At 42.5% G+C, this 72,089-nt stretch overlaps 1 protein-coding gene across 1 annotated transcript; it reads right to left on the bottom strand.

Annotated features, from left to right (window-relative positions):
* Nucleotides 1-44,154: 44,154 nt before the first annotated feature.
* On the bottom strand, nucleotides 44,155-66,047 carry TSNAX (translin associated factor X). Its single transcript, XM_009901180.2, has 5 exons — nucleotides 65,873-66,047; nucleotides 62,976-63,090; nucleotides 61,184-61,314; nucleotides 47,638-47,765; nucleotides 44,155-45,973 (listed from the first exon to the last, which is right to left on the bottom strand). Exons 1-5 carry the CDS (start codon nucleotides 66,045-66,047, stop codon nucleotides 45,599-45,601), a joined length of 924 nt encoding a protein of 307 aa, XP_009899482.2. The 3' UTR covers nucleotides 44,155-45,598.
* Nucleotides 66,048-72,089: the final 6,042 nt, after the last annotated feature.

The raw sequence follows: 72,089 nt of genomic DNA, 5'->3' as shown, positions 1-72,089 counted from the left end.
CTTCCAGATAGTAACTGAGAAATTCTATATGCAGTTTCAAAGAGAGCTCAGCTATCTGAACACACTCATATTAACACACAAATTCACCTTCAGAGCATTTGTAGGTGGTAACTGTGATGTGGAGGCAAAGATAATTTGGTCACATCCAAAGCCAACTAACAAAGCACTGCTGCAAACATTTTCTGCCATGCTGGCTTCTGTCAAGGAAGCCTTAAACAACTGCATTAAAATGCACACAAAGTAAATGAGATGAAAACATCCTTTCAAAAATAGAAACACACAAATGTTTAACATATCGGTATCAAAAATTAACTGTCCTCAGGGATAAATCTAACATGACAATAACCATCATTGTTCACTTCCTATGTCATATAAATATGTAAAATGCTGCAAGTTCCTAATCAGCTGTATTGTGGTCATTTGCTGAATTTCAGATGCCGCTAAGTATTCAAAATAAGGTGGCACTGATCTCTAATGCAGCCAATGTCAAACCAAACTAGCACTGTCTCTTCAAAAAAAGTAAGCTTTCAAACACAGTTATTTTAGAGTAAGATTTTTGTAACCCACAAAATGCAAAGGTCTCATTCATTTTTTTCCATCTTACTGAATGCTAACTATACTTTATCTAGCATTTTATAAAGTGTCCCTCTAAAAGACAAGCAATAGCTGAGCTACATTGTATCTGATACCATTTACAAATTATTTACTCGCCAAGGGGTTCCTGTGATTTCTAAGGTCCCAGCCTGGGTTCAGTTATCCAACTTAAATTTCTAAGACATAACATCTAGGGAGGTGGTGGAGTCACCGTCCCTGGAGGTATCCAAAAAGGGATTAGACGTGGCACTTGAAGCCATGGTTTCGAATACATAGAATAAACCAGGTTGGAAGAGACCTTCAAGATCATCACGTCCAACCCATCAACCAATCCAACACCACCTAAACAACTAACCCACGGCACCAAGCACCCCATCAAGTCTTCTCCTGAAAACCTCCAATGACGGCAACTCCACCACCTCCCCAGGCAGCCCATTCCAATGTGCAATCACTCTCTCTGTATAGAACTTTTTCCTAACATCCAACCTGAACCTCCCCTGGCGCAGCCTGAGACTATGTCCTCATGTTCTGGTACTGGCTGCCTGGGAGAAAAGACCAATATCCGTCTGTCTACAACCTCCCTTCAGGTAGTTGTAGAGAGTAATAAGGTCACCCCTGAGTCTCCTCTTCTCCAGGCTAAACAACCCCAGCTCCCTCAGCCTCTCCTCGTAGGGCTTGTGTTCCAAACCCCTCACCAACTTTGTTGCTCTTCTCTGGACTCGTTCCAGCAAGTCAACATCCTTCCTAAACTGGGGGGCCCAGAACTGGACACAGTACTCGAGGTGCAGCCTAACCAGTGCAGTGTACAGGGGCAGAATGACCTCCCTGCTCCTGCTGGCCACACTGTTCCTGATGCAGGCCAGGATGCCATTGGCCCTCTTAGCTGCCTGGGCACACTGCAGGCTCATGTTCATTCTACCGTCGACCAGCACCCCCAGGTCCCTCTCTGCCAGGCTGTTCTCCAGCCACTCTGACCCCAGCTTGTAGCTCTGCATGGGGTTGTTGTGGCCAATGTGCAGAACCCGGCACTTGGATGTGTTAAATCTCATGCCGTTGGACTCTGCCCATCTGTCCAGCCTATTGAGGTCCCTCTGCAGAGCCTCTCTACCCTCCAGCAGATCAACTCCTGCCCCCAGCTTGGTGTCATCAGCAAATTTACTGATGATGGACTCAATGCCCTCGTCCAGATCATCAATAAAGATGTTAAAGAGCATGGGGCCCAGCACTGATCCCTGGGGCACACCACTAGTGACTGGCCGCCAGGTGGATGTGGCACCATTCACCACCAGTCATGAGGTGTTGGGTGACAGGTTGGACTTGATGATCTTTGAGGTCTCTTCCAACCTTATTGATTCTATGATTCCAAATATTCTCTGAAGTCATTAAATGCACATTAGTTTCTATTCTTCGTTAAAAAAAAACACTTCAGGAATTGTGCATCTTACAGTGGTTTTATTTAGCCATTGTTGGAATAATTGTCTTTTTCACTGAGACACTCCTGTAAAGCACATGGCATTAAGTTGCTACATTTCAGCCTCTTATCTCCTTAATGCAACAACTTATTTTAAGTCATTTGATGAAACTGTAGCACCTCTTTCTAGGTAAAGAATGACACTGGCAGATAGTAGTTTCAGTAAGTCCATAAACTTCCCCACTGCCACCCCACCCCCGTTATGTTCTAAACCTGGGTTTGCCTTGACATAAGAAAGAAAAGAATACACACATTGAAAATTAAGCTGGTAAATATCAAACACTTCTTATGCTAGTAACAAGCACCTAGTCAAGTGGAATAAGAGAAGCATGCCTTTCCTTAATTACAATTTGTTTGATACTATTAACACTTTAAAACACATCTGCATGATCAGTATTCAGCAGCACATTGACTACGCACAAAAGCAGGCTTTTTTCTCAAGTAAGTGCCTTGCTGAATCTGAGCCTAAGTGCCTTGATGTGACAAAAACAGAAATATGCCTTTCTGATCTTTTCAAATTTAAAAATGTAAGTATCCAGCTTGCAAAAGCAGACAGTTGCACTGTGAAAGTCAGTTTGATAACTCATCAACATGCTATGGCTGGCAATGTGAAACACTCACAGCTTGGCTATTGTAGAAAACTGTATTTCTCCAAGCTGAATGAAAATTACAGCATCCAACCTCACCAATGCAGCATTAAAAGGAAACTTGTTTTGTTGGCCAGAAAAGCAAGTGGCCAAATTCACTCTAGAACAGCCAAGTGACTCTGTGATGTCTCTATAAAGCAGGACCACTTAGACAGCATGATACTGTAAAAAGTAAAAGATATACCTGCTCTTCTCATCTTTGCTTTCATGCAGTCAGTGTTACACAAGTCATTCTCAGGCTGTTACTACATTTCACATTTTCAACAGCCCCTGGCAGCACTACAGGAGTGGGGAGTGGCTGGAAAGCCCCTTAGCAGAGAGGGAGATGTTGACTGATAGCTGACTGAACAGGAGCCAGTAGCATGCACAGATGGCCAAGAAGGCCAACAACATTCTGCCGTGTATCAGGAAAAGTGTGGCCAGTAGGACCACTAAGTGATTTTACCCCTGTACTCCACACTGGTGAGGCCACAGATCAAGTACTGTGTTCAGTTTTGGGCCTCTCAATATGAGGAGGGCACTGAGGTACTACAGTGTGTCCAAAGGGCAGCAAAGCTGGTGAATGGCCTAGAGCATATCTTAGGAGGAGTGGCTGAGAGAACTGGGCATGTTTAGCCAGGGGAAAAAAAAAAGGCTGAGAGACCTTATCACTATCTACAACTACCTGAAAGGACATTGTAGAGAGGTGGGGGTTGGTCTGTTCAACTAAGTAACAAGTGATGGGATGAGAGGAAATAGCTTAAGTCATACCAAGGGAAGTTTAGATTGGGTATTAGAAAGAATTTCTTTCCTGAAAGGGTTATAAGGTATTGGAGTGTCTTGCCCAAGACAGTGGTAAAGTGTCCACCCCTGAAGATATTTAACAGTTGTGTAGACATAGTGCTTAGGGATATGGTTTAGCCAAGGACTTCACAGTGTTAGGTTAATGATTGGACTTAACGATCTTAAAAGTCTTTTCCAATCTACACAATTCTGTGATTCTGTTGACAAGCTCTCAACCCAACCAATTTCCAAACTTTCTTACATAGCTCACCCCTATATTTCATCTCACCCAATGCTATTAGCCCATGACACCTGGAACTGCCAAACTCACATAATGAACTGCCTAACACAGCAGTTACCTTTTCATACTCCAGTCATCTTACCCTATACCTAGGTCTGTGATCCATCCTATGGGTGACTTGATGAACAATGAAACATCCTGGGAAAGAACACAAGCAGACCTTGGAAAAAGTCAGTACAATCACTGGGTGCCTTCAGCACACTCAGCAACAGAAGACACTTCCCACAAAGATCCAGCCCCATTTCTTTTAAATCACATTGGAATGGGCTGCTCAGGGAGGTGGTGAAGTCACCATCCCTGGAGGTGTTCAAGAGGGGACTGGACATGGCACTTGGTGCCATGGTTTAGTCATGAGGTCTGTGGTGACAGGTTGGACTTGATGATCTTTGAGGTCTCTTCCAACCTTGGTGATTCTGTGATTTGTTCAAGAACTTAGAATACTGTATCCACTTTCCAAAGAAGCACGAGGACACACAAGTTGGAAAGCCTACAGAGAACACTCACAATAGAGAGCCAATGCTGATTTTGGTAGTTTTGGGGGTTTTTAAGAATTTTGCATAGAAGCTGTGAAGTTTGGTTAGGTCCTAAATTAATTTGCAACCACCACTTAATGGCTTTGCAGTTATACCCCATAAAAGTATATCACCAAACTCGTGTTAACTATGAAATTAGTACACAGCACTCCCTTTCAAGGATGGTCTACTTAACACACCACATTTCTCTTTCATCACTCTGTCTACAGAGTGACAGTGTGGATTCCCACTACTTCTGCTCAGTCACACCATCTACAGCAAGGCTCTCATATAAAACTCATTGGGTGGGGAGAGGAGGGAGGAATTAAGAAAAAAAATAAAAAGAAGAAGAAAGAGTGAAGTGTGAGAGCACATTGACAGCAGTCAATTTCTAATTCAAGCACAGTTTGAGTGCTCCAGCTTGGAGATTTGAATTTTTAATTTCACCAAGAGAGTGGGTTCCAAATTAAGCATCTGATGCACAGTCAGTCTGAACCAGAATTGAGTTTACTGAAATAGAAAGCAATTTTCTCTTAACAGCTCAGTAGTGATCACATATAATGAAAATAAAACAACGTGGCAGTTCCTATATTGCCAGGGGTGACGAGTCAGAATGCTTTTAGCTTTACAATTTAATATCAAAGTCCCAGGACAAATGCTTCTCTTTTGCCTGTTGAAGGAAGTTTACCTTACAGCCTAAATCAGACTGTCAGGATGTGATATCAATGCTGTCTAGAAAAAAGGTGGAAATGGAATGTAGCTCCAGAGATCAGGAAAGTAGATCAGTAACTTCCCACCAAAAGCATAGCATCTTAGGATGCAGCTTAATACAAGACACTGCAAAAAGTGAGGCATGTACACAAACTGCAGTTACAGCAATGCATGGGAGGAGGCAGGCAAATGAGCAGCACTGCTCCTTCAATCTTTTCTCCCAAAAAGAAAATCCCAGGGCATTGCACGAACATGTAGCTCTATGCTCCCACAGAATTTCCGTACTTGGGTATTTTCCACTCTCTGCAGCAGCAATAGTGTGGATTGTGCTTTTGTTGGCTAACAATAAATCACCAGACAGCAGCAGGATGAAGATTCTCAGCTGAATCCACTAGGCACAGACTGCAGTAAAGCTCTTGTATTCTCGATGGCTACAGAGACAATACCAGTTAATGCAAGTCCTTGCTGAAGGCCAGCAGATTACTCAGCATCATCAGTCTGTAGATGTTACAGCCTGTGAGGGGTCAACCTCTGTGCTCCAGAAGGACAAGTGAAGTTCCCTTAGAAACCTTACAGTGGTAGACAGGAAAGACACACATGAAATCCCTTTTGAGATCTTCAGTGAGAATATGGCTCAATCTTTACAACCCTTACCCAAGGGTGCAGACAGACAAAACAGAAGTTGGAAGTTTGTTTTATTTGGCCTGAGACCACCAAAGTGAAGACATACCTATATGCTTTTCCTCTAGCGTGGAGGAGAAAAGTAGATGGCAGAGGCAAAATTCTTAGATTATTTTATGAACAAACTGTGGAAGAAGTACTATAGCAAATACTGGTGAAACTGCAGCAGAATACTAATCTCAGGCAAGAACACTTCTCTTCTAGCAGAAATCACAGCTCCTTCTCCATAAAATGGGAGAGAAGTCACTCCGCTTACAGCATGTTAGATATCTAAAAAAAATACTGAACTACTACAACAAAAAATAAATGCTCAGAGTTAACTGCACTGAATTAGCATATGTGTCCCAAGAGAGCAACAATGGCAATTGATATGGAAGATGAGAAGGTCTCCAAAAAGGGCTGGGGAGCACTCAATGAAGACATCAACTTGCATTAGACAGCTGGTAGTCTACACCTCAATGGATAAGAGCCCTGGCATTACAGGCCAAACTTTGTATTACCTACCTACATCACCAGGTATTGCAAGAACACTGCCTCTGTAACCAGATTTCATGAGTGACTCATAGGAGATCTAAGCAACTGTCTACTCAGCTCCAGGCAGGAGCTGAGAGTCACCCTACATGCCTTGCACCAGCACTGGAGACTAAAGACTCAGCTGGACCAAAGTCCTCTCTTCACACACATTCAAAAGCTGTACCCACTAGAAGTAGACAAAGATGAGGGGATACAGTCTAATAGCAGCCAGTCAGAACCCAGGCTAAAGGATCTATTTTGTCATTCATTTTTGCCTCCATCCCAGCTCTGCTGATATCAACACTGCATGTTTTTCACTGCTCCCACCAAACCCAGACTTCTTCATCAACTTCCACTGCATTTCTCTCCTTGATCCCAAATTAATTCTCACAAATCAATTTTTCACTTCAAATTAATGAAAAAGGCCAGAAATCTTTCCTGTCACTGTTCTGGACCTTTAACTGAACTCTGCATATGTCAGACTTAATGCTACATAATTCAGGGTGTTAACCATCCACAAAGCTCCCAAACAATGCTCAAAGCCATAGAGAGATACTCTCTCTTTCCCAATATCATTCCTCAACACCACCTCTTTGGTCCTTTATAGTTTATCCTTTTTATCATGACTTCAACATGCACAAGTATCCCTCAGCCCCCTAACAGCACTCCCCTCACAACAGCAACCAAGCACATCTCAACTTGGCTCCAAAAACCATTCCTGCATGAGCTTCCAGGCCCTCTCTAGCTCCCCAGTTCCCTCAGACAGTTCCATCCTTTCATGCTTCAGACTCCTGGCTCAGAAGATTCTAAGCTTTTTCAGGTGCATTTAGAAGCCACCCAGCCCCATTCCAGCTGCATCTACTGATTTCAGAGCTTGCCTCCAGGTAATCAGTCTGTCGGCTACCAGGACTTAAGCCAGTTATCAGGCCTCCTGCTACCTCTTTCACAGCACACACACCAAACCCCAGCATCTAAACCAAACCCTACTCTAAAGGCACACTGGCTCCATTCATCCCCTCTGAAATCATCTCAATGAAAACACTCTTGTAAGAGCTTCTTTCCCAGTGCTTTCTGTAAAGCACTGTTATTCATATCTAGGAAATCAAGACAATTACCTGCCACAATTTACCCTGACAGTCTTCCTGGGCCAACATATATTAGCTAATACAGGTTATGCTTATTAACATATGCCTATGATGCTCAATGGAAGCACTGATTTTGGCCAAAGGCTTTTTTAGGTTATTTCTGTCACATGCTATTTGTAATTGACTTAAATATTCCTACCTACGTACAAGGCCATAGGCACTGTCACCTTCTGTTGACCTTTACCTGTCTGCTTCTATTATCCAAATAAATTAAAGAACAGCAGTAATCTATAAAGAAATCATATCCTTAGAGGTGATAGTTTGCAGATGTTTCTTGGGTAGCAAGGACTCTGTGTGATATCATAATGAAAGAAAGGCTTAAGCAAAACGCTTCAAGTAAAAAAAAAATAATATTTTTTTTATATATATATATAAAAGTCAACTCAAAAATCAGACTGACCTTTCAAAAATGCTCTCTATATTAAAAGAAGATTGTCTTGAATAAGCCAATGAAGCAGTTTTTCAGGTCAACATATTATGGATTTAGCTTAGCTTTTCAAATGGATACAAAAAGGCACAGATTGTACCATATGGTGTTAAATACACACACCTGAAAAGATCTGCTGCAGTAACATAAAAAGCTTGGCAGAGAAAAAATTTGAGTATTACTCAAATTGGTTTCTAGAGTGAGTATGTATCATTAACTCATTATTTCAAACCCTGGGATTAGCAGGATCCTGTGCAAGGTAGCTCACATTTGCCTGTCCCTTTCAGTTGTACAGGACAGATCTCTGAGTAGTGTGAGTGTAATAGCAGCAGAGGATTTCTTCTACGCTTCTTCCAGGTATAGGGATAGCACTCCTGACTAGCAATTTGAAGCAAATACAAGCATCATATCTAGATGACTCCTTAACATATATAATGTGACCAGCACCTGCCCACATTTTAGTACTCCAAAACTAAACAAGTCTATACGAATCCACAGATCTGACACAGGACAGTATATTTGTAAAATATCTGTGCCAAGTCAGTCCAGTAGGATACTCCATAGACAGAAGTTCATTGACAGGCTCCTTTAATTCCCAAGTGAAACAGCACCACCTTTAAGCTGGAAACCTTTTAAATCCTCTCCTGACAAAGGGGAAAAAAATTTCACAACCTGAAAAACACATCCTCTCCCTTGAAGCCTCAGTGATCAGAAACATCTTGCATGTACAGCCTTACAAAAACAAAGAGGTGTCAACAAAATGATTAGAGTTACTGAGAAGACACATGGATTTTCATTTCTGCACAATACAAGTGTCATAGTGCTTTACTGAACAAAAACAAAAAAAAACCCAAACAAACAAAATCTTAAACTACCTTAAAGTCTGAGTCATAAGCAAGGGCCTCTGCATCAGAGAAAGACAAGAAGGCAGAACTAAGGACATCTGTAATGTTACAATGCCCTCTTTGGGTATAAAGATATATTTGCAGCGACAGTGAATTTCAGCAAATGCAGTGCTATTTTATGCTACAGGAAGGAAAGCAAACCAAAGAATGCCAAGCATGCTGCTCTAAAACTCTAAGATGTTAGAAATGGCATCTGATTACCCTCTATTACCAACGTTCCTAAGATGCTACATAGCAATAGTGAGACTAACAGCAACCCATACACAGCTGCACACAAGAAACAAGGACAAGAAATGGCAGTAACTCAAAACAAGAGAGGATCAGGCTGGGTACAAAGGAAAACTTTTTCACCCTGAGGGCAGCCAAGCAGTGGAGCAGGCTGCCCAGAGAGACTGTGCAGTCTTTGGAGGTTTTGAAGACCTAACAGGATAAAGCCCTGAGAAACCTGGCACAACCTCAGAGTCAATCCTACTTTGAGCAGGACCAGAAAACTCCTGAAGTGCCTTCCAACCTAAACTTTTGCATCAGGTCTCTAGGCTTTAAATACATCTCAGGATTTGCAGCATTCTCTAGTTATCTATACACACAACAGAAGTTCAAGAGTTTCATCTGTGAAGATGAATCCAACTTAGCAAGAAAACAATTTATCAAACTTAACTCCACAAAGGATCCACAAGGAAGTTAGTAAACAATAGTTTCATCATATCCTGGAAGCTGGAAACAGCTGACTCAATGAACAAAATCAAGAATAAAGTTCAAGCCTTAAAATAAACAGGTTCTTAACTATTATTTGAGCATTCTGCATACGCACACACACACACAGAGTCACAAGCTTCAACAATGGTCAGTGCCTTAAGCAACACAGATACAGTGAGGCATAATAATATCAGAACTCCTTTTATTCTGCAGCAGCAGACCTTTGGTATTTAGCTAGTGATGAAAGTATGCTCATGAGCATCACTTAAGTGTCACTTTGATCTATTACAGTTATTTCACAAAATATTTACTACTGAGGTTTTTTATTTGGGTGTACAAGCACTGGAGAGTGTCTCTCAAGGCATTCTTCAGTTTGCTGTATTAAACATTACTTTTCTTAGGTTGCTTTCCAACTGAAGGACCAGATAGAGCCATCTACAAGACTATAACCGTCTGAAGACACTTGCCTTTCAAAGACATAATCCCCTAAGTAGTGCCAAGGACATTACACATAAGGAAAAAATAATATAACATCACCTCTGAACAGCTGCAACAAAACCTGCCACTCAAAGAAAGAAGGGGGATCAACTCTGCCCAAGGAATACTGCCACCATTCTATCCAGTCCCTGAAAGTCTAATTATAACATGGGCATGGAAAAGGCAACTCTGAGTACTCTGCCACACAGCTGTATTAGGCAGCCATAACTGTATCACAGATGTGTACGTTCCATGAGACTCAGTTGGCAAACGCAGTTATTTCTGTATTTCCTCTTCTCTTTATTTGCATTGGTTTGAATTTGAGCAATTTCTGGCACTGATCTCTTTCTTCTTCAATTACACTACAATGTCGGTGCTTGAAATAAATATACAGGCTGCAGAATATACAGAATCCTTTAGAATCGTCCTCTGTATTGTCTTCACCTGGTCTGTTTGGGTTTGTATTACTATTGCTATTTCCTACTTATCTCCCTGCATTGTACTCTTCCTTTTAAAAACATTTCTTATATTTTATATCATGATTTTTTGAGTCATTAGAGGTCATTTTGAGACATAGAATCTCCCAAGAAGATACCTGGAAGAAAGAGAGCAACCCCATGTACTTATCATAAAGCTTGCACAAAAGTCATGCTGGCCTTTCAATATTGAAGCCACAGACAATCTAAATTCACTAGGCTTAATGCCTAGGCTTCCAACTTAATGCTTAGGCAAAGAACACAGGTTCACTAAGACCTGGTAGCACAGAAAGCAGTAACATAAGAAGTGTGTGTCCCGATCCAGCAGGAAGATCTGAACCCTCATCAAGAAATTCAGTGCCTTGCCAAGCTCAACAGAAACAGTTAAGTGTTGTTATACATTGTTATAACTACTTATAACAAAGCTAAATCCTTTTAAAATTATACTTAATTAATTTGGAAAGTGAATGGCATGAATACACACAGCCTGTTCAACCCAAGATGAAAAATCTTACCATGCTGTAAGGGTTACAGAAGGCCCTGAAGAACAATAGGGCAAGCTGGCAGATTTCACACAAAAAAATAAATCAGAAGTCCTACAGATTTGTTCTTCCCAAAACAGCAACACTGGTTATTAGTTTCCAGTCCTATCTCATACAGAAAAAGACAGTTACAAATGTAGTTTGAAAAACTAAGCATCGTAACTGCACTCCAGGCAGGCAGAGAACACCTCCTCGGTCAACATGAAATGGTTCCTAACTTGGCTTTGGAGCAAATGATCCCATGGAAAATCTTGTCATAGATAAAAGCTGGTGCCATAGCAGGAAAAAGTGCATTCTGCTGAAAGATCAACAGTGTGGCCAGCAGGCCAAGAGAAGCGATTCTGCCACTCTGCTCTGGTGAAAGTACTCACCTGGAGTACTGTGTCCATCTCTGGAGTCTTCAACACAGCAAGGACATCGACCTGCTGAAGAAAGTCAAGAGGGCCACAAAGATGATCAGAGGGCTGGAGCACCTCTTCTACAAAGACAGGCTGAGAGAGTTGGGGCTGCTCAGCCTGGAGAAGAGAAGGCTCTGGGGAGGCCTTATAGCAGCATTTCAGTATCTGGAGGGGACCTACAGGAAGGCTGGAGGACTGTTTAGAAGGGCTTGTAGTGACAGGATGAGGGGCAATGGTTTTAAATAAAAGCAGGGTAGATTTGGGTTGGATATTAGGAGGAAGTTGTTCACAATGAGAGTGGTGAAATACTGGAACAGGTTGCCCAGAGATGTAGAGGCCCAATTCTTGGAGACATTCAAGGTCAAACTTGGTGGGGCCCTGAGCAAGCTGATCTAATCAGAGATGTCCCCAACTGCTGCAAGTTGGTTGGACAAGATGATCAAGGGTCCCTTCCAACACAATGCATTCCATGATTCTGTTTGTGCTTGCTGCATACAAAGGAAGAAGCAAGAGCTGCTCTTCTGTTACCTTACAGCAACTTGAGACCCCTGAAAAGGCAGGATTTTTTCCCATCTTCATTCTCACAGAAAGCAGACAGCCAGCTCTGATTCAGTGCTCGGAAGGCACCATTAAATGGAGCTGCTCTTCTCATGGCCGAGTCTGTACAAGACTGGCAGACCACAAGCATAGGAACACTGCATGGGAATTCAAGCAGCTGTCTTACCATGACCATGTTCATGTTTCACAAGAAAATGCAATACCTGTTGATTATTAACCAGTTTGGGAGCAAAATCACACAAAGAATCAGCTGCACTCAGATGCACTCCAGGCAATGGCGACCAGGCCTTTATCACACAATTTCAGCAAGGCTTTCCTCAAGACTTTTATCTTGCTGTAAGCATATTAAAATTTATTGCTTTCCTAAACAAGGGCTCTACCAGGATAGGACCAAAGTTTTATCACAGTGCCCTGCCAAAACAGTGCTGCCCCACTGCATGACAGCATAGTCAGGGACTGTGCAGGGTGTTTGACATCATCTCATGCCCTTGGGGCTGCACACCAATACTGATGCACAGATGTTGGCACCCCTTCTGTATCACCCCCACTGCTTGGGATATAGAAACCCAAATACATTAAAATTATGGAAAACTTGCTGCAGAAATGTAAAACGCCACCAAACGCAGCAGCTGCCTGTCCTGGTCTCCTGAGATTGGCTCTTCAAGAGCACAACTGCAGCTCAGCTGCCTCTGATTACAACCTCAGCTATTAGTGCAAGTACTGACAAGTATAAATGCGAACAGCCAAGTCCCAGCAAACAGCTGTGCTGCCCATTCCCCCCATCACCTAAGTCTCCACAGGACATTAGCAACAGGAAGCATCTGGACTTCAGCCCAGCACATGAAACTCAATCTCATCCCTGCCTCAGTAACTATCCCTGGCCAAAACTAACAGAGAAGGGAAAGTTCCTTTTCCCAAAGCCAAAAACTGGGGAAGAGAAGCCCTTCCTGATATGATCAGCTCAGCCCTCCCAACAAAAAGTCAGACAGTCTATAGAGCTGAGGCTGTTTGGATTTATCATACTGAACAGGCAATGATGCTCCTTCCTTGGAACCTTGTGATGTTTCTCTGAAGTATAACATTTGGGTGTGTGGGAACAGGGACAACAAGAATTAGATAGCCATAAGGTAAGAGAAAAGCCTGTAGCTGTAAGCAAAGCCCGTGGCTATAAGCATATGGCCTTGCAAGTAGTCCCCACAAACACCATTACAGGTGCCTGTATGTCTGCAGTAGTGATAATCCATAAAACTAAGCTGCTATGTCAATGGAAAGGATGCTTACCATCATACTATTAAAGATGGGAAACAAAATGCTTTTGGTATCCCACTAAGACAGCAAGCAAGCAGCTTACCATCAGGAAAAACCTGCTCTTCCACTTCCCAAGCTGTCTGGAGACTTTACGTCTGTCCAAAAACAAAACAAAAAGACTGTAAGAATGATTTGTTTAAACACTCAAAAAATACTTTTCAGAATCAAAAGCCTGGCTACTGATTTAAATTCCAAGTGCCCCCTGATAGAGGAGCTCAGCTAGGAGCCACTACTGCTCACCTCAGCAAAGCTGTGAAGCCATTGTCAAACTTCATTATCTGCAGGTACATTGATAATATCAGTACTGTTTGATTCTACTTTTGCATTATAATTATGGAGAATTTACCAAGGTCTTCAAAAGCTACACCACTGCTGCATGCCTCGCCTTACACAGATCTGGAGACTTGAAAAACAATTCAGAAAATCTAATGACAGTAACTTCCAGTTCCTGCCTCTCCCACCGATACTAACCCTTTTATTCTTACTCCGTTTGACAATACTCATCATCAACCTCTTGACATCACTCACAGGTTGCCTGGAGTCATTCTGCTAAACTATTTGCCTCTGTAATGGTTTCCTGCTCCAATGACTTCTAAGCCCCGCAAAAGAAAACTTTCAACCACTAAACCCCTCCAACCAACCAACTCTTCTGCCATTGCAGAGAAAAGGGAAAGTTATCACAGTATCACCAAGGTTGGAAGAGACCTCAAAGATCATTGAGTCCAACCTGTCACCACAGACCTCATGACTAGACCATGGCACCAAGTGCCACGTCCAATCCCCTCTTAACATCTCCAGGGATGGTGACTCCACCACCTCCCTGGGCAGCACATTCCAATGACAAACGACTCTCTCCATGAAGAACTTTCTCCTCACCTCGAGCCTAAACTTCCCCTGGTGCAGCTTGAGACTATGTCCTCTTGTTCTGGTGCTGGTTGTTAGAGAAAAGAGACCAACCCCTTCCTGGCTACAACCACCTTTCAGGTAGTTGTAGACAGCAATGAGGTCACCCCTGAGCCTCTTCTCCAGGCTAAACAATCCCAGTTCCCTCAGCCTCTCCTCATAGGGCTTGTGCTCAAGGCCTCTCACCAGCCTTGTTGCCCTTCTCTGGACACGTTCAAGTGTCTCAATGTCCTTCTTAAACTGAGGGGCCCAGAACTGGACACAGTACTCAAGGTGAGGCCTAATCAATGCAGAGTACAGGGGCACAATGACCTCCCTGCTCCTGCTGGCCACACTATTCCTAATGCAGGCCAGGATGCCATTGGCCCTCTTGGCCACCTGGGCACACTGCTGGCTCATGTTTAGGTGGCTGTCAATCAGCACCCCCAGGTCCCTCTCTGTTTGGCAGCTCTCCAGCCACTCTGACCCCAGCCTGTAGCTCTGCATGGGGTTGTTGTGGCCAAAGTGCAGCACCCAGCACTTGGTTCATACACATCGCATTCTGCTCTTCATTTTTTGAGCAGCCACCCCTCCCACACAGGTCTTCTCTGAGGAGATTTTACCGCCTCAGTGTATACATACACTGCATTTAGCAAATTATTGTTACATTTGCAGCTTTGTTTCAGGTGCCATTTGATCCAATCTGTAAATACAGGTAATGCACAGACCTTTGAAATGAAAGGCATTAACTAAACACTATCAAAAAAAAGCATTTTCCACTTTTCATCCCTAATTCTGTTCATACAGTAAATATTTACTTTTCAGGGTAAAATCTACTTTATATAGTTTTACATTTCTTGTTACAAATAAGTATACTGACAGAATGCAAAAAAGAGCAGAGTAATCAGACAATTTAGTATGACACCAGAGTCACACACCTAATACATCTATCTGTAAGGCATCATGAAAAGAAGGAAAGAGAGGAGGCGGTGAGAATAAAAAGTGCTACCAATCATATTCATTAGACACCAGAGTCCCAATTAGTAATTTATGACACAGAGCTAATAAGAGATGTACTGGAAGGGAGCATGGCTATAAGATGAAGGAGGGTCTGAAACAGAGAGTGTAGCATTGTACAGTATGCAAGAAGGGAAGCCAGAATCCAAATTCTGCATGCCCCAAAGGAATTGCACTGAACAAAGAAACCCTACTGAATCAGCCACGTGACCTCGCTCCTCTGCCTGCAGACTTCAAATTAGTCATTAAGCCACTTCACATTCTCAGCATCAGTAAATAGGGAAGTAACTCCATGTCAATAGCTAATTCAATTTACATACAGAAAACTCATGTTTAACAAACAAAGTATGTCAATAGCAGATCTATGCTTCCACAGCAGCAGCAGCTAGTAGGCTCAATAAATGAATGTTTCTCCCTGAAAGCATTTTTCAGGTGAGCCTTTAATGGAATCTGTGCCTATACGCTAAAAGAGAAGGCGGGGGGGGGGGGGGGGGGGGGGGGTGGGGGGGGGGGGCAGAATTAAATGAAGTGTTAAATAACACTTAACATTACATAGAACTAAGCAAACACCTCCAAATAAGGATACTACTATGCTTAACATGGGCACAGTAAGTAGCCTTTGTTCAATGCCAGAGGGCCAAGTTTTATCTCGTGTGACTGCTGATTTACAAAGGGCACATTCATTTGGAATACATAAGGGTTTTGCAGCAGTTTTCCTTCAAGAATATTGAATAGTATTACAACATACCCTGGGCTCAATCCTCATCTAAGTGACACAGCATGAAAGGGCTGCTCTCTGGAAAAAGACACAAGATACTAAGGATGAACTTGGAAATCACTATGGCAACTCCACAGGTTCCCTTCTGTTCACCTTTGAGGTGGTAAGAAGGTAAGAAAACCTCTTTCCACAAGAGCTGTTAATATACATTATGGTGGAAACCAGGAAAGGCCACAAGGTTTGCTTGAAGAAACCCAATGCTAAAATGGAAAAAAAAAAAAATCCCAAGGAGTGCTTGGGAAATGTTACACACCTCAGTAAATTTCATTTGAAAGGCTGTCAGAAACCCAGGTTATGGTGAGCAAAAAAAAAAAAGCCTAACCGATTGTGCTTAATTTGTGAACAAAGTCAGAATTAACCTTTAGGGTTTTCACCTCTGTGAGTATAAAACACTGTTTGCGGTGCTTTCTGTCTCATTCATCACAATTAATTCATCCCAGCACTAATAAATCCTCTTTTCTTACACCAACCCACTGCAATTCCAGCAGCTACTTAAGATCAAACTTTTGACTTAATTTTGTTGAAGAGAACAGAGGCTGATTTATCTAAATTAAAGGGGAGGAAGCCAGTGGGAATACAATACTTGCTTCTGACTACTTTAGAGTGTTGCTGTGCTGGAATCACCAGTATCATGTAAGAGCATGTTATTTTCACTGCCTAAGCATAACTTTGATAGTACAAGCACTGGAGAGTAAGAAAAAAGCGACATTGTTGGACCCGGTCTTCATCTCAAGCACACAAAACACCATTCATAAGCATTTGGAGGTCACTTACATTCTCAACCCACCATGACCACAACATTTGTAGTAACCACAGACCTCTAAACTCCACTTTTTTCTTTTTAAAAAACCAAAAATTTATTTCAAACCACAACTTTTCACTTTCATAAATGCCTGAAAGCCCTTGTAACAGTAAAAATCTACTGCAGCTTCAACTGGAAAACCACTGTCAATGCCTTCTAGAAGGAACCACAATTTTAACTTCAGCAATGAGATGGCGGAAAACCTGTACAACATAATTAAAGGGACTTTATTACTTAAACAATAAAAGTTAAACAAACTAGAACTACTCCCCTTTTCATGAGTTCCCATAAGGTCAACTGCAAATTAGCAAGTAAGTGAATGGATACTGAAGGACAAAACCAGAGATGTGGTCACAGCATACTTTGGCCATTTATTTGTCTCATTTACTTTTAATTACCAGTAGTGCTTGCTGGTATATGTTCTGCAGTGTATTTTGCAAAAGCCTTTATTATAAAAGCACTTCGCTACAGCATGCTTAAATCACTATTCAGAAGCATAGCAAAAAGTTACTCAAACACTTGTACACGAAGATTAGCACGGATTACCAAAACATGAATGAACTGTTTTCCATTGGCAAGGACAACTGAAGTGTTTGCAGAAAAGTCCAGCTGGAGCTCAGAGAATTGCACATGCCAGAAAGCCCAAAAGGCAGTGGAGGCACCCAGCAAGTGACATGCCTTTCTTCCCCAGTTCTCCTTGGAAAGGTGAAGTGGGTTTATTTTTTCCAGCATTTCCCTACAATTGCTCCAGCATATCGCCAGCACCAGTGGTAATGTGAGCAGCTGGTAGTTCAGGCCAGATGATGACTGCCGCACTGAGGGAGAAGGAGGGCAGCTCATCCACATTATAAGTTACACTCTTAAGAAACTCAGTTACTCATAAAAGTATAAGCACAGCTTCCCTGTTAAGATGGTAGTTTCATTTTTCTCTCTTTAGGACAAGTTTGGGGGTACTATATGGGTGACTTTTCTAAGAGCACCACTACTTCTGTCTTCACAGTTGGTTATTTTTAAATAAATAAATCAGTGAAACATCTTTGCATCAGTATATTCACACTGGCTAAAGTGGCATTTATTATTATTATTGTTGTTGTTATTATATTTTAAAGAAAGTTATTCCAATGTTGTAACACAGTTTCTTAGACTACATTTACTGTGAAATAAATGCGAGCTCCACAAGGGACTTAAAAATCCTAAAACTTAGACTGCAAAATGAAAGATCCGTATTTTTCACCTAAGACACCCTAAATTCCCCCGCACTCAACACGACTGAAAATCATGAGCTGCCGGCCCTCCCAGCCTGAAGGCAGCGTCCAGCCGAGCCGCCCAGCCGCCCCATCTGCGTGAAGCGCTGCTGGCCCCGGCCCGGACAGGGCTCGGACTCGCTCCCCAGCGGCCACTGCTCGCTCACGAGCTTCGCTCGGCGCCTCGCATCCTTTCCTGCTTCGCCGGCCCGGCGGCGTGAGGAGGGTGAGAGGAAGCGGGTAACGGCGAGCTTCAATCGCCGCTATCCCTCTACACTCCTCGCGTCGCCGACCTGACCCACCCTCCCCAGCCGCGGCACCCTCAGCCGCCTCCCGCTCACCTGAGCTCACCGCCTCCCCCGCGCCGCCGCGGCGCCGCCTGTCGGTACCGCCCAGCCGGGGCTGCGGCCGCCACATCCCGGACACCCCCCCACCCCCGCCAGCCCCTCACCGGGGCGGAAAGCGGTGGTGTCAGCGGCCCCTCCCAGCTGGGGGCGGGCTGCAGGCAGCTCCACCGCCCTGGGGAAGGAGAGGGCGGTGAACGGGCGGGCCCGGCGCGGGAGGGTGTTGCGGGTCTGGCGGGGCGGTGCTGACACGGCTGTCCTCCACACGGAGGCCCGACCGTGGAGGCGGGCCCCGAAAGAAAAGCCTCGTCAGGCCAAAGGAGGGTCCCTGCCCGTGCGGTAGTCTCAGGCCGTCTAGTGCATGTATCCTCAGGTCTGCAGGATACTGGCGTTAAGACGGAAGAGCAGGCGACTTGCCATCCAACTCTCCATCTGCACCAGCCTGAAGGGACCAGTACACTAGAAGAGCAGCTATACCACACATGCAGAGGCACACAGCCTTTCTCTCGCGTGTTGTGGGGAACTGCAGTCCCAGCATCACGGAGGAGTATATATAGGAGTATACCAAATACATATACCAAATATGCCATTGAGAAATCATTTGTTTTCGAATTTAGCCATACTATGTACTGCCCAGGTCTTACAGCCATCATGTGACCATTCACAAGCCCAACTCTGCCACTGTGTTGCATGTCAGACGCTTGTTGAATTCAGCAAGGCATACCTACAATTTGATAGTATGGTTATTCCTTTGCTTTAGGTAGCCAGTGGTCCATATGTATTTTTGTTACTTTTGTATGGCTCATTTCATGTCAAAGAATGGCTTTCTCATTTTGTCGCAGGTGCCACCATTTATATATACGTATAGGTTTTGGCTGGGTTTGAGGTAATTTTCTTCTTAGTAGTTCATCAACAAGAAAGGCCAGAAGGAGAATGCAGGCAACTGCAGGCCTGACATGAGTACCATGAAGGTTATGGAATGGTTTATCCTGAATGTACTCACACACCATGTGCAAGACAGCCAGGGGATCGGACCCAGCCAGCATGGGTTCATGAAAGATAGGTCCTGCTTGACCAGCCTGATCACTTCCGATGACCAGGTCATCCCTCAGGGATGAGGGAAAAGCTGTGGATGTTGTCCACCTGGACTTTAGTAAAGCGTCTAGTAAATTATCTCTCATAGTGTTCTGCTAGTGAAGCTGTCCATTTACAGCTTAGATGTACACTTCACTGGATTCAAAACTGTCTGGATGGTCAATCCTGGAGAGTGGTGGTGAATGGAGTTAAATCCACTTGGCAGCTGGTAACAAGTGGTGTTCCTCAGGTCTCAGTTTTCAGGCCAGTCTTATTTAATATCTTTGTCAATCTGGATGAGTGGATGGAGTGCATCCTCAGATTCGCAGATGACACAAAATTGAGCAGGAGTGTTAATCTGCTCAAAGGTACAAAGGCTCTGCAGAGAGATCTGGACAGGCTGGATTGATGGGCTCACCTCAGTTATATGAGGTTTAACAAGGCCAAGTACCACGTCTTGCACTTGGGTCAGAACAGCCCCATGCAACACTACGGTCTTGGGACAGAGTGGCTGGAAAGCTGCCTGGCAGAAAAGGATCTGAGGGTGCTGGTGGACAGCTCTCTGAACATGAGCCAGCAGTGTGCCCAGATGGCCAAAAAGGCCCACAGCAGTGTGGCCAGCAGGAGTAGGGAAGTGATTGTTTCCCTGTATTCAGCACTGGTGAGGCTGCATCTTGAATACTACGTTCAGTTTTGGACAGTGCAGCATAAGAGAGACATTAAGGTGCTAGAGCACATTCAGAGAAGAGCAACAAAGCTGGTGAGGGGTCTGGAGAATACACCTTATAAAGGAGCTGGGATCATCTAGTCTGGAGAACCAGACCTGAAAGGAGATTGTAGTGAGGTGGGTGTTGGTCTCATTCAAGTAAATAGCAATAGGATGAGAGGAAATGGCTTCAGACTGCACCAGGGAAGGTTTAGATTGGACATTAGGAAACATGTCTTTGCTGAAACACTGCTCAGGCATTGGGGCAGGCTCTCCAGGGAAGCGGCGGAGTCACTGTCCCTGGAAGTGTTCAAAAAATATGTTAAAGACACATTTCAGGACAGGTTTAGTGGTTATGATAGTGGATGGTGCTGGGGTGATGGTTGGACTTGATGTTGCTAGAGGTCTTCCCCAACCTTAATGATTGTATGTTTCTGTGTGGCTCTGGTTTGAGTTTGTGACTAATATTGGTAACAGGGGAACATTTTAGTTGCTGCTGAGTAGTGCCTCAAAGCCCTTTGTGCTTCTCATGCTGCCCTGCCAGTGAGTAGGCTGGTGGTACATAAGCTGGGAAGGGTCACAGCTGGAACAGCTGACTCCAATGACCAAGGGGATATCCTGAGCTATATGTCCTTATAACCTCATGCCCAGCAATAAAGGCTGGGGTAAAGAAGGAGGAGGGGAGAACATTCGGAGTTGTGACATATGTCTTCCCAAATAACCATTATGCATGATGGAGCCCTGCTTTCCTGGCAATGGCTAAACACCCGCCTGCTGATGGGAAGTAGCAAATGAATTGCTCATTTTGCCTTGCTTGTGCATGCGGCTTTTGCTTTACCTATTAAACTGTCTATACCTCAACCCACGAGTTCTCCCACTTTTACCTTTCTGAATCTCTATCCCATCCCTCCTAGGAAGAGGGGAGAGTAAGCAAGTTGTTGCATGGAGCTTAGCTGCCTACCAGAGTTAACCCACAACAATATACAGCAAATAATTTGAAGCACTTTTTATAAGATCACTGTAAATTTCCTGAGGCTGTTCCCTTGTATTGCTCCCCTGGTCTGGGGGAGCTGAATGTAGTTGTAGAGACCCCTTATAATGAGGTGCCATTGGGTGATGAGTGAAGGCACAAACCTCATTGTCATATAGCAATGAGATTCCAGAAATGCAGAGGGCAGAGAATCTCAGAAGTCCCCTCAGAAGTCCTCCCAGAAGTCCTTTATTATAGCATTGTAGAATCCATTGCATTACAGAGCTTCAGAGTGTCCTTGCCAGCAGAAGTCCTGGAAGCCCTTAACAGATGAAGCAGCTAACAGAAGTACAAGTCCAGAGCATGTCCCTAGCAACATTCCTAAAACAAATCCCTAGCCAGAAGTAGCTAACTAACAGAAGCAGAAATCCCTAGCAGCCCTAACCCCCCCAAGCTTCCTAACCTAAATTCCTAAGCAAAGTAACTATTGCTGAGAGTGGCTGTTTATATGCTCTTTGTTATCAAGTGCCTAACCAGTAAAACCAAACCACATATGTAAGCTGAAATCTTTTCCCCACAAGAGGTGCCAGCATGTCAAGAAGGTGGCTTCTGCAGCATGCTCTAATCAAAGGATGCCAATGTGAGGATGTTGTTCTTGGCACACATGGAATGTTATTGTTTTGCTCTACACAGAGTGCTAAGGAATTGGTCAGCTAAGGAATCACGCACTCTGCATGTGTCCAGCAGCTGCCCTCAGAGCAGTGACTGCAACTCCCTTGACATTACATGTCATTGCAACAATGTGAATTTCTGCTAACCTCCCCTGTTCTATTTTGTGTTTTAGTTAATTTTAGTCCTCCATCATTTCCTGTATACCTTCTCCTCCTTAGTTAACACATTCATCACCTTTTACTATCCTTAGTATTTCTCGACTGAAAGTTCCATTTCTATTGATACCCATAATTACGAGCTTTATATGAGCTTATGACTATCCACTGACTACAGATTTTTATTAACTTTGCTCAGGTAGTACCTGCTTTAATCAAAGATCATCATATGCATTATATTAGCCATGTGCATTAAATCAGTGTTTCTCAAGATGACCTCCATCCATCCTAGTCTTCAAGAATGCTTCTGCCTTCTTAGATGCATCAAAGGCTATTCTAAGTTTAAAATATCTGTGCAGAGGGAAGTTTTCATAACATTAAAAAATTAGCTCACAACTGACAATTTATTAAGAAATATAGGACATGCTAAGGGAGTTTTGACCTCGCCATCCAGCCTGTGCCCTTCCTGCCTTGTGAGAGAAGACAACTAGCAGCTATGCCTCACGTGCCAAAAATAGCCATGCACTCTTCTTCCTTCAGCCTTGCTTGAGTTCATCTGATTAAGATGATGTCAGTGCTAGCTTCCATCAGTCAGAGAGAAATTTATTGTAAAAAGGCAGCTGTTCTGATGCAGACAAAGGGCCCAGCCTTGTCTGCAACTCAAACCCAGGGCAGTTGTCTCAGCAAGAGTAGGAAAAAGGCAGCACACACAACACTTCCCCTTTAAACTCTCCTACCCTCCGACAAATGTCTGCACAGAGGCTTCCTCAGTGGAGTTTAGTTTGCCAAGACAGTAACCCACAATGGATTTCATGCTCTCCAAGTATTTGCTCAGCCCATCTGCTTTTGGTACCTCCACTTTTGGTCCACACAGCATACGTGGATGAGGGGTTCCACAGATTCACCAGCTCTGAGCCTGGTTGTGGCTCACTGCCTTTGAAAGATACCAGATTCTTGTGCTTGAAGAAACAGTATTTTCCCAGTATGTCTGTGCCTCTGATGATTTCCATGTGTGTTATTACATCATGTGATCTCATTTACAAACTGCGTGGTGCTAAGCTACTCAGACTGACCTTGTACAGAAGTTGCTACAAATCTTTTATTATCTTTGTTACACCTGTCTAATTTTTTTCTATTTCTGCTATTTTGGAGGAGAGAGCTAAGTGAGTGTGTAGGTTAGCTGTGGATTTCTACAATGGCATCTTCCTGTTTCCTGTTGTGTTCTGTGTTCCTTTACCACAGTTTGCTTCTCAGTGGCAGTGATCATCTCAGAGTTCTTCATTTTATATATAAAGCTAGGATTGTTCTTACTGGTGGGCGCTGCTTCAATTTATATACAATGAATTTCATCAGTTGTTTGATTGTCCAGTCATTCAGCCTCAGAAAGTCCTTCTGCAGTTCTTTGCAGCCACCCCTTGTGTGTGGTACCTCAATTAACTCAGCAACAGCAGGAGACTTGTTTCAGGAGTTTATATGTTAAACAGCAGAGCTTCTAGAGATGTCAATCTGTTCAAAGCTAACAAAAGGTTACTGTTCTCTAAACTAATATTCAAAAGAATCACAGCGTATCTGTACTCAGAAAGAGGCCTTATTCATGTTTGTTTTTTTTGCATTTGACCTGAATCCACTCCAAGACTTAATGACACCATCATGAAATGGCTTGGCTTAGAAAGAACTTCAGCACTTCTCCTTCAGGTGACTTTGCCTTACTTTATGTGTACTCACATAAAGGTGTGTAACAAAGAAGTCCCACCACAGCAGAATATTCAGCAGGCTTCATAGATAAGCAGCAGTATGTGTGAATATAGTGTGTGTGTGTATATACATACATACAGATATTGAACAGGGCAATCTGTTCCTTTATTAAGAAAGAAACTGGGTTTGGATAATCTCATTCCATTGTCAGGCTGTTGGAAAGGAATTGTAAGGGGGTGGCAGATAGTTTTTACTGGGGATTTTAAGCATGCCTGGAGCAAAAGGTGCCAAAAGTAGATAGACTTGTGAAGCAAATACTAGTAGGTGAGAATAGTACTTTGAGGGTTTAATGTTGTTTGAGTTGTGTTTGTCATAGAAGATCTGATTCAAATAACATGGTGAGACGTCCAGAGGTTACAAAGAAATGTACCTCTCTACAGTTTGCCCTAATGTGCTATTGGGCAGTACTTAATTGTTCAGTGTGATAGATTGAGTAAGAAACTATGAAGAAGAGCATACCTAACAGTGGATACCATATGGCTACCTTGTATTTTAGGTTAGGCAGGAGGGAGCTGAAGTATTTTGCCATTTCATAATTTAGAATTTTCATTATGATGGTATACACAGGCACAGCTTCCAAAAGAAATAGTCTCAACTGCTCCCTGCCCTACTTCTGCAGTTGTGCCTTCCTTCTCTTCCCCCTGAGGAGTGTTTCTCTGACTCTACAGTAAACTGGGAACAGATGTGGATTTAAATCTCTCTCTCTTTTTTTTTTTTTTTTTTTACCATAAGCCTTTCTCCAGCTGAAAGGGACTGTGAAACGACAGCATTACATGCTGCATCAGAAATCCCACCAAATTTTCACAATCCTTCCTGTGTACTAAAGGCAGTGCTGCTGCCTCTTTCCTTCCTGAGCCCGCGTGCCAGCTCAGAATTGCCCCCTCTGTTTTCCACTCCTCATCTCAGCCTCTCTGCTTCTCATTGTCTGCACATAGCTGCTTCTTTGTATGGTACCTTCACTTCCAATTGACATCAGTGTATGAGAACTCCCCCCTGCACCTGCTGCCATAGTGAACAGATTTCCTGTAGCTCTGTTCCTTGCAACCTCTGGTTCATCTCATAGCTCAGCTGCACACTCTGCTTTTCTTTTTCTTGCATTCATCTTTGTTTTTTGCTCTTTTCCCCATCACTGCTACACCAGAGACCTTTTCTATTTCAGTAGTAAATAACATATTCACCAAAACGTGTCACTGAAGGGAAGCCAAGTCTGCTTACAAATTCAAGTCAAATTCAGAAAAGAAAAAAAGAAAAAAGAAAAATAAATATTTTCTAGTATAAAACTGAGGAAAGCCTAGACATGTTAGACATTTATTTTGATCTCCCCAGGATCAAGGCATCTTGATGTTTTTGAGCTAGGCTTACGTCTGGTACTGCAGCATCTATCACAGAGCACAAGAGTAGATAATAGTCACGCTCATGTCCTCATGCCATCACAGAATCACAGAATATATCCAGTTGGAAGAGACCTCAAAGATCATCCAGTCCAACCTTCAAACCAGTACTGAAGGGTCAACACTATGCCATGTCCCTGAGCACCAGGTCCACACACCACTTGAACACCTCAAGAGATGGTGACTCCAGCACTGCTGTGGGCAGACTTTTCCAATGTTTCATAACCCTTACAGTGAAGTAATATTTCCCAACATCCAGCCTGAACCTCCCCTGGCACAGCTTGCAACTGTTTCCTCTTGTGCTCTTGCTCCTCATCAAGGAGAAGAGGCTGGCCTCCTCCTCACTCCACCCTCCCTTTAAGTAGTTGTAGAGAGAACAAGGTCTCCCTCCTCTCAGCCGTCTTTTCTCTAGACTGAACAATGCCAGCTCCCTCAGATGTTCCTCTTAGATCATGTGTTCTGGGTCCTTCATGAGCCTCCTTGTCCTTCTCTGGGCATGCTCCAACACCTCAACATCCTTCCTATAGTGAGGGGCCCAGAACTGAACAAAATACTCAAAGTGTGCCTCACCAGTGCTGAGTACCAGGGGATGATCACCATTCTGTCCTTGCTGGCCACAGTGTTTCTAGTACAAGACAGAATGCCACTGGCTTTCTTAGCCACTGGGCACACTGCCAACTCATCACAGTATCGCAGTATAACTAAGGTTGGAAGAGACCCCAAGGATCATCGAGTCCAACCTGTCTCCACAGACCTCACAACTAGACCATGGCACCAAGTGCCACGTCCAATCTCCTCTTGAACACCTCCAGGGACGGTGACTCCACCACCTCCCTGGGCAGCCCATTCCAATGATGAACGACTCGCTCAGTGAAGAACTTTCTCCTCACCTCGAGTCTAAACCTCCCCTGGCGCAGCTTGAGACTGTGTCCCCTTGTTCTGGTGCTGGTTGCCTGGGAGAAGAGACCAACCCCCTCCTGGCCACAACCACCCAGTTGACTATCAACCCACAGCAGTGTGGGCTAGCAGTAATTGTAAGTCATTAAGTCAACAAAGAACAAGACTGGGAGAACTGAAAGTAGGAGCACTGCTTGTTTAAAAAGCAGAATAAGCATATTTTTCTCAGCAACTCTCATTTATACTGTACTAACCCCCCCAAATCCCAAATGTATTTGCTTCATGCTCTTGTCACAAATTGGAGTAAACATTACAGTATACAGCCTCTAAATAAACAACCATTTCTGTGCTTAGATTTTTATTTCTGGAGACAGAACTATTTTCTATTGAACTGCCGTTATTATGGTGGGGGGGGGTTTTCCCACAGCAGGTGTGTATTTGAGCTTGCCATTACTTGGCTGCAGTGTTCATTTTCATAGACCTTTAACATCTTGCTCATAAGATAATCGTTGTATACACCCACTTTCTGGTAATGGATTGAGTCTATCACCCCAGGAAGGCCTGGGGTCTGGGCAGGCACTCATGGACTCTTCAGACCTTCACAGAGCTGTGGCAACAGCTTGTCCCACCCTGCAGCACTGGCACACAGCTGCTTTTGATGGCTTTCCCACACTCATATTAGTCCACAGCTGACCACATCAGTGCTATCAAATGACCTGCTGGTGCTGTGATGCAGGGAAAAGTGCTGGCTGAAGAATCATCCTGTGACCTGCCCGCAGCTGGTCAACACAGTGCATGTTCCAGCCTGTACAAGGTCCCTCAGAGCTGTCACATCCCCAGCCATGCAGAGCATTTGAACATGTCAGCTTTGGCAAAGGGTTACCGACACATTTGGTTTTCCCTTTTTCATGTACTTTATATGCACAAATACAAGACATTAGAAGTGCAAACATATAAAGAATGTTCCTTGCCAGACAGGGAACTGCATGCAGGAAACTCAAAGGGTGCTAGAGCAAGACTACAGTCTGGAGATTGAAAGCCCAGTGTATTAATTGGGTTTTCAGCTCTAGGCTGGAGTCTGGTTTCAAATCCAATTGGATCCATGCCTATGTGTGCTGAGACTGTCCTTGGTGTTTACATCAGGAAGTGCAGGTCATTTTCTGATTGCCTGTGGCTATGTTAAGAGTAATTGCAGGGGATTTCTGATGCTCTGTTAAAACAACTCTTCTGTTACCTGAAGAGCTGCTGGAGCAGCTGGGGGAACTTGCTGACATGGGAAGACTGAAGCACTTTGTGCAGGGAGTGCACACTGCCTGACTCTGAACTTGTAGCATATTCAGCAGACTCTCAGACACACTCTTGGACATTGAGACTTTATCTCAGCCTTTGCTCTGCCCAGAGGAGGTGTCACACATCTGGAATCTAGTGTGCTGTAATTGGCCCTGATTAGGTGATTGAATCCCACCATGGGGTTTTACCCCAGCATAAGTATTTATACCCTACATGATGAAAGCTGATACCGTCTTCCTTTAAATGAACTAAATAAAGTGAACTCTGCAGCAGCTGCAGCCTTTTTTTTCCCCCCCAGGTCTTGTTTTCTGTGATTCTGATGTGCTATCAGAGAATTCTTCAGTGCTCTTTTTCAGTGGGAACGCTCCACTGAGATAAGTATTCCAGCAATGGTTTCATGTGGTGCTTTTGATTGTTACCCACTTCTCACAAATTGTGTATCCAAAGACAGTCAACACCTTTTCTGCAATCTCACTGGGAGCTCCTACTGAGTTGCTTCTCTGTTCTGACCTCTCCAAAGTGTTTCAGAGTCACTGCTTACCCTTTGAAACTTACCTTCCTGCTTTTTAGATATCTAATTTAGCTAGATTTCTCAGGACTGTACTAAGACATCACTTACCTGGGTGGGCTGTCTACTGAGAAATCGTGGCCACTCTAGGTGACTCTTCATTTCATTTGTCAACTGGTCAGTGCCTTTTTGCACCATGCAATTTCTTAGCAGAAATGTTATGTGTACTCTCAAGTTTTGATGAAGTCGCTGAGTGGCAATAAGCCTTACACTGCTCCGTGCAGAGTTCACTACAGTAACTCACATTCCTTAACAGTTCTCCTTGGACAACCATTCCTTTTCAGCCCACCAGGTCTCATACCACTGAATATTTTGATCTTGTACAGTTTTACCCTTTCCTTTTTGAAATAAACATTAGGCTGTTGTGTGATAGTTGTTCAAATAACTGAGAGAAAACATTTATGATGATCCATACCCACCAAACTCGTGCTCTTATCAACAATCAGTACAGAGCCTCAAGCCTGATGAGGCATGTTTTCTTTAATGCCTTCTGCACTTATACATCAGCATCTTCAGTTCACAACTGATTGGGTTCTTTACCAGTAATTAAGTTATTTTTAGGGCACAGGGCACAGGTTAGGCCAATCTGCCTAGAATTCCTTGAGGCTAGTGTAATGGGTTGGGGCAGATCCCCTCCCCACCACAGGCAGAAATAACGACTCAGACAAACGGATTGCAAAAGTGATGAAAGTTTAAATAGAAAGCAGTGAATGTGGTGTGGAACCCTTGCCTTTGAACATCCAATTCAAAACTGGCAATCTGAGAGCTAGGAGAAGTTGTGATTCAGTTCCAATCACTTCAGAAGCTGCTTTCACTCCTTCATAGGCAGCTAGAATCTCTTTCTCTGTTGGAGTATAATTAGCCTCTGAACCTCTGTGACCTCGACTCCAGAAACCAAGAGGTCGTCCACGTGTCTCACCTGGAGCTCTTTGCCACAAGCACCAGGTTGGACCATTGTCACCTGCAGCCGTGTACAAAACGTTCTTAATGTCTGGACCATCTCGGACAGGTCCCAGACCCACTGCTTGTACCAGTTCTTGCTTTATCTGGTCAAAGGCTGCTTGTTGTTCAGGTCCCCAGTGGAAACTGTTCCTCTTTCGAGTCACATCATACAGAGGTTTCACAATCTGGCTGTATCCAGGAATGTGCAGTCTCCAAAATCCCACTATCCCCACCTGAGGGTGCATGCAAAACCCCCAGGGCTCCTTCTTCCCCCTCCCTCTGCTGGGCTAGTCTCAGCTGGCCAGGCCAGAGACTGCCCATCCCCCTGTGGCCTTGGGCCCAATCAGGCCCATGGCCGGGAGATCTCTCCCCCAGTTACCAAGTCTCGGAGAGGGAAGGAAAGAGGAAGTGCCAGACCCCACCGCAAACTTTATAGTGGTGCAAGGGATTATGGTAGAAATACCTAATTTCCTGAGTCCACCCACTGGGATGGACTTCTGGACACAGGAAACACCCCTGTAGCAGAGGGCACCCAGCCCAAACTACGACAGGCTAGTCTGTGGTATTGGGAAGGAGCCTGTCATTAGCACAGCCTGACTTTAGGCCCAGCACAGACAACTCCTTGGCCAAAACCTGTGACTGGGAAGGGAGCAAGTAACTCAGGCCAACCAATTTCTTAATATTCATTACATCTTCCCAAGGTATTAAAGGACTGCAAAGCACCTCAGATATCTTCATTAATTTTTAGTACCACACTCCTGCTTTTCCATTCTTTGTAATTACCAGCAGATGGAACAGCTACATTGAGTAGTGCATCTGACCCACTAAGATTTGTTTCTGCCTCAGATTTCTGAAATGTATTCATATTAGTCTTCCCAATTGTTAGCTTCACACACTCACCCCTCTAGTGCTTGCCTGAGAATGTGCAGCTGGTCAGCACAGCAGGCATCCAGGTATTTCAGAGGCAATAGGAAAAAAACCCAAACAAACATACTCTTTTCTGTGACCTTCATGCACCTTGCTTGTTCACAGGTATTTTTCTGCCTGTGCTAACCCAAGAGCCAGTCCTGCTGATGGTACTGTTGTTTCTGCCTGATTAGAATCGTAAAGGAAATATTTCTCTGGTTGGCTATACAAACCACATGTAACAATTCTGGGAAACCTGCTTGTCAGAAATAGATTTACTGTTTAGGAAATAAACTATATGAATTTAAAAATTCTCCTCATTTTATTCTCCAATTCAGGAAATGCCATGAAATTACACAAAATTTTTTGTTTGTTAGTGCCTGGAAAGAGGAAGGCTAAGTTCCATTTCAGACACCATCAGATAATACCTTTGCCAGAGGATGTTATTACAGTTTTTGGCTGAATATACAATATAAAGAATGTGCCTTCTGCTGTACAAAAAATATCTACTGGCTGGAAGCAATCATTGTGAGATAATAGATGGAATTATGCCAGCTGGGCTTGTTAGGCATTTATAATTTACATTAGTGCATAGCACTATCTCCTGGCTTAGCCAAGGCTCTATTGCTCTATTTGTGAACCTATTTTATGTATCAGTGGTAAAATTACAGGGCTGAAATAAACCATGCAGTGAACTAATGTAAACTAAATCCTCAGAAGAGATTACTTTCCATTCAGGAAATAAGCATCACCTTTAAATGGACTACATTCAATGTGTGCAAATTATTTTTCCAATGATATGGCCAGCTTTGCAACTTGCCTGTGGCTCAATGCCAGGATTTAACTTAACAGGTTAATAAAATATTGATTATGAAAGGCACCAGGTCAGCCGCACACAGAACAGCAGCCGGAGGGTAGAGAGCAAGCTGTAGCAGCCACCACCACAACAGTCACTTTGGTCAGACCAAGGCCAAGAAATTACACTTCTCTATTACATCATTTCCTGCAGTCAGTACTAAAATTAGCCAAAAATACTCCCAAGAGCTATCAGGGCCAAAGAACATGTGGATATGGACCCAGTTTTCCTCTGCCAGTGACTTCAGGTAACTTCAACAAGTGTTTGCATTTGTGGATCAGCAAGCAATAAAAGCTGTGATCCAGGCTAGAGGTGAAGTTCTAGGAAAGTTCTAGGCAAAATCATGCAGGCAGATTGTAGGACCAGATTTCTACACAGAAAATAGACCTTTATGGTATAACAGCCTGTCAGCAAACACAGTATAAAATAGAAAATGCCTACAGAGAAATGCTGGGAGGGATGTTATAATGTCACCTGTATTGCCTTGGTCTGATCACCAAGAACTGGAAAAATCTCTTTGGGAACAAATGTTTGGGTGGAGATAAAGCTGCATTTATGGTTAAGGGTTCCTGATGATTTGCTATGGAAAGGCTAAACATGACTCCACGCAAAATGTTGAAGTTAGCCCCTGAGAGAGATTCTCCCAGTGAAATAAAAGCCATGGAAACTGGGCAGATGCCTGCATTTAAATGGTTGAGTGAGAATGAAAAGTTTTGCTTCCCTTTTCAACATGACATATTTTTAGAGTAAAAAAAGGAACAGGAGCTTAAATACTCCCTTGCCTTATTGGAGTCAAACTAAATGCTTTGTCTGAATAATAATTGCCTCTACAACAGAGTACAGATCCAGGACTTCGGTGTGGGGAAAAGTTGCTCCAAGTCTCTGTCAGCAAGTCAGCTGCTGTGCCTGCAGGCATGATTCCTACTGACTGTCAGGGTGTGGGCAAAAGTCTACCACCTGGGAGGGCAATTTTGGTTAGAGGGAAGATGCTCTAATTCACGCTGCCCACCTATCTGACATGTGCCAAAAGACTGAGCTGAGAAGTGAAATCCCTGAGCAGAATCAGTTCTGTTCTAGCTCAGATCAGGACCCGAGGAGATAAGGCATCATACCTCCTCTTTTTATTTTCTCCTTAATTCCTTTATGCAGGCTGCCAAAGGGTTGATGGTTCTTCAGACATTTGTAGTGTCATGATATTCTTTAAATCCTAAGTTGGCAATCAATATAACTATCATCAGCATGTCCCCTGGACTTCTGTGGCATAAACGAAGCCAGGTGACCATGCCATCTTTCTGGCCATCCACGTGGGTGAGACAGAATAACATCACTTCTCAGGGGTTTGTCAGTATTTACACTGATAGAGAGGAATGCAATCTGTGATGGACCAACCCTCAATGCAATGAGGAGGAGGTAGTAAGCCTGGCCCATGCATAGCAGAGCCTACTGGGGAAGGCACTGGCACCCTGGTAGTCCCTGGCAGTCCCTGGTAGTCCTTCTTCTCTGGGTAGCTACCAGATGGATGAAGGCTCCCTCTTAACAAGGATTCACATGGAAAAGACAAGGGGCAATGGGTACAAGCTACTCTGGTGGAGATTCAGATTGGACTCCAGAAGAAAATTTTTCCCATGAGAACAGTTAGACATTGATTGGCATTATCTCCTAAGAGGAGTAGTGGATTCCCCTACATCAGGCAGTTTTAAGTCTAAACTTGACTGGACCATCTCGTTTCAACTATACCATCACCTAGAAATGTTGGACCAGATGATCCTTGGGGTCCCTTCCAACTTTGGCATTCTGTGATTCTGTGATGTCTTACTGCTAGAGCATCAGGCTTTATGGGGTCTTTCAACCGCCTTAAAAACTGAGTCACCTTCTGGAGGTATCTCCCCATTGACTACAGAGGGAGCCGAGGAAGGTCACCTTCCTCAGATGAGTGGGAGATGATGCTGGGCTATAAAGATGGCCATGCAAACTGAACTGCTGTGATTCAGACCTTGAGAATACAGGAAGGGAGAAAGTGGTGCATGTAGTTTGGCAGAAACCAAGAGGGAAAATGAAGAGAAATAGGGAAACTAAAAGAGGGAAAGGAGGAAATGGAAAGAAATGAAGATGAGTGGTAAGAGGGAAAGCAGCTGCCAAAGGGAAATGTCAGAGACTAACAAGGGAAAAGTGTCTGAGAGAAGGGATCAAGCAGAGGGAAGTCAAATCAGAGAAGCAAGAACATCACATGAGCATCACATGAAAAAGCGCTCATCTCCAAACCCTAACAAAGGAGCAGCTGCCGTCTGCAACCGCAGGAGTCACTAGCTCAGCCACACGCAGGGGGCTGGAGGGAGGCTGGCATGAAAGACTCTGCAGATTCTGCTGGCCAGGCTACTCCTGCCATGGCCCCTTCTGCCAGGCCTCTTAACAGCAGAAATTTAGCACTTGGTAGACAGCATCCAGTGAATGAAACAACCTTTCCTCATGGCAAACATACAGCACTGTTTAATGGACACAGGGCACAGTTACCAGCAGAAGGAATTTTTCAGTTTTCTCTTTTCATTCTTTCTTAAATGTGGAAAAAGTTGGAAAATCATTCAGGGCTTTTTCCTTACTCTGCTAACAAAATTATCACAGGATGACCAAGGCAAGCTAAGCACAGAGAAGCCTCCAAACGTGTTATAAGGATGCTGGGAATCTCTGGAAGCACTTTCAGTTTAATTGATAAAAGTCTTTCCTACCTACTGTATGTGAAAAGTCACACAAATTTGTATATCATACAAATCCAGTGATTAAAAATCACTTACTAGTTATTACAGTAAATATACTGCTGACAGGCAAAGTTAAATACAGTTAATAGAAAAGAATGTGAGAGGAGAAGCAGTGTAATTGCTTTGATAGAGTTTACTATCTTTAAAGGAGGTTTTATAGATACAGACACAGATTATGTCAAATTGGAAATAAAACTCAAGTAAAGCAAGCCACAACCAAACTATTAAGACCATTGATAAAAGGACTACACTTGCAGCTGGATTACAAAGTACTGTAAAACATAACAAGACGCACTTTCTCTTTGAGAAAGCTTCCTGATCACCGTTTAATACTGTGAGGAAGCGTTGCCTGAATGGTGAGCCAGCACATCTGGGATGACAGCACCCAGGCTTTGGTTGTGTGGTGCTGCAGTATAGTGTGCCACAGACCTACAGCAAGAGGCTGAGGGAAGGAGAGAGGAAATCCTCACAATCGCCTATTGCCCCACACCCCGGTAAGTGACTGAGTGATCACAGTCCACAACTGAACTACAGGAGTGAGTCACAGAGTTCAAAACAAGAACATCCACTAATTGTTTCATGGAAGAGGCTCAGGGAAGTCTGAAGAAGGATTTTGTAGGATATTCTTTTACTCATTGTGAGCTTTGTAGTCTTTTGTAGCAAAGCCAGCTGTTCTGAGAGTTTATTCTATGCCTTGTAGCTTTGGGAGGACTGTGTTCCAGGACAGGGCATCCCTCATGGGCAGTGTTTTGTGCTGTGAGCCTGGAAAAACTTTGAAGCTCTTCAGAAGGAGCTCTCAGACAGCACCTGATGACAAATGGAAGGAGTGGATAAATGGCCTTATTCCCAGTCTAGTTGTTCTATCAGTTCTATGCAAATGTTTGGATCAGTTTGGTTAAGACTACATTTCACCTAAGACTACATTAACACCTACATTTCAGGTGTTCAAGGCAGGAGGATGATACTGTAATTATTATTTGATAAATACCTCTACGCCCAAGCCTCTAGACTCGGATATGATGTCTCAATGATCAGGCCCTGATCAGTAGAGCCAGATATCAGGTGAGGATCCTGGCTTCTGGTGGAGGTTTACCTTATGAGGACTAGATGTTACATCCTGGGTGACGAATGGGAATGAAGGGGGTCTGGGTGCCACGTGGATCCAGGGCCCTGCTTTGCCACAATCTGTATCCTTACCCTGAGTGCATAGTGGAGTGTCAGCTCCTTTTCCCTCGGGTAAGGACAATTCATCACTGCTCCTGTGATATTGATACATCCTGATCATGGACAGTGAAAATGTACATGAAAGGGATGAATGCCATTGCATGCCCAAGGGTTGCACAAATGGCTGGAAACATGCTGCAGGTTAGAATGGGCAAAAGGGCATTTGTCCACTGGCAGACAGCTCTGACAAGATGGTCAGCAAAGATGGGGCTGGCTTCCACAGTGCTTGTTGCCACACAGGGTTACAAGCAGACTGCAAGTTTATGGCTGTGGGACTTGCTTTGTGGCTATGCTTTTGCTCTTCCCTACCTCTTTCTGACCACTGCAACCAGCAAGTTGCTGCAGCTGGGTCACACACAACCCCCTTGCTTTTGCAGTGCTGATTCCCTTCATCTCTCTGGCCTGTGTCTTGGATAATGAATCAGTTTGTTACTCCTTCTGGATCCAGGAATGCAGAAAACAGTTGTCTCGGTCCAGAGAGGGTAAGAGACTCAGTTCTTTTGAATATTCCCATGTTATGAAATTAGAGGCACAAACAAGGCCGAAATATCAACAGTGAGGCTATTTATTAACAGAATAAAGGGGACAGATCAGAAGGGGAGAGAGAGAGGGAGGGAGGGAAAAGAGAGAGAGAATAGAGAGAGAAAGAGAAAAGGGAGAGAGAAGAGGAAAGGAATTTTATTACCACTCCCTCACCCCCAAGATGGTTTGGATCTGTGGAGGAAGGGTCCTGCCTTGTTGGCTGTGCTCTGCTGGAGAAGGGGAGGGAGAGATCCCAAAGTCCAAATCCAAGTCCAAGTCCTTCTCTGAGCAGCCTCTTCAGCTCCAGGAGTTGCAGAAGGCAGAACTTAGGGCACAGAGAGAGGGTTCCTCCTGGTCTGCTTCTTCCAGGCTACATGGTGAAGTCTCTGTCCCTTTCTCTCCTGGTATTTTCTTCCTTTTTCTTCAGAGTGACATTGCCCAGCTCTTTTCCTTCTTCTTCTTCCAGTAGTTGCTCAGGTCTTTTATACAGATTTAAGGTATGTGTCCAGGTGGTGAAGCCATTGTCCTTTTCACCATCCTCCCTTTCCTGGGTAACTGATGAGTAGAGATGGTCTTGTCTATGCACATTACAGAGAGTCATTATCCAGTGGCATCTGCCCAATACACACCAGCTATTGTCTGGACAAGGAGCAAAGGTGATTTTATCTTTGTTGATTGACATCAAGAGAGACAAGATTTAGTCTCTTACAACAGTTCAGGCTCCAACATGCACTAGTGGTGCAGAAACTTCTTTGCCAAAAGATTGTCTTAGTGCACAGTGGGTTACCATGTACTCATTTATCTAGGTAATCCCTATTTTTGGCCTCCATTCACTGTCCTGTTAGCTCTGAGTTTCTCCTTCCTCCTGTACTCTATCTTCTGAGGCAGAAAGTCTTCTTTTATTCTTGCCACAAACTTTCTGCTTCTGGTTTTGTAAGCCTGCCTCAAACAGGAAGCCTCCACAGCCTACCTGCTGCACTATAGTTTTCTGAGCTAAGTATTCAGTTTCTCAGTACACTTCCTTGCAAATCAAAGATAACCAGGGTTCACTGGCTTATTAATGTTCTTTTCAAGTTTCAGTCCCAATTTGGAGATAAAAACATCAACAGAGAAAGCAGATCAATTAAAATTTAAGGTCCTCAGGGCGTCTAGGAGGATGTATTCCAAGCTTACTTAGGCATGCAGACTTTGATTGCTTCAGGGATCTGCTGGCCAAAGTATCATGGGACAAAGCTCTAGAGGGAAAGGGGGCCCAGGACAGCTGGTCAGTGTTCTAGGAGCACCTTCTCTGTGCCCAGGAGCAAAGTATACCAACAAAGAGGAAGGCAGGAAAGAATGCTAAGAGGACTGCCTGGATGAGCAAAGGGCTGCTGGACACACTGTCACACCAAACGAAACTGTACAAGGAGTGGAAGAAAGGACAGCTGGAATGGGGGGGAATATAAGGAAGCTGCCCAAGATGTGGCTCTGGGCACCTGATCTAGTGAAAAGTGTCCCTGCCCATGGCAGCATGGTTGGAACTAGATGATCTTTGAGGGCCCTTTCAACCCTGACAATTCTGTGATTCTAAAATGGGATTTGCAGACCTGTGAAGGCAGATTTACTTGGCAGAAGCTCAGCTGGCTGGTTTGGAGACAGGCAGGAAACACTTTATGCAGATGCTCTCCTTGAGATGATATGGGCACAAAAGATTTAATGACTGCTTCTCGACATGTCCTCTTCTTGGGTCTCACTCATGGGGACAGATCCCTGCTGTTAGCAGGAGCTGGGCTTATTTGCATTTTTCTTCAAGATTAATTATCCTATTAAAAATTAAAACAGACTCTTTTTTCCCATTGCCAAAAAATGTGGGAAACTTAGCAGGCTGGGAAGGTGAACAACATTTTTTACATCCTGCCAAAGAATGGAAATTTGTACTTGCTAAATTATTATCAGAAAAGTAAGACTTAGCAAAGAGATCTGCCAGGATTCAGAAGGAGATCAAGTTAGTGGCAAACATCACGTTTGTGGACTTTTTACTAGAATAGTAACACTTATGGTCTTATATTTAAAACAACAGCTTGAGCTCAGCTGTATAAAAACCCTCATTGCATTGCTGCCAAGTCATTAACTTACAAAGCTCCAGGCCCTGTCTACACACGTCTGCTATCAGTTTAACTAAAATCACTATTTAATCCATTTAGAGCAATCAGCACAACCCCTTTTTTGGGAGTAACCAAATTAACCTAAATCAATACAAGCCTATTACAGAGAGAGACAAACAATTTAAGGACATTGACATGAAAATCTGCATTAGCTCAAGTGGTGCAAGTTTTGTGGCAAGGCAAGAGCTCAGGTCGAGCCTGGGGGATGTGGTGATGGTCCTATTTGAGCTGTAGAGCTGTGCCTGAAGCACGTCCAGCAGAAGCTTTGCACTGAGGTACCCAAGTGGTCTCTCCTGTGGATTGCTACACTGCTTCTCAGGGCTGTTCCCTGCTTGGAAGCAGTGGCCACCCCTACTCTGTTCTCTTCCCAGCGTCAAGCACTCCATGATAAAACCAACCAGTTTACTTAGGGAGCTTGAAGAAAGAGGCGTAAGACATAGCTGGCTCTGATAAAAAGCATTTGGCTTTGAGGATCCAGGAAACCTTGCTTAAACTCTATTCATCTGGGCTGAAACACAACTTACTGCAAATATGACCACAGCAGTTTATGCCAACAATCTTTCTTCTCATGTTTGTGGCTGCTTCCTGCATCCCTCTCCTAGGAAGGAGAAAGACACCAGCAGTAGCAGTTGGCCTACAGCACAGCTGTTTTCCCCAGGGGGTGCAAGGTCCTGGTTGCTGTCACTGTGCTCAGCCCCTCTTGGGGCTGCCCAGCTGTACAGCAGCACTCTCCCACAGTGGGGCAGGTGGCAAAGCTCCACAAGAGTGACCCTCCAGCTGAAAGCAGGCTGGGCCCAAATGGGTCTCAGGGGCTTTTTTAGCTTAGTTTGATTTGTCAGGTCAGTAATCCTCAGTGGATCTCATGCTCTTCAAGAATTTGCCCAGCATCCCCTTGAGCCCACTTCAGCTTTCGGCCCATGCAGTATCCACAGGTGAGGGGTTCCCCAGGTCTCTATCCACTGTGCAAGTCATCAGCTCCTGGTGCTTGCTCTGAGCCTGGCTATGGCCAGCTGCAGTTGATTTTTTTGTTGCAGAGACAGTGAATGGTTGCTCCATACTCACCACCTTTATGAACACGTAACTCACTACACCTCTATTACACCCTCCTTAGACTAATTTTTTCTGTGCTGAAGGATTCCAATCCAATGGACTTCCACCATTTCCTTTCACAGAGAAACTCCTCCCTTCTTTTGCTCGTCCTTTCTGCCCTTCTCTGGACCTTTTCCAGTTCTGTTCTTTTTGAGATAAGAGATTGGAAAACCAGGTGACCCAGGGATTCATGTGGTGATATTTATACAGCATACCCTCATCTTTACTTCTAGTCCTTTCCTAGTAATTCCCAACACTGACTGCCTTTTTTACTTGATGACAGGCTTCGAGTTTATATTTCCATGGGGGGGAAAAAAAATCATAGTACTTCGATCTTGACGGGAGTACAGAGAGACTATTTTTCCTTATGTGTATCACTTCATGTATGCTCACACTCTGTCTGCCCACCCTCTTGGCAGTTTTATAAGGGATTGTTTTTAGTTCCTTTCCACTACCTGAAGGGATCCTACAGGAAGGCTGCAGAGGGACTTTTCCTAAGGGTGTCTAGCAATAGGACAAGGGGGAATGGCTTTAAGCTGAGGGAGAGTAGGTTTAGACTGGATCTTAGGAGGAAGTTCTTCAGTATGAGGGTGGTGACACTGTGGAATAGGTTGCCCAAAGAGGCTGTGGATGCCTCCTCCCTGGGCATGTTCAAGGCCAGGTTGGATGAGGCCTTGAACAACCAAGTCTAGTTGAGAGGTATCCTGCCCATGGCAGGAAGGTTGGAGTAGATGATCTCTAAGGTCCCTTCCTAGGCCATTCTATGATTCTGTGAATCCAAGTAAATATTTTAGTTGTGTTATCCCCTTTAAAAGCCTGCTGCAATGTTTCATTATCCCTCTTTTGGGGTGCATGTCCCTGTGCAGCCCAGGGCATGGGAGATCTGATGGACCAAGACAACAAGAGGAACTGACTCCCCTTTAGCATGAACTGACCCAGGGCTTAAACACCAACCCCAGTCCCACTCTCATCACAGAGCTTCCTTCATGCTATGGACACAAAGTTTCATGGGTTTGAAGCCACTTGTGCTTTGTATCCAAGGGTTTTTTGTGGCAACCACAGTCATGGCAGGGAAGTGCACAGGCACATTCACACATGTGGAAGCATTTGATTTTACACTAAGAGTTCAACAGCTAAAAAAGGTGGCATTTTCCTTGTATGGGTAGCATGATTATAATGTAAATTAAGGAATTGAAGGACTGCATTCTACAGATCCTTCCTAGCACTGGTACTGCTTAAGAGTACTAGTTCAGATAACAGCATATGAATCGGTCACAAGGGTACAAGAACACATTTAATCGAAGTTTCTCATGTCTTTAGTTGTCTTCAAAACACCATAGATGTATATGATGAGATATAAAATAAGCATATGCTATTCCTTGGCACAGCTGAAATTTCCAAATAGCAGGTGCTGAGTATGATTATTACTATCAGAGGCTAAAAAATGAAGCTTCTACTGCAGCACTAATTGTGTTTGCAAGAACTTAAACAGAAAGCAAAACTTGTAGCTCAAAAAACCCACCAGAAGCTTGGTTTGAGTATTTGTAGAGCTGGACACTAGGTGGCAGAACAAATATATGTTCTTTAATAACTGACAAACACACATCCTTTTAGCAAGCCCACAGGCCCAGAGAGGTTAGAGTATAGTATATAGCATATAGCTAATGCAAGCTGACAGCTTATAGATGTGCTGCTTTCCCTGATATGTTCCTGTAGAACACAGGTCTCATTAAGGTTGGGTTTAAAGCTTATGTATGCTCTTTACACATAAGCATTTAGTCACAATCTTGGGCCTCTCTCTGCAAAGGCCCATCACTCCCCTTGCCTCATACAATGCATTTTTAAAGTTGGACCAAGCAAACCCTATCCCAATATTTAAGAGTTTTAAGATGCTAAAAGTCTTTATTGTGAGATACGAGTCTCAAATGAGCCCAAATGATTTAGGAACATGGGTGTCACTGCCAGTTGGTAGGACACTGCACAGGTAGCTCATATTAAGCAAGAAGAATCAAGATTATCCACTAGTAATTGTTTTGCACCTGGTAAAGCCACATTCCTTCAGCTGCCTGGGGCCATGCTGGGTAAATGCTGAGCTGAAAAGGCTGGAGGCAGGGGCTTGGGAGGCAAGTGGAGGAACTGCTCTATGCCATCAGGGTCAGCACATGCCTGCCCCACCACAAAACTGCCAGGACTTCAGTGCCTAGCAACAGTCCTGGGACAGCAAAGCACCCAGCACTGCCTTTTCAAATGCATCCCTTGTCCACTTGCAAAAGCTCATTCCTAAGTTGAGGTCAGTTTTGTCAGATCTTCTTTCTGGGGCCATCAGGGGAGAGGACTCTAAGAAAGAATTAAGTGGCAGCACCCTTCAGGATTAAAAGGGTTTTGCAAGCCTGCAGGAAAGCACAGGGCTGTGGAAGAAGTGTCCAAAGATAGATCATGTCCCATGACACCTGCACGGTACCAATACCCAAAGAACAGTTTATGATGAGCTCCAGCAGTCATCTGACCTTTTGTGACAGTGGAGGAGCAGAGCATACACAACAGCGTCTTTCTTTGGAAGGAATGAACATCTGCATGACATGAAAACAACACCACTGGGGGGGAAAGAGGGAAGAAAAAAAAAAGAAAATAACCCCGTGTCAGTGATCAGCAAAATCCAATAATGGAAGCTCAGAGTTCAGCCCCCACGTGGCCACAGGGACACCAGAGCCAATCTGCCTGGCCTATGGGAGGAGCAGAGAAAGGAGCCATCAAATCAGTTTTGGCCAGTGTTCAGGGAGGCACTGACTGGCTCCAGAAGAAGCCATAGGCAAGTCTCTTCTGCTACATTCTGCAACTAGGCCTTTCAAAGGGACAATGAGTCAGGTGAAAAAGAGGTAGAAAGTTGGTGGGAAATAATGCTCCTCAAAGACAACCTGCCTCAGAACTGGAGAAGAAACTTCTTTCATGATTTTATGCAATTTACCATGGCTCACTATATCTGCAAACCGCAGAATAACTAAGGTTTGCTCACCTGCAAAAGCAGCACGAGATCTGCCCATCCATTCATCCCAACACACAGCACCACAGCTGCTGTAGGACATATGCATTTGCCCTTACCCAAGTGCAGAAGTACCAGACCTCTCCCTTCACAGCCAGAGCACTGTTTCCAAATTGGGAGGTGCAAGTAGACAAACCTACCTAGGAAACCAACTGATTTCTCTTCCTCCATGGAGATGTTTTACCCCAGGATTCCGGCTAAACATGGAAAGGACTGAACCACAGGATGGACATAGGCAATGGCTCGAAAGAACAGCACAGCCTAAGGAAAGGTAAGAAAGGCAAGAAGCCGAGAGAGCTGAAGCAGTCATGACACCGAAACAGACACAAAGAGAGCACACTGGGGAAACGGTGGTCACCGTAAGCATTCCTTTATGTAACCATTTCTAATAGTTACAAACGGTGGTAGTTCACATATCAAGGTTTGTAGCTGCCAATACAGCACTGAAGGGAATGTGCATGGGAAGCTGGGGAGTATGGGAACTGTTGCTGATTTGTGCCAGCATAGCTGGAAGCCTGCAAACCCTGCTCAGTCCAGGACTCACAGGTTCTCAGCTGCTCAGAAAATCAAGTGCCACTTATTTATGACCCAAGTAAAGATGGATGGTTTAAGGACCTCATGGTCATTTAAAAAAAATCAGTTCCTACCTTTATCTCCATGTCTCTTTTATAGCCAATTCACCTGGTTTCAAAGTGTTGTTTCCAACTTCTTGCAAGGCTGTCTTCCTGTCCCATGTCTTCCCAGTCCCACCCTACTCACATGAGCACCCACTGTCCTTCAGCTCAGCCTGCTTCTCCTCCATGCTGTCTCACTCCTTGCCACTGTCCCCTGCTTTGTCTTTACCCTCATTTCCTTCCATTTTGCCTGTGCACCTCTTTCACCCTTCACAACTAATGTTGCCTTTGCTCTCATGCTGCAGACTTTCTGAAGTTTTGACAAGTGGTGGTTTTTTTTTCTGAATGGGAAGTGGTAAACCAAATTACTACCACAGAGTCCTCTGGTAAAAATCCTATCATTTTATCTCCCCCCCCCCAGCCCTTTCTACCATCTTACTTTTGTCTTGCCTATTCTTTTGCATACTCTTAAATTGTAAACTGAATCAGAATCCAGTCCATAAGGCACATAATACCCTAAAGTATTATAGATGGTCCTACTTCATGTTCTTTACTTCTGATTTTTGCTACACTTACTGAAAATCAAAGAAAGCAGGACTCTAAGTAGACAGACATATGTGTTCTGTCAACAGGAAGTTTCTCTTGCATAACTTCTCTGGCAGTTCTGGAAGGCTAAACACGGTTGGGTTTATTTTCCTCACCGCACATTAATAGTCAGGACAAAAGTGAACCTGTAAAGCATAATCACTTCTGAGAAAGGAGATTCTAGAAAGGCAGATAATTTTTAGCACACAGAGCTGCCCTCATGAAACATCTGCTATGACGTACTCCTGCTCTGGCTGTAGACCAAGCGTATCAATAGCTCCACAGAGTAATGGGATAAGAAGTGGGAAAATTGCCATTGCTTCTTTAGCAGCTTGTTTTGCTGATAAATGCCTGTCGCTTTTCAAAGAGCGACAGTGTAATTGTTTTTCGGAGAAAATATTTCCTTGAGCAGGAGGTTTGCAGGCCATTAGCTATTTCCCATCTGTGCTGGTGCTTTAATACACCACAAATACACTTTGCTGCCTATCAAACATTATTCCCAGGCAGCCTGAAATTTCGAAATCACATCTATCATTAAAAAGTTTCCTCTTGCCTTACAGAAAATTTAAATCTGAAAACCATTAGGACCAATGTATGGTTTTTGAAAGAACCTCTACTTACAAAGACTGATAGGGGGGGGGGGAAAAGTATTATTTTTAGACATCTGTAACTTAAAAATAGTGAATGACTGTACAAAATGAATGAAGCTGGAGGTGGGGAGATTCAGGCTGCACGTGTCAAGGAAGTTCCTCACTGTGAGAGTGGTGAAGCCCTGGAATAGGTTGTCCAGGGAGGTGGTTGAGGCCCCGTCCCTGAAGGTGTTTAAGACCAGGCTGGACGAGGCTCTGGCCAGCCTGATCTAGTGTGGGGTGTCCCTGCCCATGGCAGGGGGGTTGGAACTAGATGATCCTTGTGGTCTCTTCCAACCCTGACTGATACTATGATACTACTATGATACAAAAGCTGTTTCACTACAGCAGTGGCCAACATGTACTTATTCCATGGATCACGGCAGAACATCACTCAGCTGAGCACTGCCACACATGAGAGTTCACCTCATCCCTTTTCAAACTGTGACATGAAAATTTTGAAATTCCACCTGAGAGCTGCTAGGGCAGACAAGCAGCAGTCCTCTGTTTAAGATCACACAATACGTCTAATGGTACCTGCCTTCACTTCACACATACAGAACTATGCTCTTACCCACATCAACTAAAACACTAAACGCTACACTTCTGGGGGAGGGGAAGGAAGAAAACAAAACAAAACAACCAAACAAAAAAACCCAACCACCACAAACAAAAAACCCCACAAAACCAATCAATTCCTTAATAGGCATGCTTCTTTTCTCTTTGTCCTCCTCTCATTGGGGGGGGGGGGAAAGGCAGAGGAAAGTTTAGTTGATTTTAAGTTGGTTTAGTTGATTAGGTGGTGTTGGATAGGTGGTGTTGGATGATAGGTTGGACACGATGATCTTGAAGGTCTCTTCCAACCTGGTTTATTCTATTCTATTGCCAAGGAGAGACATAAAAACACGGGTACTGCTGTGCATTGCTGTCATCTGAGCTTTTTGCATATTTTTAATCCAAGAGCACCACGTGAAATTTCTATGCTAACTAGTTTTTACACTTCACAAAATAAAGGGAGAAAGTGAAGAAAGTCAGGAGTAGAAAGTGCCCCTCGAGGTATGCACACAGGAATGGAGTGAAACCTCCAAGTCCCGCAGAGTAGGAAATCCACACCGTTCTTTACCATCAGGACCAACAGGAAGGACAAAGGACCAATGCACAGGCAGCAACAGCTTCTTCTCATTTATTGTAAAAAACTTTATTAAACAATAGGAAAAAGAGCCACTCCTTGCTCAACCCACTGCATATTGCCTTATGTGGAAACAAAGGAAAAATGTGACAGAAATGTTATTTACTCATTCCTATCCATGTATCAGATGATCCCGGCTACGCAGGATATGCTCATGGGAAAAATATTGGCAGTATCACAGCATATGGAAGTGGAAATAAAAAACATGCAGGATTTTCAGTTGCAGTTGGGAGGCCTATTTCCTGAAGTCTAAAGATCATGTTGTTTTTATCTGTTTTCCTTTAGCATAATGTACATTATCGGACTTTCACAACTTCAGACACCGGCAGAGAGCCCTGATTTTTTGCCAATGGTGACATACCCACCTCAAAGATAAATGTGGAAGTCAGAATGTCTGCCTTCTGTTTGCAATTTCCTTTCCATAGGAGCAGGCACGTGATATAGTTCCTGCTAACAGATATTTAAACCTTGACTAGCCCTTTTTCACTTATACCAGCTCAACCCCACTGGAGGTCCTCAGGGCAGCACAAACAATGGAGAACAGACTTCCAACACCACATCACATTCATTCTGGCCCAACACTGCTTGTCCTAATACCAAATTATTCATGTTAAACATACTTGATAAGTCTTCTCATTTTGTCTACAGACAGGAAGATATCAGGTTCTGAATCAAACTGTATTATAAAAACTGTAAACCAACACATTCCACAATTATTTTTTTTTGTGGATTTTCTAGCTTATGGCAAAACTGTGAAATCCCAGTGTTAACATCAACAAAACTCAGTTTAAACAGAGCCTCAAAATAATGAGTGCACAGTACTATTTACTTGGTGCAAGTAGCTTCATTATCAATTGGTGACTTATTTTCAGCTTCATGCTCAAAAGCATTAATCAGAGAAAACTGAAGTTACATGGCACCTTTGAGGCCACCTCAGTTTCAAGTTCAAGGATAAACTTACACATACACAAATGCACTGTTTTACGTATGACATGAGCACAGAACTCAAATACTCAGAAAACAGGTCAGCAGAAATGTATGGGTAATGCTAAATAACAGTACCTAATCTGTTTTCTTTTTCCCAGTGCTGTGCTTGCTGAAAACTGCTAACAGCAACCACAACAGCCTGAGGTGACTCGCACAACTGAGAGTCACTGGTGTAGAGTGCAGTGGAAATTTTGGTCATTCTGAAAGAAGGTAAAATGGAGCAATACAGGAAAATCCATACCGAGAGGACAAAGTCAAACGTTTCTTCTCTTGCTCATTATAAAAAGTGGTTTTGGTTACCAATTACCACTGCAAATAAAATTCTCATAGATAAAACTGAGTATGTCTCTACCTAAAAAATCTTTGGGAAGGGTCAAAATGCCACAAACCATAACTGAAAAGCTTTCTCTAAGTGTTCTTGCCTTCTGAGTTGCAACAGTCTCCTTAGCTTAAGAAAGACTCTCCTCTTGGTCAATCAGTTCTGTTTTGGATGAGAACACATCAGCCAGCATGTGTTTGGGGATTTCAGATCCCCGTACTTTTAACGTGTAGCAGGCATTCTCTACTTTTGCAAGACTCTGTTTCAAGGTATACAGCTTCTTAGATACTTCGTAAGGTCCAGTGTTGCCAATGAAAGTGAAACCGTCATAAATCTGCCGCAAGAAGTGGCTCAGTTCAAAGGGCGTGTCTATGTCACCGTTCCCAACGCTGCTGATGCACAGCCGCATCAGCTCTCCAGTTAGGTCAGCCACTCCCAGCAGGTAATCGACAGGCGTTACCTTCAGGCTCCAAGCGTGTGGTTGCTCATCATGGGAAACGGAGGTCTGAGGACAGAACAGAACAAAGTCCGGTACAGAGAACTAGGAAAAAGCAGTCTGCAATGTTTCAAACACAGACAGACATCTGACACAGCTAGTAATTAAAAACATTCCGGAAAATTGAGTTGCGTGGCACTTCGGCACAGCCTGATTCCAGAAGTACCGATGACTTTCCAGCACGCTGAAAGGTACCAAAGCGTCGTTTCCACTTGAGATGCAATTTCCATTCTAGCAAGCATCATTGATGTGCCTTGCTTCTAACTATCTCTATTTCCAAACAGAATTATCATGTCTTTGTACCAGTATTCATTTGCAGTTGCTTCGAGTTATTTTGGCTGATGGAGCTCAGGCTAACAGATTTAAATCTCTCCTAAACTCTCTGTCCAATGCTGCTAAGGCAATCGAAGGAAAAAGCAACTGCATCATGAAAACAAATCATAACATTTTGTTATAGGATCTTGAATTTCGAGACATATTTTCTACAAGCTGATAGGTACAGTTCTCTCAGATCCTCTTTGCATCAACTGTACTTATTAAAAGAGTATAAAACAATACTTCATGAAGAAAACTCATCACAAAGTTACAAGTTTGCCCCTTGTCTCCAGTCATTTAATCGGCAAAATATTGGTGATGTGAGAGATAACGCAGGTTTCTTTCTGTTCCCTTATTCCTCTAACAGGCCATCCACCCAAATTCATGTATCAGGTAAATGGTGTGTAGGTAGGGGTTAACAACTTGTCAAAGGGGTTAACAATTTGTCAAAGCAAGTGTGCCACAATGGGTTTGCCTCTGGTAACAACAAATTAACTTAAGCTAGAATCTTGGTTTCTTTGCATATATCTTACCAAGAGAATGAAGATTGAGTAAGAAGTGCTTTGTAAGTGCTTTATAGCAGAATCTCTTCAACAGAAACAGACTCCCAAACTCATCTGCATCAGTAGTACTGTGCACTACTGCACACTACATGTGTATTTCTATACATTACAACAAAATCCCCTTTTGTTCCCTGTCACCAGTTGAACTGCAGCAAGTTTGTGGTCAGTGGCAGTAGTTTGTCCCCGGGTAAAAAGTTCTATTTAGGGCAGAGTAGGAGTATGGACAAGTCAAGAAATAGCTGGTATGATGTTAAGGCTACGGTACTAGCTTGTCCTCTAAGGGGAAGCATTAAGAACAACTCCAGGAAAGCTACAGATTACCAAGCTAAGACACATGTAGCTGCACTTTAACAGAACCTGACCACAGCACCTCCTGTGACTAGCTCAGTACCAGCAGTAAGATTTCATTCATGAATTTTATCTTGCCTTGGATCAATTTGCATTCCCCAACATTTTGCTATATCATTACAAACCAAGAGGCCTTAAAGGCAGTCCCAGCCATTAAAAATCACTCCTCCACATTTGTCTGCTAGTATTTCACTATCTTGGATCTTCCCCTACGAGAAAGAGTTCAGTTTGCTCTGAATAAAAAGGATGTGAAATTTATAAACTTGCATCCCACAGGTTTAGTTTACTACTTGTCAGAATAAAAAGCATGTTTTGAACAAGTGTGTATCTAATCCCATTCCACTAACTGGCCTTATTTAATCAGATGCCAAAAATGTGACTAAGCCTACTGCACTGCACTTCCATCCCTCAAAGATGTTTGTCACATAAGGAAAGAAAAATTCTTACCATGTTTGTTGTTTCTTCTCTGTCTTCTGCTGTAAATATTAGTTGTTTATTGATCTCTTCAACACTAATCAAAGAGCGTGTTTTGATAAAATACTGAAATGAGACTGCCTCAATATATTCTTGAAGTCCTGCAAAAGTATCAAAAAAACAAAACAGGTGATTCAAACTTTCCAGCAATGGATCCATCATCAAAATTTGGTTTTCAGAAATTTTCCAAGTGAGACTATTTTAAGGTTACTAGCAAGAAGTGAAAAATAAAGGAATCCAGAAATAACATTGGCACATCATCCAACATAGCACACTTCTAAGTATGAAAACCAGACCAAGAACACAGCAGATAAGTTTTTACTCCAACTGCATTTTTCATTCAAAACCTTCTGTAAGTTTAGTATAAAGCATCATGTTCAGCCTGGAGAAGAGAGGGCTCTGGGGAGACCTAATAGCAGCCTTCCCGTACCTGAAGGATGGACTGTTTACCAAGGCCTGCAGCGATAGGCTTTGGGGCAATGGTTTGAAATTAGAGAAGAGTAGATTTAGATTGGATGTTAGGAACAAGTTATTTACCATGAGGGTGCTGGAACACTGGGACTGGGTGCCCAGGGAACTAGTTGAGGCCTCATCCCTGGAGATATTCAAGGTCAGGCTTGACAAGGCTCTGAGCAACCTGATCTAGTGGAGGATGTCCCTGCTTACTGCAAGGTAGTTGGAGGAAATGACCTTTGGAGGAACCTTCCAACCCAAACCATTCTATGTTCCTCCCAGTAAACAGCAGCTCCCCGTAATATCCCTCAGGGGTCTGTACTGGGATCAGTACTATTCAGTAGCTTCATCAGTGACATAAGACAGCGGGACTAAGCACATCCTCAGAAAGTTTGCAGACAACATCAAGCAGACTGGTGCAGTTAACATCTAAGGGACAGGATGCTATCCACAGGAATCTAGGGAAGCTCACGAAGTAGGCCTCTGTGAACCTCAGGGTATTCAACAAGGCCAAGTACAATATCCTACACCTGCGTCAGAACAACTCCCAGGCTGAGGGATTGCGAGCAGCCCTATGGAAAAAGACTTGGGGGTACTGGTGGCTGAAAAACTGGACATGAGCTAGCAATGTGTGCTTGCAGCCCATAAGGCAAATCACGTGCTGGACTGCATCAAAAGGAGTGTGGCCAGTAGGTTAAGGGAGGTTAATCTTCCCTTCTACTGTCTCAGAACAAAAAAGACATGGACCTGTTAGAGCAGATGCAGAGGAGAGCTACAAAAATTATCAGAGGGCTTCTCCCATGAAGAAAGGCTGAGAGAGTTTGGGTTACTAAGCCCAGAGAAGAAAACCTTACTGCAAGCCTTTCAGTACTTAAAGGGGGCCTACAGTAAGATGGGGATAATATTTTTTGCAGGGCTTATTCTGACAGGGCAAGAGGTAATGGTTTTAAATCAAAAGAGGGAAGATTTAGACTAGATATATGGGAAACATTTTTTAAAAGGTAATGAGACACTGGCACAGGTTGCCCAGAGAGGCAGTAACATTCAAGGTCAGATTTGATGGGGCTCTGAGCAACCTGATCTAGTTAAAGATGTCCCTGCTCACTGCATGAAGGTTGGACTAGATGACCTTTGAAAAGTCCCTTCCAACCCAAACTTCTTAAATAAACCGCTTGTGAGATGGAGAGCGCAGGGTACTACTCCACGAGTCCACAAAGACACGGGATGCAATGCAGAGAAAAAGACTGCAGATAAATCAAAGGAAGCCAGCTCAAATATACCTCCTTTGTTCAATCTTACTAGCAACACACTTATTTAAAACTGAATTTCCCACTTCTCTAGTTTTTGGAAATTAGCAAACAGGCTTCTTAAAACGTGCAGGTGAGGTGAAATCCATGTTCGGGACAAAGTATCTGCTGTTACTTATCTCTCCAGACCAAGGAAAAAAACCAAACACCACCAACCAACCAAACCAACCAACCCCCCCAAACCAAACAGCTCTCTCCAATAGAGCTTATATTCTAAAAAGGCATGCAGGGGGGCAAAAGGGGTTGGCATGTTGGTTAGGATAACAAATGTAGTTTGCACCAGATTTGTTTGCCATCTGCAGCCACCTCCCACAATTACCTCTTCCTGCCTACTTAGCAGATGGTGATTTTCTGTGTGCCTTTTAGCAAAGGTGAGATATAAAAAAGGGCTTCAATGTTCAGACAGCAATTTCACAGGTTCTGTCAGGTTTTCCTCATGTGCAGAGAACAGATTTGGGGAAAGCATGTGGGAAAAGTTCATAAGCAGAAAGCTGAAGCTGGCATTGTCGGTGGAAAAGAGACAGACAAAAAGCCAAACCTGGAATAGCCACAGTTGGGTTAAGCTAGAAACATTCTGAAGACAAAAATGAATGCACATGTATATCTGATCTATGGACAGAGAAACATATGGACAGAGAAACATCAGAGGAGAACATTAAAGGAACGGACTGGAATGTAACAGAGATGGCTCTAGCAGAGTCATTCTGAGACATTTTAAAGGGATGGTGCCACTTCAAGAAAGTGGTGACACTACCATATCATACTGCAAGAGGGTCACAATTAGAAAACAGATTTACCAGTGCATAGTGAGAAAATGTGGAGGTACACAAGGGGAGCAGTAATAGATTCCTGATTCCATTAGAATAATCTTAAAATCCCCAACTAATCTCTGAGGAGCCAGGACCTCAGCTTATGGAGGTAGTAACAAATTTAGACTTCATCTGCATCAAAAAGAAGAGAACATAGATTTGACTAACAGATGAGGGTGGAAAGAACCCCAAAACAACTAAAGGTAACCTCAAGGGAAAATTCAGCTACAGAAGTCCTTCCACATTACAATCACAAAAGAATATTGGTGACCTGTGGTTTTTCCTTTTAAATATGTGTTTGCAAGGTGAGTGGAGGCAATTCAGAATGGCAATTCAGCCTGCACCCTTTCTGCTTCTCTACAGCAGCAATGGGAAAAGCAGAATAAACATCCAGCAACCAAAGCCACACTCAGAACTGCTGTTCACAAATTAGAACACACAGAGGGAACTGCAAGGCAAACTAAATGCAATAATGTAAAATCAATGGAGTTTTGTAAAGCATTCTGGGCACAAGCAATAGAAGAACACTAGTTAAAAGCTGCTCAGGATCTTTAAGATCTTTCATCACCCACTCTTTTCCTGACTTACCCTCTGACAGAATATGACCAATGAGCCAGAACAAAATGTTGGCTTTTTCTGTGAGTAAGCTGTAAGATACCAGGTACAGCAGCACTCAACATGATAACACCTTTGAAAATCTCTCTCTGCTGTCTATGCAGAAGACTATTACATATGTAAATCAACTTGGCATTATCCCCAGGTTCTCAGAGAGATTAAATCAGGTCTCAAACATTTTGGTAAACAAGTTTCCCCAATCAATCTTAACTTTCAGTTTCAGCTCACTCGACTTTTCTACTCCTCCACACACATTTAGTCCTCTGCCAGGATAAGTGTTTGGCTCCTCTATTAATTCATTTTTATGTATTTTTTTATATATGAGTGTATTTCTGTGGTAAGTATACATATAGGTAAGACATTTCTGCTTCCTTTCACCAGCCCACCCTGGCTGACACATTCCACTTTTCTCCTCACTCCTGTTTTAACACCACGACGTGAATGTTGCACTCAGCCTGCTTAGTCATTTACTGTCACCTTTTCACAATTAGGGAATCTGGTTCCCGCTACTTACAAGTAAGCCTTAACAAATTTCCTTTAAAGTTGTTATAATAACAAATAGACTGGGAACAAACCCTGCTCCCTGGTAGCAGCTACTTTGAAAGAAGTACTCATATTTGACTTCCATTTTTTTCTTTGTAAACTCGTTCCAGAAGTAGCTACAACATGACACTTCAGTGACCCAAGACCTTGAAATAAGGTGTTTCCATGTGCAGGTAGAAGGATGTTTAAACATGTTATGTTTCAGCTTAATGGTAGGACATCCGCTATTTTCAGCAAATAATCCCCAAGGTGAATAACTCCATCTCATTTCAATACACCAGCCAACAATACCTTTCCCCTTATGCTCTTGTTTTGGATTTATTCCAGAATTGCCTTATTTACGGATTGAGCTGCCAGTAATGGAATAGTTTGCATGACTGCCTCTTATGTAAATTTTTTTCCCTCTAGTACAGGGACCAAAAATCACTGTTAAAATCGCTGTATTATTTCTGCCAGCATATCTTAAAATTGCAGATGTAAGGTAACATAATATTTGAGTATTCTGATAAATAATTTGCTCTAGTGACACAGTGATCTAAGAGTTTCTTTCTATATTTTGAAATTTATTTTCCCCATAAGAACTAGAAAGGTACAGTGAGATATCAGTGAGATATCTTCTGAGCACATATTATATATGAAGGATATTTTGTGCCTGAAAGCTTGTGCACTTTTGCTAGCTCTACCAGCTGATGTTCAAGATCTTTATCCTTACCTACATATGCAATCTCTGAGAATGAACTGTTATGCAGTTTCTCTAAGAAACTTAGCATAAATCTGGTTTCCTAAAAAAAAACCCAAAAAACCAAGAAGTAATTGGAGCACTCAATCCAAGGGTCAAATGAATGCAGGATGGGTAGCAAAAGACAGCTGTCCTTGAAAAATGAGTCGAGAATAGAAATTCCAGGTTAGGGTAAGAAGAACTTAATTCCATCCAAGATGTACACTCACACATGGAAATTTTAACACAGAATGACAGCTCAAATAAGAGGTGAAATATTCCCCCGAAAAATTTTGTTTACTTAATTTCCTCCTTTAAATAGCTGTTCAAGAGCTAAAAATTGAGTTAAAATGGATTTCACCTCTCTCAGTTCTTAAGGTTAGCAATGCCAATGCTATCTGCCATCTTCTTGAGCACACATCATCTCTCCTTATTTCTTCTCAAACTTACATTTTTTCCTATCCTTTTGTCTTCTTTCCTCTTTTGCTTCAGAAAGCAGATAACAGTGTGTTCTCTTACCTAGCTTCTCCCCTAAACCTCCCTGCAAGAATCACAGACCAATAATAGCCACTAGAAGGACAGCAGGAAAATACACAAAACAAGTTTCTTCCAGGATCACTATAATAAGGGTGGGGCACATTATTTATAGGGTGAGTCATGCAAAACTGCCCCCTTGCAAATTCATTACAAACATCAAAACAGCAGAGCCACAGCTTTACCTTATCATCATGTTTAAGCTGGCAAGTGGCATTCTTATTAAAAAATAAATTTAAAAAATCAAACCAAAACCCTAAAACCCACAAAACCCCCTCCACAACCCAGGGGCGGGGAGGTGGGGGGGAAGTCACATTCTTGTGGAATTCTGAAACAGAGAAAACCCAGAGTTAAACTGGAGAGCCCATATTATTAAGGTCTGAGAATATGAGGAAGATGCTAGACTTATTTCTACAAGCAGATTGTTCAATGAAGGGAAGAATGGTGAAATAAGCAAATTACCCAGTTGCATCCACCACAACAAGTATGAGCAACAAACTTAAAAGTATTAATACACACACTAAATCATTTTGCTTCAGAGTCAGCACCCTTTAAGATGAAACTGACAAATCACACCTCAGTCTTGTCCAATGAAGTTCTCTCCAGACTTGGCAAGGTCTAGTTCCACCCACAAGTGATAAAAAGAAGTACTGAAACTGAGGCTGTGAAGCAGTCCAATTCTTTTGTTGATTGTGAACATGAAGTCAAAGGTTCATTTTATAACAATACACTGAAAGAGCATAAAGCCAGCCATCTTCAGAGACAGACATGCTCTGGACATCCTGTTGTGAAAACAGCACTAAAGAATAATTCCACTCAGGAGTGGATTTTCTAAAATGGGACTAACTAACAAATACAAATAAAAGCACTAGAACAAATATCCATAAAAGGCTACAAATTTGGGAGGGGGATCAAATGTTTCTATTTGCTGCATAATGCTTCAAAAGCTGAGTCATTATGTCAGGGCTACAAGTAGTCTGAATTTTGAAGGAAACTGGAGAAGAGGAAAAATGAAGCTGTCACAGAATCTTATAATGGTTTGGGTTGGAAGGGACTTTAAAGATCATCTAGTTCTCATCTCTCTGCCAGGAGCAGGAACACCACCTACTACAGCAAGCTGCTCAAGGCTTCATCCAACCTGGCTTTATTGTGTTAGGTGCTCTTCCTTCACTGATCCTTCTTTTGATCAAGTCCACATAAACAAACTGCTCCATTTTATCAATCCTGTTTTGAAATTCATTTAGTAATCAGTACAAACCCAGATATTAATAGTTGTCAGAGAAAAATACTTTCAATAACCTTGCACTGATTTCTAATGAAATGTAACCAAAGAGCACATATTACATCTAAACACTAGTTTACTATTATAGCAATAATTACATGGATGCAAATTTCTCACATTAAGACCTGAATGCTTTATTGACTAATCAAGTGCTACTTGACATATCTACAACAACCAAGAAGTTCTGTTTCCTCCTAGCTGCATGTGTTGAAGTCATGCATTTCAGATACTTAAGTGTTAATATGGTTTTCACTTTGCTTAAAGTTGAATACACACCAACTGTAGGGAAAAGGTAATCCCAAGATTAGTCTGTTTTTCCAACAACTACACAAACAAATAAAGGTTCCCTCTTTAACAGGTACAGGAGCCTGTGAGAGTTCTATTATTCCCTAAACAAGCACAAAAGCCATGCAGATAATATTCTTATCTCTCATTGCACAGACCAGTTTAATCAACCCTTTTTGTAACTGTTTTTAAAAACATACATATGACAAATGCTACTTTTTTTGCAGTCTCATCATAGATGAGAAATTCACAAGCTTTCATTCTGCTCCTACTTGAAGACTTGGATGTACCATGATTACTTTTGTAAACAAGTGTTTGGTTCTGAAGGGTTTCTGTTTATTTCTCCCTCCAAATGTAACTCTGAAGAGCAGCCTATGTTCTACATTAGTTCTTAAAACACAAGCAAACAAACAAAATAAACCAAAACCACTAACTACTCCTGGGATGAGTAGACTTTCTGATCACTTCAACTACCTCTAATTGCCTTAATAATTGATACAGAATTTTAAAAAGCCTTCAGTTAGATGGCAAATTTTAGCCTACTAATAGCCTTGAGGGCAAGTGTTCAAGATACCAAAGAAAGCAAGCTTTGACTCAACCAGGACATTCAATGACCAAAGGAAGAGCACCTAACACAACACAGCTCCTTGAGTTCAAATTTCATTGAAAGTTCTCAAGATGATATTTCTATGCAACAGCCTCAACACAATTAGCATATCAGAAACAACAATGGTGGCCATTTATCCTCATAAATATAGATCTAGTGAGATGGTTAAAAAAAAGGTACATCACCACTCACCAACTCCTGTTTCTCACCACATGACTACAAACCAAAAAAAACTAATCATTATGCTAATTGTTTCCTGGAATGGAGCTCCTCTATGGCACAGCCTCCTGTGTGATTTTAAACAAATAAATAAGGTTCCTAAGTTTTGGGGTTTTTCAGTCCTCTGTTCCACCTGCACTTGGTTCCTGTAAAGGCTGGAGGACTCTGGTCTGCAAATGACTGATGCTAACAGCTGCAAGGTCAAAAAAAAAATGATTTCTGAGTCCATTTGCTAGCTATGAAACTGGAAAGACAACATCCCTACTTTCAGACTGTTGTGTAGGAAACTTAAGTCTTAAGGTAGAACTAGGAAAGCACACTCTTTCTTTGGTTCGATCCATAGCACACATCTTCAAAAGATCATATATAGCTTTTCTTACAGACTTATGCTCCCCTCAATGGCTCCTGCTGAATGCATGGTTTATGCTAAACTCAATGGCTCATTCAGGACCAGCTGATAATCAATGCTCACACTGTGAATCCCCTGTTTGGTCATGTCTGAATTTGCATTCATTTTCCCAGGTTTGTTTTAAGTTTTTGTGTATGGATGTACAAACCCTGCAGCAGAAAGTAAAAAATGAATGGCTTTGCAGTTGATGATTTTTCACCTTGCCAGGAACAATTTAGAAAAAAAGGCATGAATCTGAAAATCAAAGACAGTAAAATGCAACAAGTTGAAGGTATCAAGTTTCAAATAGGCAACTAGCAGGATGAAGAAAATCAGCTTGATAAAGTTTGTTCGGCACCAAGCTTGGTGATGTGAGAACAGAGAAACAGAGAAAGTAACAAAACAGAGAAGCAAAGAAATTAACAAACTTAGTTCTGATAAATATTAGCTAATTCATTTGCAAATTCTGATAATTTTCCAGTATAATCAGGAAACTTGTTTCCATTCTGGCATTTTACCTCTCACCCACAATAGCAAAGAGATTAACCTAAATTCTTCAGTTACATCCTGTTCCTGTGTTATTATGTTTTCCCACCATCTTGCACAAACCTGGATGTTTCCTTCATGGACAGCTTTCCTTTCAAGTTTTAAGTTTATTCAAACCTTCTCCTGGGTGGAACATTTACAATCCATGATACCTTACCCAGGCAGTGAAAAGCTTTCCATTTGTATTACCAAATGGGGAGATTAAATACATCATCTACTTTTATTATAGGTTTAAATATATCATCTACCTTTATTATAGGTTTTAAGCTTTCTTAAGAATAAAAGGTGTCCTACTTCTACTGTTCCTGATACACAGTATGGTTCTTTACTTTGACATGTTTTCAGAAATGCATAGGTGTCTACAAATACAAAGGAGTGCAGCTTGAGCGTGAGACTTTCTTTTCATATTGTGAGTGAAAAAGCAAAAAATAAAAACCAAACCCAACCAAACCAATAAAACAGGTACCACAGAAATATTTACATAGAATCATAGACTTGTTTCGGTTTTCAAAGACCTCCAAGATCATCGAGTCCGACTGTCAACCTAACACCACCACAGTGTTCTAATCCAAATCCTTCATACAATACCCCAACCCCCCCAATATTACTTATATAATCAATCATCTAAATCTAAGCTCCTTGGACAGACCTCAGTCATCTCAACAGCATTTCTTACAGCACCATGTCTGGTGTTCCCACATAATGCTGTTAAAAACTGCATTCTAGAACCATAGAGTGTTTCCTTTTCATCCACACAGGCTTAACTTTGTCTAATCCAGCAACAGTTTGTTGCAGTATGATTGCACATCTAAAGTGACTCGTAATGGCATAAGGCAGAAGACAGAAACAAGCTCCACTGTATCATTTTCTCAGAACACAAATAGTGCCCACACAAGATAAATTATGTGTTAGACTGCGTCAATGCTGAACTTTTACACAGAATTCCCCACAGCAGCAACAGTCACTGAGCAATAGTTTTGACAAGGTGCTGACATTTTACAGCCTCACCATCTAATCCTATTGAGAGCAAGTGCAGACATGATAAAGAGCTAATGAGCTTCTCTGAGCACACCACTCCATGTACCACTGCTGCTAGCACAGGCACACAGAGCAAACAGAAAGGTCAATCAACAACACTCTGGTTGCAGCAATTATCATCACCCTGCAGCACACTACTGAAGGAGCCGCAGAAGAATTACGGGCTCCGTATTTTGATTTCCGTACGCCTGTCGGTTGTGAAGACAATACCACACTTACACTTGTGCTTCAAACAATCTAATGACCTCATTATAAAAAACATCAACATGTAGTTAAAACGATTACTCCAAGAGCTTTTTCGGTCAAGCTGCCCTATAGAAAATATTTAACCACCTCAAAAGCCTTCCAGTTCTCTCCCACATCTTTATTAAGGGACACACACACACAAAAAAGTGACTCCTCAAATAGCTAGAAATTTCATTTTACAGAATCAAGTTCAAAGGTGCTCTGTTCAATCTCACACAATGCCAAGCTATGACACAACTGCTAGCTTCCCTCTCCATTACATAAGTTTTGCATTTATGAGATTTACAGCATCCTTAGAATAATTCCAAAAACGCTAAAAAGTTGCATAGCAGCCCCCTTCTTGTCTTTCAGACTCATACAAGTCTTTCCTGTAGACTATTGATATTTTCCTCAGTATTAGAGTTGTATATGTGTATATATAAACACCCAAACGTGCAGATATAAAATCCTTCAAAGATTCCTCCACCCCTTCATAAAATCACACAATCTTTTTCAGCCCGTTTCTCGCACAGTGTCTCACAACAGTTTTAAAGACATAGTACACATTTCCTCTCAGGATATAGAAGATATACAGTGCAATATGGGGCAAAGGAGCGGGAATTCTATACTACAAATAGTAAAGCTTTAAAAATATCAACAAAGCAGAGCATTCTAACATAACAAATTAAGAGCTGTACATTAAAAAAAGACTTCATTATTTCAGTATCTCTTTGTTTGCTTGTTTAATCATCCCCTGGGACAATCTGTACTGTTAAGAAACGTGTAGAAATTAGTCATCAGTTTTTGTTGTTGTTCAATTAGTGCTATACTCAGTGTTTGAGCTCATGCAAGTGTCCTTTGGGGAAACCTCTTGCGTGCCATTAGCACTATTCTTAATGAGGGAAAGCATGAAACTCCTTTAGTGCTCTGCCAGAATTGTTTTATCTTCAAGTCAAAAGAACAACTGCTTGGAGTAACCCCAAAAAAAGCATTTAACAATTACAAATGGCAAACAATATTCCCAAGCATTATACTGATAGCACTTTTCTATTTATAGGCTAACAGTTATTATACTGAATAAAATATGTATTAGACAGCTTTATTATGTGGATACTTATGACTAGCCAGTTAAGTCTGCTACATGATATCCACTGTAAGTCCAGGTTTGAACACTTTTACTCTTTCTGTGGGAGGCAGGGTGGGGAACAGGAGGATGTTTCATGTTTGGTTTCAAGACAAAGGAGAATATTTTTAGGAAGTTTGAGGTTAATTGGACATGCTGCTTTTGAGATATGGGACATAGGCGTTTCTTTATTATTTTTGAAGGGAAAAAATGCAGTTTAATGTCAATGGTTTTGTTCATAAAAAGCTTTTTAACTAGTTTTCCAGAATTTCTTTAAGATACAAAATCAGAATTGAAAACTGGGTGAAAGGAAGGTCAAGAATTATGGCTCTAGTAAATACATAAAGACAAAAGACGTAGCACTTTTCCTAGCTATATTTATTTTCAAAAAGGCATTCAAGCTTTTTCCACTGTGGAAAAAAAAAGTAAAGAAACAATTAAAGAACCTAAACTTTAAAATAAAAGCAAAAGCATCATTCTTAGCTCTCATCACTGTTTCTCTCCCAATTACGATTCTTCATAAGCAGTAGGAGGCAGGGAAATAAAGCATTCCTGCTCACAGCTGCTTTTTATCTGATTGTCCCCTCATTCTTCATGTGTCTATGTTTTCTATCTCAGCTTCATAATCCTGACATCAAGCCCCTTCACATCTGACACCTCCTCGATCAATCTTAGCCTTCAGTATGATCAAGATCTGTAAGTTTTTAAGCCTGCATGTCCCTCATTTTCCCAATGACTAACTGGCTAGGGAAGGATTTAACGAACAAGGTAAGAATAAAGCTCTGTTTGAACAAGTTCACATTTCATACTTGTCATACACTTACTGCCTAAAATCATACCGTGTCTTCTCAGTGACAGGCTTATTCTAACACATGCTCTTACAAAACAGGCACAATAGACATCAACGGACACAATGTCCCCTCACAGAGGAGCATCATGTAGAAGAGCTAGAATCTAAGTAAATGCTGTGGGTGACATACAGAAATGAAATGAAGGCAGCTTATTTCGGTTTGATTTTGTATGTCTTCCTTATGAGGCAAGAACTACTCAATTACAGAAACAATAGGGACATCTCAGGCCCAGGCAATATTATACAAACAATGAGATTTCCACAGACTTTCCACTTACACATGTCACCTGAAAAGAGGAAAAAGGGTAAAGGGTATAGCCATTCTTGAGTTCTAACAGTTCCATCCACAGAAAAGCAAAGTTTAGGCATTTTTTGCAGAGACTGCATGCCTGAATGCTGGGAAGATGGACAGCAGAATCTGCTTCTCCTCCTCATTATTTATGTACTAATACCTCTTCACCCCCCTTTCTTTTTACATAAAGAGGTCATAGGATTCACTCTCTTAAGCTGTCTCAAGAAAATCCTTCAATTCTATGACAATCTCACTCCAAGTCCCATACACGTACTGTTTTGTTTGCAACTGTGTGCAGTTCTAGGCCTCACAATTTAAAAACGACGTGAAGGTCCTTGAATGCATCCAGAAGGGCAACAAGCCAGTAAAAGGGCTGGAAAGAATGTCCTGTGAAGTCAAGACTTCAGGGCCACTCTTTTCAGTGGTTCCCAGTTACATGGCAAGGGGCAATGGGCACAAATTAAACACAGTTAAGTTCCACCTGTTTTCCTAACGTAAGGAATAACTGCTGTGAGGATGATGGAGCACCGGAACAGACTACCTAGAAACATTGGGGAGTCTCCTCTGGAGATTTTTGAAACCCACCTGGGCATGTTCCTGTGCACACAACTCCAGATGAACCTGCTTTAGCGGGGGCGTTGGGACTAGGGGATCCCAAGAAGTCCCTTTCAGCCCCTACCATTCTCTGATTCTGTGACAAGCTAAGGACTTTGGGCTTCTCAAGTGTGGAGAGGAGGAAGCTGAGGTGCAACCTCACTGCTCTATAGTTTCCTGAGAAGAGGAAAGGGTAGTTTCTGACCTCTCTTCCTTGGTATCCAATAACAAGATGCATGGGAAAGGTTCAAATCTGCACCAGAGGAGAGGTAGTTGATGTCCCAAGATTGCTTGTGTTTAAGAGGCACTTGAACAATCACCTTAACAACATGCTTTAACTTTCAGTTAGTCCTGCATTGGTCAGGTAGTTGGACTGTTGTAGGTCCCTTCCAACTGAAATAGCCCATTGTATTATAAAAGCTTTGTGGCTGTGGATGTATTGAGTCATCATACACATGCAGCAGACCTCTAACTTCCTCAACTAGAGGTCTATAGCAATTTGGCCTGCTCTACAATGGACAAATACATCTTAGTCATTTTAAGAGGCTGAGATTTAAAACACAGGGGAAATGTTCTAGAAATGCTGAATTGTTTCCGATAGCATATTTTCAGTTCTTTTCTAAAGAGTTTATTCAGGTCCAATTTGATGTTAACAGATATCTTTATGCAAGTCAGGAACTGATTACACATGAGAACCAGTGTAGCTGACTGTGGTATTTACCGAATACACAAAGCAAACCCGAACGAATTTTTTTCACCAGTTTCTTTATTTTCAGGTTGCTATGGCTACCTTAAGCTTACATAGCTTTCATATTAAAAAAAATTTTAAAAAATCAAAAAGCTAACTTTTCAAGTTGGAAAAAATATGCATTTTTTAAAAAGCAAAACCCAGCAACTGATTTGTTTTTTCACTCAGAGGAAAGAATCTAGAAGTAGAAACCTAGCATCAGGTGTGCTTACTCGCCTTTATAAGACAGGGATACACACAAACTATTCTCTTCATTCACAGCATGAATAGAAAGCACTGCTGCATAAAGAGAAACTGAGCTTGGTGCAAAATAGCATAGGTTGCCTATTTTAAAATAGTTTACCTGGAGATATAGCTCTGTGAAACTGATACATGTCTTCTCCAACTAGCTCTTGTGCAACCTGCTTAATTTTCCGTCGGACAGCATCTAGTTTGACTTCGGATTCATTTAGTATTTCTTCCCCATTGGGAGCACTGCAATCATAGAACAGAAACTGAAAAAACAGCTTTCAGAACCTAAGGAAATTATTTATTTTTTTTTCAAATACACATTTTGCTAACCAATACATTTTCAGTGGTTTCAGGAAAAAAGCAAAGCTAATAATGGAATGAAAAACAGTTTAATTTTCATTGACACCTACTGCAGACTCTGAAATTCTGTAGATTTTAACCATAAAAATAACCAGTCAAACAGTTCTGGCAACATGATGTTTATCCCAGGCTAGAATGTTAATTATTCTTCAAGTAAGAACAATGAAAAATACATACAAAGGCTTTGCAGAAGAATTCTAGAAAATTAGCAGTATTGGCAGAAGGCCTTCAGCCTCTCAAAGAAAGACATTTACAAACTTAAAAAAAAAAATGCCTTTTGCAATATATTGCAAAATACAATACATGACCTACTTCTATGTATGGTTCTTTTCTAGGAAGTAATTATGGGCTATGCTATTCAGGAACAGCTGAAATATCCAATGCTCAACCACAATATATATTTGGCATTTGGAAGTTCATCTAATGTTCTTTAAACTCCTCCCTCCTTCATTCCCAAATAATCTGTATGGTATAGTAGTTTACAGTCTATTAAATGAACTACTGGTAGACTGCACTCAAGAAAACATTTAAAAGCAAACGTATTTCTGACAGTAAAAACACTAACAGTGAAAAGCAAAGGAGAAGGAAATAGAGCATGGCAAGCTTCCACTCTGACAAACAGGAATGTCTTACAAAACAGGAATCTAAAGATCAGACTAAAGAGAAATTTTTTTGTTGTTGTACTTTCCTCTACCAGTTCCTGGCTACCTATTCCTTGTAGTGGGAGTCAAGGTTGTACTGGTTACTAGAATAATCACAGTGCCTGATTGCAGGAAAAGACAAAGTTAAAAAGAGGGCAACCCTATTTATAGCTATTAGTACTATGATAACTATACATAGTTACTACATCTGAAATGCATTGATAGGTAACCAAAAATAAATTAAATTAAGAATAAAGTTAACAGAAAGAGCTGTTGTAACTGTAATATATAAGACCAATATTTGACACATACAGTAAATATTATAAACAACAGGCTATGCAGAGCTTCAAATTTTCCTATTATTCTTCTAGCTTATCTGTGACTTCCAAAAGTTGCTTGGAAAACTTATAAGAAGACAAAACATGTAGTAGCTCAGAATTTCACACAAAAACCTCTTAGGTTGCAGAAGGTACTGAATTAAAAAGAACTTGAGTAGCCTCCTCTTCGTATTCATGACCTGGGTTGGGGTGGGAAAAACCAAAATGGTGAAGTAACTGCAGAAGCAACTAATCAGAATGAAAGGTACATGATCTTCTCTCTCAGCCTGCTGAAAGCTGGAAAGCAGAAAAGCAGGAATGCTGGAAAGCATCCAGCTGCTATTATAGTCTAATACTCTGATTTTGTTTAATGCACCACTAAAACCAACTGAGAAACCTGAACCAGCATCTTTTAATTCTCTAATTGGCACATGCATTCATTAGCTCACATATACCCTAAAGGATGTTTATGGGAAGTTAATTAAATTCCTTTCAGCAGAATATTGCAGCTGTTAATCACAAATACACAAAACACCAACGCAGCTTCTAGGTTTCTATGAACATTTTCATGCTCAATATGACTCACCTGGTAAACCTGTGGAGCAGAAATATTGTTCTTTTGCTTTCAATAGTTATATCGCGGCTGAGCTTCACAAGCCGTTCGTATTTGTCATGCTTGGTGTCAAGCTCCAGCTGAAAGGCTGCACAGTAACAAGCATGGTTATCACATGTACACAATACAGCAGAAGAGCAGAGAGCCTGTGCTACAATAACTGCTTACTGACCCCAGCCCCTTTTCCCAAGGTGGTCAGCAAAGCCACAGCAGAAGTCATCACTGCCCACCACCTCCCAGAGCTGCAAAACTCATCACTAATACTACTGCTGTTTGTAAGTCAGATTTACATATCCATCAACCCTGATGATGCTTTAAAGTAGCCCAAACAATTTCAAGGTAAAATGTATTTTCTGACTACTAAAATCTGTTCTACAATACTGCTGTTTAGGAAACAGCAATTAAAAAAAAAACAAACAAACAACTGCAATCATTAGTAAATATAATTTGCCAGTCTCTAAACCAAAACAAACAAAAAAAGGCATTTCACTAAGGCACATGTTGTTAAAACTTCACCATGTAGTAAAATGAAAAGTTGCATTTCACATCCTAACCAGACTTGTCCAAAAGTCAAGTATTTTAATATCCTTAAGAACTAGAAGTACAAAAGCAAAGTGAGATCAATTACTTAAGATTTCTAACTTACTGCTGTAAATTCTAACTACAATGAACAGAGATATGCTTCCAGTTTTCACAGACAAACATTATGAATATTTCAGATACCATTAACAATTTATAGACCATTATTCCACTCAAATTATTCATGATACTTATATCTAACACACTTCCTATGTTCCAGCTGAGGTGTAAAGTGAAAATAAACCAAGAAACTACATTTTTGAAGGTCTGACAACTGAGTATATTTTAGAAAAGCACAACAGTTTGCCAGCAAGCCAAATTCAGATGAAGCTACAAAAATAACTCCCTGCTTTGGTAAAAACTTCATTGCTCTTGTTTTGTTCCACTCTCCCCAATCTTCTTCTGAAACTTTAATTCACAAACGCTCCTACTCATCTTTTCAATCTTTCACATCAGTTTGGTATGTCTCTTCCAGATTCTGACAGTCCACCATTGAATTATCACCAAGAATCAATTTCCGCTCAGATAAGTGACAGGAACTTGAGGTACTTCATAGGGTATCATGTATGACATTCCCAATGACCATTTACAAGTATCATCTACCAGGAAATTCATTATTTTGAAGATCTACAATATAAGCAATGCCCCAAATTTCTTCTGGACTATTGTGGCTTTTAGAGGAAACCTACCATAGTGTTGCCTAAAATTGCAAAGGATTAGAACTTGGGATATTCTCTAGGCTAACATATCAAGACCACACAATCATGTCCACACATTCTGCTTTAATTTTTAACCTGTCACCAACAGCAAAGACTCAGACTACTGATTTTGGTGGTGCAAAACTAAATCCTTAAAAAGCACACTTAATAAACCTTGACTTACAAACCAAGATAATATCCACTCTCTGTATCACAGAGTTGTCATATTAAAATGTATTTTTAAAAAAATAGTTTTTAAAATTCTTGTTACAGAAAACAGTTATTAATTTTTCATAAATTTGTGGTTCCAACAGATAACTGTCAACTCGAGTAGGACGTTTTTCCAAAGAGATTAACAGCAGCGAAATGTGTACAACCACTTAATTTCATACGTTAAATTTTTAGACGCAGGCAACACACAGAGGAATAATGCACGGCTTGCATTCAGCTTACACAGCTTGGTTAATTACAAGCCATCTGGAGCACACCTTTTCTTAATGCTTGTGCCTGACACGGAGACAAAGACCACCAGTGTCTCTGTCCAGGGCTTACAATCACTAATGCAATACAAACAATGGAGCTTTGAAAAGATGAATAAACCCTGTCCCTTGCATCCTTTCCGAAATTAACCAAATACTGCTGATTGGATCTCGTAAGAAAGGAGGGAAACAAGCGCTGGTTTGAATTTGGATTAATGGCAACCTTATGATAAACTGATACACCTAAGGAAGTACTATAACAGCCATCCAGCTCTTGCTTCTTCACCCTCCTTAGCTTCATAAAAAAATAGGTGGGATGGAAAAAATTTTAAACCAAGAATCAAAAAGTTCCCATATCACATCTCCCTTGTTCTTCTAGCAGGCCTTCTCATTTTAGAAGCTGAAATTTCCTTTGTTAGTGCTTGTCTAATGAGCAAGTTCAATTACATTTACTGGAGTTCAAATTCGGTTTTGTGCAAAATCATATAAAAAAAGCTTGGTATGAGGGAAGTTTACACCTGCTTATTTAGAGCAACTGAAATACATACTATTTTTTAAAAGACACTCAACTTGAAATAATTGTCTACCCACAGGTCTATACTAGTCAGCTAAACTCTTATTTTGAATAAATGCCTGTATAAACAAACACCCATATCTATAGTAAAGTCATCTGTGCGCCAGCCCTAAGGTGAACAGCTAAGAGCCTTCTCTGTCTCCCCAAAGGTAGCTATCTCCTCCTTTTGTCTCCACGGCTCATATTTTGCATTACAGCTCTGCAGATTTTATAGCTTTCTGCCATCAAGGGACCTGGTCACCTTTTGCCTGGCTGGACACTTACACAGCGTGTTTAGCATCATGTTCAGCAAAAGCTGGATGGGGAGTGGGAACAGCAGGCAGGATGAAGAAGGGAGCTAGTAATGCATCTGGTGGAGCTCTGTGAAATCCCACTCTCAGGACATTATTCCACAAAAAGCAAAACACTAACACTAAGCTCTTAATGCATGAAGCATGAGTCCAACAGGTTTCAAGCTTCTCCCACAGAAAAAGATGGTTTATTCCATCACTAAATATTAGTAATTTCCTAGTAATTTCTACACCACAAATGCTTACTTACATTTAAAAGACATCATCAAAGCTGAAGATGGATTAACATTCTCCTTTTCCTCCCTCCTTTGACCATGTGGATAATGGTCATGCTTTCGTTTTCTGAACCCACCAGAACCTATTAATAGAAGATAAACACCAAAAAAAATTAAATTCCACATTAAGAAGTAGTTTTGCCAGACCATAACCACCATCAGAATGCTGTCTTCAGAGCATTAATAACTGTAGCCATACTTTAAAGTATAAATCAGGTAATTGGATGAAGCCTTTTACCAGTATCATGTTAGCTTGCTACTTTTCCCACCACATTCCTAGTGAAAATTAGGTGGGAGGGGGGGAATCTACCAACTTCAATGCATGAGTGTGGTAGGATCCTAAATCCTTAGTGTTTTTTTTCTTGGTCAGGTTTTCACATCTTTTACTGCTTCTTTTCTGTAAATGAATGGCTGCATAGAAATCCTTGTATAAGCAAGAGCCTACTGGATTAGGCCCTCCTTCCCCACCAGCTTTTTTTTTTTTAATTATTTTAAAGAGTTTGTCAGGAGTCATTAAAATTACAAGTTCTTCATTACCATTCTTCTGTCAACGCTCTTCAGTGATCAGAAAAGGCAAGGCATAACTTAAGCACTGATAACCACTACGTAGGTGTGCAGATTTAGTTCCTGCAGTGTAGCATCCTACGGTCCTTTCACTCTGCCCATTAACCACTTTCTTCTCTTTTCACCTCAACATAGCTGTTCCACTCAACTGGCCTTATATGCCTTTTCCTTAGCCTCCCCTTTCAGACCTTCACCCAGAACTCATCTCTTTTGGACTGTATTTTACTAGTGAGTTACATTTGGTATAGCTTCTTCCTTTTGTCCTTCCTTCATCTAGGACTGACTCATTGTGTCATACATGATTAAATCGTTTCTCCTCTCTTGCTACCTCCTTTGTGACAGCTGTACTCTTTGTGTTCCTAAACAAGACCAAAATTTGGCAAACTCTTACATACAAGCATACTTTTATTAATATATGGCATTCTTTCAGTTTCCTTAAAAGAACAAAAGGAAGCTACTTAGAAGCCACAGACGAACACTGGATTTTAAAATGTTTCCGTTTAATTGTTTATTATTCCAAACCAAAACCAGAAGTGGGCGTAGTGACTTTCTAAAAGAGGAAACCAAAAATCATTTTTTTCCTTCTTTCCTATTAGGACACGAGTTTAGGGTTCTGTTTTCACTGTAGTAGTTGAAAACATCACAAGCATAACCCCTGAAATTGTGCAGAGAATTAAACTCTCGGCAGCATTCCAAAAATTAGGGAACATCATCATGTCCTGCAGGAGAAAAACAGGCCATTCTAAAGGGTGTGGGGACAAGAGAAACAGAGAAAAGTTGTTCCACTAGATAACCAAAAACTTGACTATCAGAAAACCAGAGACTGCTATTACAGCAAATTGGCTTTAATTAACAACCACCAGCAAAAACACACACACAAAACTTTAAGCAATCCAGCTTGTTGCAGAGCCTACTTGCCTACTTTCCGGCTAAAGGGAAGTCTCTGCAACTACCTAGCTTAAACCAACACAGAGACCACGAAGTGCTTGCTGTGTTAGTGAAAGTTAGTTACCACCGTATGTGCTTTACAGGGCTGATACACTCTGCTTTTGGCAGTTGCAGCTGCTCTTTTTGCCACCACGAGATTTGTCTGTGAAGCCCAAGCGAGAAGGCAGTGGCACGTCTGGAGAAACTGTCTCTCTCGGTGTAAGGCCAGAGTTTGGTGAGGTACTTGAAAGAAATCACCAGTTCACGACAGAGCCTCACGTGTCAGCACCCTCCCAGCTGCTAGGCCTCCCCTCCGCTTTCATCAACTCCTTTCACCAGACGTTCCTCACGCCTGTATCTCCCGCCGGCTCAGGGACTTGAATGGGACCCCGGGGGGCCTGCACAGCCGTAGGCCTCGGCCGGCAGCAGGCGGCGCATCGGCCGCACAGCCCCGAGAGGCGCCCGCCCATACTTCAGCGCGCCAGGTGGCGACGGGCGGCCCTGCTCCGGCGGGGAGGCGGCCCCCAGCCTCAGGAGGCCGCAGTCACACCACTCAGTGGTGGGCCGCCGGCTCTAATCTGCTGTAAGGCCGGGGTGAGGGGGAAGGGAGAACTAGAACACGCGCGCCGCCACTATCACCTTCCTTGCCGCTCATCTCGGTGCCACGGCCGAGCCAGGCCGCGTCCCCCGGCAACCCGTTTTCACCCGCGCGCCGCCAGGGCCCCGCCACGCCGCCCGCAGGCCTCACACCGACGGCGCCGCGGTCGGGGCGCCCGCCCAGGTGCCTGACGGCAAGACGCCAGGCGCGCGGAGCCTGCCGGCCTGTCGCCCGCGGCGCGGGAGGCACGATATGGAGCTGCGGCGGAGCGGTGGATGATATCTGGCCTTGCTGCCGAGAAGTCGGGGTAGGACTGAGAGGTGTGCCGTGCTTCCGAGCAGGCGACACCGTGGTGGCAGCTAGTCTGCGACCCCGCCACGGGGCCTCCCGTGCCCGCGGCTCGACGGGAGATGTAGTGCTGAGGCGGTGCTGTCAGATAGGTGTGGGGTGGTAGAGCAGCGGTCGGCGAGGAAGCTTCGGTGTCACTTGCCTGCTGTCCCCGCTGACAGCCGGCGTATTTCCCCATCACCCGCCCGATCGGCTGAGCAGAGGAAGCGATGAAGCTTTCCTTACACGCACGTCAACAGATGCTGATGGCATTTAAAGGTCCCTTCTAACCCAAAACATTCTATATCATACGATAACAGCTCAGACTAGCCAGCACCTTGTGCCATGTTGCTCCCCCCAGTGCCGAGCGGGGAGGGGGCGGCACAGCACCCAGCTATGAGGTGTACCAAGTGAAGGAGACCAGAGAGGGTGCTGACAGTGAGGCAGGGCCTGGAAATTGGAGACACTAACTTTACACCGATAAGATCTGATATTGATGCTGCCTGATGGAACAGAAATCTGAGAAGCAGCAGATGTAGCTGCTGCTGCTGCAGGTGAAGCGGTGCCCAGAGCAGATGAATAAAGGTCCCTGACCTCCAGGCAGAGAGAGGGAAGCACGAGGGGACTGTGAATTGCTAATCTCACCTGGTTTGGGACTGCTAATTCCTGAACCCGGGTTTGCTTGCATCCTATGTTTTGTCAGGCCTGGTAAGAATAGTAGTTCCTGTTAGGGATTTAGTGTTCATAGTCTTCAAAGGAAATACCACGTTTGGGCATACACTAAAATTTAATCTCGCAGTACAGAGGACACTTGATGACACTTCAGTTCTTATGGCAATGACCTACAAAAATTCTGCTTGCTTTGCTGGATATTTATGATTTTTAAACATTATTTTTATTTTGTTTGGTTTTGTTTTTTCTTTTTGCCTTTTTTTTTCACCTACACCTACACATTGATGTGTTCCTCTAACGTGTTTCCAAAAGGGATGAGTGTTAAAAATCCCCAAAACAAAAGGCTTGCAAATCCTCAGTCTTGTGCTAGATTTATTTACTTGTCACAGCTGTTGCCTGTTTTAGTAGCTGGATTCCTAAGGAAACAAAGCCCATATGAGCACAAAGGTGGAGTGCTCACAGCCTTTGTGTGTGTGTGTGTGTGTGTCTTTCCTCTCCACCCTTAATAATTTTTTAATCTGCTGGTCAATTGGTCAATCTGATTTGACAGAGGGAAAGAGCTTCAAGGAGTGATTATAAACATCCTGAGTAGGGAAAAAAAATTGGGTGGAACTTGCACCTTTCTCTAGAAACTAGATAAGCCCAGATGTGGATGCCTCAGAATCCAGCGTGAACAGAGCCCAGCCTGCGGAAGTTCTCACAGAACAGCAACACCAGCCCTGTGTCAAGCCTTTGTGTTTAACAAATAAACAAATGCAGCTATTAGAAAGCTTGAGTACCAGGTGAATCTATCAGCTGATCCACGATGACAATGAATCATCTAAGTCAGACAGTAGCAGAGTAAAGCTTTGACAATAAGCTTTGAACAGTCTCTAGGAAGCCAACCAAGAGTTGCTAAAGCCTAGTATTTCCAAGTATCTAGAATGTGTGACTATTGTGCAGGGCTCAGAATTATATAGAAGATAACATAATGCCTCTGATCAATTTCCTAATCTAGGAAAACAGATGTTTTTCACATTTGAAAAACAGAGTACAGAGGGGATTCCAACACAGCTTCCTCAGGCCTGATCTACATACTGAGCTGTGCAAAAGCTTGATTGCTGCCCTACCAGCTGCATAGGAGGTTTTGTGCTCTCTCTATAGCAAAATCGGAACATCAAATTACCTGTGTCAGTGTTACTGCTGCACACATTTAAGCACAGCTTTTTGTTTTGGAAGGTGTACAAATCTCTCTTGCAAACATATCTTTGTTTTGGTTTTGTTGGTTGGGTTGGGTTGTTTGTTGTTTGTTTGTTACTATGCTATTTCCCGGTTCTCAGCAGCTATTTGGACAAAAAGCAGAGTGGGTTTGGTTATGTTGATGTCACAGGGTAGGGGAAAGAGTGCTGGCAGTTGAATGTTTCCCAGCAGTGGAGAATTTTCAGCCAGGTTTGGTTTTCCATGGATTTCTGTTGAACTCACCTCTTTGCACATGCCCAGAGATACTCAATAGCTTGCTTGATATCCCTGAGATATTGTCATGAATAAAAACTAAGTTGTTGGTTGGTTTTATGGTTGGTGGTTTGTTTTGGGTTTTGGTTGTTTTGTGGGGTTTTTTTGAGACAATCTGTTTAAATGTGTTCCCTTTCTTCTGGATGACAGTTATATATTTACCCCTTCTAGTTATGTTTTCTTTATGCCTGAAGAGAATGGCACCTGCACAAGTGTGAATAAAGAATAGCAACACTGAGGGAGTAAACAACAACAGAAAGGAGGTGCAAGGACTTAGGCTGGGGGGTGGAAACCAAGCAAACTAACAGTGAGGTTCTCTCAGAGACTTAAGGTCACACTGAGATGTTGCATAAGGGTTGCATATGACTGTGTCTAACATCCTGAGGCATGGTCAGTAACTCAGCTTTCATATGGAAGAAAAGCAGTCTTTGAGAATTGTGGTTGTGAGGACAGAGCGTGAGTAGGTGGACCATCTATGATCCCTGCCTTTCTGAGTGGACAAATCAACTGAAAGCAACCACAGTAGAGGAAGGAACTTTTTCATTTTATCCCTGAAGTCTGACACTTTAGGCAATAACATATTTTAATATTGCTCCTACACAGTACTCTTTGGTGAGGCTTTTGCTCTGCTGCAGTATTGTCAGCAGAGACCACCCTGAAATGATGCTTAAGGGAGTGAAGAATGTATCTTTCCTTCTCTGGAAAAGCCCAACTCAAATATTGATGCAGCTGAACATTGTGAAGGGCAGATATAGGAGTGGTAGTGAAGCTGCTTCAAGACCTACAGCTTCAAGTAATGAGGTGTATAGAAGCAGGGCTCAAGTGATTTGACAGATACATGAAATCACCATATCTTCATGTCCTCGATCATTTCAATGTAGCTCTTTGGAAACTGCTTAAGTTCCTTGGGAATTGACAGAGCTCACAGTGTACTTAGCCTTCATAGACCTATATAACTTGTAGAGCTTTAGAGACAAATACTGTTTTTGTGATGTCCTCACATGTTTTAAACAACAGCCTGAAAATATTTCTTAATGTCTCTGCTAAAGCAATAGCACTATGGATAGAGCTGAAATGATCTTTGAGTATCCTTTCAATTTTTGTTTTATCATATGGCATGAAGTACTCTTAGAGCAATGTTATGAGGCTGCCTAGGAGATGGAGGGCTAACCATAGAGCTATCTGTCATGCTGAAACACTCACATTGCCCAATATTTCAACAAACAATTGAGTGAAGTGACAAAAAGTTTACCAAATGGTCACAGGGGAATTGCATAAACTGGGGTCAGATGTTCCATTTGAGACTGTTACATGACTGAGTTTTGCAGCTGGTTGACAAAAGGAAGCGGGAGGTCAGCTGGTCTCTAGCTGTTATAACAACAACCTGTTGTGCTTCTCAGGCAACAGAAATGCCAATAGTCTTTTGGCAGGATGGATCAAGAGGATGATTTCCTCTTTTCCTGGAATAATGTTTGAAAGCTGCAAATATTTTTCAGCTGGTTGAACTTGGACTTTCTCTTGGAAGTGTCAGGATCCTTCCAAGTACAAATACAACACAGTGCAGCCTTTGAGTGGATTGGGGAATGCACATCAGTTTAGCCATCTTGTAAATG

This window comes from Dryobates pubescens, chromosome 6 (assembly GCF_014839835.1).
Source record: "Dryobates pubescens isolate bDryPub1 chromosome 6, bDryPub1.pri, whole genome shotgun sequence".
Taxonomy (NCBI): Eukaryota; Metazoa; Chordata; class Aves; order Piciformes; family Picidae; genus Dryobates; species Dryobates pubescens.
The sequence above is the reverse complement of the archived record's forward strand: the minus strand, read 5'-3'. Positions and strand labels throughout refer to the sequence as shown.

Excerpts from the sequence above, each read along its gene's own strand:
- TSNAX (XM_009901180.2), bottom strand. The coding sequence starts at position 66,047 with ATGGTCTGGCAAAACTACTTCTTAATGTGGAATTTAATTTTTTTTGGT. Across the intron at positions 61,315-62,975 it reads CTGCTCCACAGGTTTACCAG|TGCTCCCAATGGGGAAGAAA; the intron begins GTGAGTCATATT and ends CTATGATTGCAG. Across the intron at positions 45,974-47,637 it reads GAGAAGAAACAACAAACATG|ACCTCCGTTTCCCATGATGA; the intron begins GTAAGAATTTTT and ends TTCTGTCCTCAG.